Here is a 69,107-nt window from a genome sequence, read left to right as displayed (position 1 = left end):
TTTAGATGATGACACCTAGCTATATAGTTAGCTAGCTAATAGTTAGCTACCAACAGATTGTTGTATTATTTGACACGTCAAATAGTGTTATTTGACGTGTATCTTTTTTGACACGCAAAGACCCAAACGGTGTTACATAGAAATCCTGGTTATGAATGAAATGACTGAACAAATGAACCACGAAACAGCACAGCAAGTAAGTGAAAGAAATTGGTTTTGATTATGTTTTACTGGTAATGGGGACATAAATAACTTTTTGGTCAGTGTGGTGTGTGTGTAACCTTTATTTAACTAGGCAAGTCAGTTAAGAACAAATTCTTATTTACAATGATGGCCCGGACAATGTGATACAGCCTGGATTCGAACCAGGGACTATAGTGACGCCTCTTGTACTGAGAAGCAGTGCCTTAGAACACTGAGTCCAACTATTTAACTGTACTAGAATGCTTAAAAGGCCGCTAAAATTGTTTTTAAATTATTATTTTTGTACCTTTATTTAACTAGGCAAGTCAGTTAAGAACAAATTCTTATTTTCAATGATGGCCTAGGAACAGTGGGTTCAGGGGCAGAAAGACAGATTTGTACCTTGTCAGCTCGGGGGGTTGAACCTTCCGGTTACTAGTCCAACGCTCTAGCCACTAGGCTACCCTGCCGGTTATTGGTGTTGGTTTTTCTGGCAAGGAAAATATTGGATATCGGTATTGGGCAGAAATGTCATATCAGTGCATCACTAATACCAACAATATCTTGTCACAACACTACTAATGCATTAAGAAAATAAATTCCACATTAACTTTTAACAAGGCACACCTGTTAACTGAAATGCATTCCAGGTGACTACCTCATGAAGCTGGTTGAGAGAATGCAAAGAGTGTGCAAAGCTGTCATCAAGGCAAAGGGTGGCTACTTTCAAGAATCTCAAATATAAAATATATTTTGATTTGTTTAACACTGTTTTGGTTACATGATTCCATATGTCATTTCAGTTTTGATGTCTTCCCTATTATTCTACAATGTAAAAAAAAAAAGGTTCAATAATCTTTCTTCTTTATCAAATAAATGTGTTTATTCATTCACAACTAGGTTGTTGCTCGACCCAGCACAGGCAGTGTGATCCTCTGGTCTTCTGGTACCAGTGATGTGGGAAAGGATGCTAGGCTTAGCAGACACAGCTCAGAGGTGAGTGCAGTGTAGGTATGAAGAAAACAGAGAGACACAGATGTACTGCCAGTTCCTTAATTTGTTGGCTCTATATGTTATAGCAATTAACACTTAAGAGTGACAGACAGACACAGTGACAACAGAGGAACAAAGACAGAAAAACAGTGTCAGACAGACACACACTGATGTGGGCTGGTGTGGCTGTATTGCCAAGGCTGAATGTTGTTTTAAGCACTAGTCTGGAAAATATTGCATTGAGACACCTTTGTCCATAGATGCCACATATCAAGTTTCGTGCAAATAGGTCATTTGCTGCCTGAAGAGTTGCGTAAATTATTTTTCACAAAATTCAAAATGACGGAAAATCCATCATGGCAGACCTTATGGGTCCCTGGGGCTCATTTGTTCCTTCTGAGGAGAGGGACCCATGTACCGAATTTCATTACTTTAGGTCAAACAGGGTGAGGGGGGCTTGACGTTTCAAACTTTGCATTTTCAATATCTTGTTATAGCGCCACAATCTGCAAAATCAGTGTACTTTTGTAAATGCTGGATCTCTATGGCAAGACGCATCATTCGCCCAAGTTTTGTTAAGAAAATCGGGCCAGTGCTGTCTGAGTTATCGTGTGACGACTGTAAGAAAGAACACACAAACGAACGTACTGGGACAGATCCACAGTCCCCTCCCGGTTGTCATCGCCGGGGACAATAAAGATGGTGGGCTAGTACAGCATTGCACCAGTGTTGGAAAAATGATGGTTGGCATTATAAACTAGGCCTACATGGCAACTTCATTCCACAACAAGTGCAATAATGACCATGTTTTAATTTGTCCTCACCTTTTTGAACGACTATAAGACACCATACAAGATAGTGTGATAGTCGTAAAACAATTTTGATGACATAAACAGGGATTGTCCTATTGTCCACTTTCAGAATGTTCTTTACCAGCGTTCCGATGTGTCTACTTCCCCTCCATCCCTTGGGCTTATGCCTCATTGCCTCCATTGGAAAATCTGTGATTGATCCCCTGAAGAATGGCACAACTACCGGTCCTTAACAAGAAGGACCTGTGTCCGCTCAACATACCTTTTATCCTTAAAGACACACATGGCTAAACAGCCAATTCCAAGGGACAAATGGTCATTTCCTCAAACCAGACAGGGCCCCGGGACACCAGAATCTAAGGGTCAGAATGGACTGTGTTCCACAAGACTCACTTATGACAGGAACACTTGCATGGGATGTATTCGTTATGTCTTGCAATGGAAACCATTTACCGTTTAAGAACCAACCAAATGGAATGAAATGACGAAGGAGCTACATGAACTTGTCCAATAGAAACTCTTGTTTTCATTACAAAACATTTTCCGTTTGGAATAAAAAGATTGTTGCAAAACTCTGCGGAATGATTACACCCGATACCACCCAAGTGAAAATCACATTCACATAATCGCACACACATTTCCCCCCATGCTTGACCACACAGAGGCATCACAATGTAGACACACAGTCCATTTGAGAGCCACACTGTTTTATTTATTTTTATCCAACCCTTGGTTTAAATTAGCAGGAAAATCAGTGAGACCACCTTCAACCCCAAAAGATATGCAAAACAACAGTTAGTGCTGCACCTTGAAACATCTGAGAGCTGGGACTTGATGATGTTTTATTTATGGACAATAACTCCCCCTTGTGGTAAAATACAACAACAAAACTATAGTAGGTTGGCAAACTTGCGTCAAGCTTAATATGACAAACAGGTATCTTTATTTCTAGTGTAGGAACACTTACAAAATATAAAATCACCCTCTAATATTCACAAAAGAAATAAGAGCATTAGAGTTTATATATTCCAGCTTGAGTAATACACATGGCAAAAATAAACCATTGAAAGTGTGATTTATACAAAAGTATGTGGACACCCTTTCAAATGAGTGGATTCAGCTATTTAAGCCACATCCGTTGCTGACAGTTCTATTAAATTGAGCACACTTCCATGCACTCTCCATAGACAAACATTGGCAGTAGATTGGCCCATACTGAAGAGCTCAGTGACTTTCAAATGTGGCACCGTCATAGGATGCACCTTTCCAACAAGTCAGTTTATCAAATTTCTGCCCTGCTAGAGCTGCCCCAGTCAACTATAAGTGCTGTTATTGTGAAGTGGAAACGTCTAGGAGCAACAATGGCTCAGCTGCGAAGTTGTAAGCCACACAAGCTCACAGAACGGGATGGCCGAGTGCATAGTGCTGTAAAGTTTGGTGGAGGAGGAATAATGGTCTGGGGCGTTTTTTTATGGTTCGGGCTAAGCCCCTTAGATCCAGTAAAGGGAAATTTTAATGCAACAGCAAACAACATTCTAGACAATTCTGCGCTTTCAACTTTGTGGCGACAGTTTGGGGAAGGCCCTTTCCTGTTTCAGCATGACAATGCCCCTGTGCACAAAGCGAGGTCCATACAGAAATGTTTTTTCAAGATCGGCGTGGAAGAACTTGACTGACCAACAGAGCCGTGTCTTCACCCCAATCGAACACCTTTGGGATGAATCGGAACGCAGACTGCGAGTCAGGCCTAATCGCCCAACATCAGTGCCCAACCTCACTAATGCTTGTGGCTGAATGAAAGCAAGTCCCTGCAGCAATGTTCTAACATCAAGTTTCCTTCCCAGAAGAGTGGAGGCTGTTATTGCATCAAAGGGAGGACCAACTCCATATTAAAATGCCCATGATTTTGGAATAAGCTGTCCACATACTTTTGGCCTTGTTTATTTCTGAACCTGAGTTTCAAACAAACAAATCTGACAGTAACTGAAAAACCTGTCACCTGTTCATAACTTATATGGAAAAACTAACATTGTGCAAAATGTATGGCACCATAGAATCCAAGCAGAAAAACAAACAAAATCAGGACAAAAATGAGCTAGCTAGTGTATATGTTTGGATAGGGTTAATGTGCTTTCGCATTATCACTCCTTAAACCTGTTCAAGCTGCCCTAGTCTCTCCCCCAACGTGCCAGTCCTATACCCCCTTCCATCATCTTAGGGAAGCCAGAGTGCTCTTCCTGGCAGAGGTGCCACACCATGATGCACTGGTAGTTCCACAGTAGCAGCAGTGCCATGACTGTCAGGGCCACCATGATGAGGATGGCCAGGAGGATGCGCTGGCGAGAGCAGCAACTGGAGGGACTGGTAGTGCTGTCTTCTAACAGTCCTGCATAATGTCTCTCCAGGTCTTCAACCTTGGGTCTGGAGGTTGGAGGATGCCACAGCCATTGTTTGATCCATGAGACAGGGAGGCGATGGACAGTGGCTTCCCATGGACATCCAGCCCTGATCCATGGCTCAGTCTCAGCCATCCTGACCCTTGTATAGATCTCACTTGAGAACTTAAGGCAAGCTGGACAAAAGACAATGGTAGTGTCATACTACTTCTTATTGATACTCTAGGCCTACTATTACTACAATTTGCCATTATGACATCAGTTTGTACTGTCATTTTTTTAAAACCTAGACATCAAAAAGTGTCTGGCTATGCAGTCTCAAGACTGAATCTGTGGGTGTTGATGTGAACTAGTACAGTAGATTCAGCAGTGAAGTAGTCTTCTAAAGTTAGGCCTACATACCCATATTCTGTAAATTATTTTTCTACACAGTAAGTCACAAACGGATATGGGCTAAATATTGGGACATGTTTGTTGTTGCAATTTGTTACTGTTTAAATACAAGAGAAGTAGTCTGTACAGTAACGGCACACAACCCTGCGGGTGAATACTGTAAATGACCGTCTACATATTTTACTGAAAAGGAAAAGGCCTGAGTTCGTCGAGCTTCTTACCTTACAAACTCCAGAACTCAGATGAGGTTCAGCTCCAAACAGGTGTGGACGGTTTTAACACGTCTAGGTATATTTCTCTATAAAATAGTCCCATATGATATACCTAACACTTAAAAAACGATTCACGACCCATATCGCCTCTGAAGAAACAACAACAGTCAAAAACAAAACAAAAATACGTAAGCCACACCCAATTGGAAACCTTCTACCTGATGAGCAGGCGCGAGAACGTCCTGCTGTCCTAGCCTCCACCTCCGGGGTCGTCACTAGTTACCACATCCACAAAATTATAAACCCCGCCTAATCATTTCTTCTTCAAATCTGATGTTAAACCTAACATTAACCACACTGCTAACCTTATGCCTAGCCCTAACCTTAAATGAAGACCATAAAGCAAATGTGTGTTTTCATGAATTTTTACAATATAGTCAATATTGAAGTAGTATGACATATCTTTGTGGCTGTGGTATCTAGTGGAAACCCAGTGTTGCCAACTTAGCGAATGTGTCGCTATATTTAGCGAGTATTCAGACCCCTTTAGTATTCAGACCCCTTTCTGGTGTTATTGGAGACGTGAAAGCACGTATCGTTCTTACTCTTCTCAACGAGCACCCCTGTCCCAAAGCACTCACAGGCGGCCCAGTCCTCGCATAGCAGTCCCTCCCAGCTTCAGTCAGAGCACTCCTCCGCGTCCAGACTGCAAATGAATCGCGCATGCGGGAAGCCGTGGTTGGCTGACCCCGCCCTGGTTTCCATATTTTAAATTGTATTAACCTGAACATCATTTTCTCACATTGCCATTGACATTTTTTTTTATATTGTCTCTTTTTGGTCCATTTAGATTGTTAATGTATTAATGTAGATTGTATTTTTTTTTTTATGTTAAAAATGTTATGGTTAAAAATGTTCATGTTTTACTGTGACTTGTTGTAGGCTCCCAAGTGGACCATAAGGTTAAAAACCAAACCAAAGTAACTCCGCCAGAGTGTCTCTTTTGGGTCACTTTTGCCGGTCCCAAGCCCGGATAGAGGAGGAGGGTTGGAATTGTGACATAAAAAAATAAAAAAATTACAGAAGAAAGTTCATTTGTAGTTCTAGTGTTTTTCACTCACTTTTTGTCCCTCCCACGACGTTATTCCTCTCACCTACAGCGTCCATCACAATTACATACACATGGCCAATTATGCAAATTAGGTAATGACATCATTTAGCGATTTCTAGTGACTTTTAGGACAGCCAATAGCTACTTTCCTTACTGAGGAGCTGGCAACACTGAACCCACCTCCAGCCACTGAAAACGAAAGAGCTTGATTTAGCTTGCCGCGTGGATGGGGTTCACGCAACATTAAAATACCTTAATATAAGGGGCCCAACTTTGGTTTTAGAAGTGGGATGAACATAACTTTGCGAGGGGTCTGGCATCTAAAGCAAATTTCCTGCATTTCTACACAATCCAATATAACCCGTGGCCCTTCTAGCCCTCTCTATTCAGAACAACTCAAATTAAGAAAAAATGCACCCAGTCATCAAGCTAGGCAAGAGATCATTGTTAAATATGTTTTTAAGTGATTGATAAGACTGAACTAGATAAAAAGTAATTCAATAATCAATATAGTGTTGCACTTTTAACTAATAGCCTAACAATCAAACACATTCTTTAAGACATCCTCTATATAAAATTTCTGCCAGACCGCCGAGCTAGCCTGAGCCACCTGCACCCCCAACAGTCTAGGCAATACCTAAACTCTCTCCCAAAACACATTTTTCTCCACCTTTTTTTATTTATTCCCAAGGGAAAGTTTTTAAAACAAAAGTTTAAAAAATAACAATAAAAAAAAAAAACTACAACTACACATGTAAATTTACACAGAGAAACAGCACATCCTCCATGCTGGGAAGGCTTTCCACCAGATGTTGGATCATTGCTGCGGGTCTTGCTTCCGTTCAGCCACAAGCGCATTAGTGAGGTTGGGCACTGATGTTGGCAATTAGGCCTGGCTCAAAGTCGGTATTCCAATTCATCCCAAAGGTGTTTGATGGGGTTCAGGTCAGAGCTCTGTGCAAGTCAGTCAAGTTCTTCCACACCAATCTCAACAAACCATTTCTTTATGAACCTTGCTTTGTGCACAGGGACATTGTCATGCTGAAATAGGAAAGGGCCTTCCCCAAACTGTTGCCACAAAGTTGGAAGCACAGAATCGTCTAGAATGTCATTGTATGCTGTAGTGTTAAGATTTCCATTCACTAGAACTAAGGGGCCTAGCCCGAACCATGAAAAACAGCCCCAGGCCATTATTCCTCCTCCACCAAACTTTATAGCTGGCACTCTGCATTGTGGCAGGCAGCGTTCTCCTGGCATCCGCCAAACCCAGATTTGTCCGTCGGACTGTCAGATGGTGAAGCGCGATTCATCACTCCAGATAACGTTTCCATTGCTCCAGATTCCAATGGCGGCAAGCTTTACACCACTCCAGAAGAAGCTTGGCATTGCGCATGGTGGTCTTAGGCTTGTGTGCGGCTGCTCGGCCATGGAAACCAATTTCTTGAAGCTCCCGATGAACAGTTTGTGTCCTGATGTTGCTTCCAGAGGCAGTTTCGTTTTTAGAAATGTTTAAAAAAAACAGAAATATCACATTTACATAAGTATTCAGACTCTTTACTGAGTACTTTGTTGAAACACCTTTGGCAGTGATTACAGCCCCAAGTCTTCTTGGGTATGACACTAAAAGCTTGGCACACCTGTATTTGGGGAGTTTCTCCCATTCTTTTCTGCAGATCCTCTCAGGGTCTGTCAGGTTGGATGGGGATTGTCACTGCACAGCTATTTTCAGGCCTCTCCAGACTGCTATACAATAGTTTAAATCTTTGAACCATCTGCGTTGCCCAGTGTTGCTGCACAAAGAGAATAAAGTGTTGTATCTGAAAAAATTAACCTCTGCTCCATCACAGATTGGACTTCCCTGGCTGCTTGACCCTGCTGAGACCCGGCACAATCTGATCCTCCTAAAATGAGGCATGACATAGATTTACTTGGTGAACATTTATACATTATATTTTCCAATAATAAATCAATGGTTCAGTAATTGAACCAGATCCCAGACTGTAATAAGCTGTCCTGTAGCTACTGTAGGTCCAACCATCAACTCAAGATGGAACTTTGTATCATTCACTGATATTGTCATTGTTAGTATACTGAAAAATTCACCTGAGCTCTGTAGACTGGCTGTCTGACCCTTACTGGGACACATGTCACCATCTGATCCTGTTAAGACATGATGATCATAGTATTGTGTCCTGACGGTGAAGCCTGTAGAGCTGTTTATTACTGTGTTAGTGTTAAAAGTAGGCAATTAGCTAGGAAAACTGACAAATCGATAACATTACATTGCTATCCTGACTCTAATAAAAACTCACATTGCACAAAAGAAATGTCAGAATTATAGGTCTTCAATCGTTTGCCCGCTGGTTTCATCGTTTGATTCAGGTCTAGTGTGAATGAGGCAAAAATAATCCCTACCTAGTTTTGGCCAGCTCTCTCTAACGATACATCAAGTGGCGAAAGCTAACTAAATGAATTTACTTCTGTTGAAACGGGACAAAAAGGCTACAGAACATTTCCATACAAACAGCTGTTAGATAGTAATAATAGCCATCTCACATAGCAACAGTTGAAGTCGGAAATTTGCATTCACCTTAGTCAAATACATTTAAACTCAGTTTTTCACAATTCCTGATATTTAATCATAGTAAAAAATCCCTGTCTTATGTCAGTTAGGATCACCACTTTATTGTAAGAATGTGAAATGTCAGAATAATAGTAGAGAGAATGATGTATTTCATCTTTTATTTCTTTCATCACATTCCCAATTAGTATTTGGTCCTTGCTTACACATTTTCTATAGGTTTGAGGTCAGGGCTTTGTGATGGCCACTCCAATAGCTTGACTTTGTTGTATGCTTGGGGTCATTGTCCATTTGGAAGACCCATTTGCGAACAAGCTTTAACTTTCTGACTGATGTCTTGAGATGTTGCTTCAATATATCCACATAATTTTCTTCCCTTATGATGCCATCTATTTTGTGAAGTGCACCAGTCCCTCCTTCAGCAAAGCAAACCCACAACATGATGCTGCCTCCCTCTTGCTTCACGGTTGGGATGGTGTTCTTCGGCTTAAAGCCTCCCCCTTTGTCCTCCAAACATAACGATGGTCATTATGGCCAAACAGTTTAAAAAAATTTCATCAGACCAGAGGACTTTTCTCCAAAAAGTACGATCTTTGTCCCTATGTGCAGTTGCAAACCATAGTCTGGCTTTTTTATGGCGGTTTTGGAGCAGTGGCTTCTTCCTTGCTGAGTGGCCTTTCAGGTTATGTTGATATAGGACTCGTTTTACTGTGGACATAGATACTTTTGTACCTGTTTCCTCCAGCATCCTCACAAGGTCCTTTGCTGTTGTTCTGGGATTGATTTTAACTTTTGGCACCATCATATGTTCATCTCTAGGAGACAGAACGCATCTCCTTCCTGAACGGTATGACGACTGTGTGGTCCCATGGTGTTTATACTTGTGTACTATTGTTTGTACAGATGAACGTGGTACCTTCAGGCGTTTGGAAATTGCTCCCAAGGATGAACTAGACTTGTGGAGGTCTACAATTTTCATTCTAAGGTCTTGGCTGATTTCTTTTGATTTTACCATGATGTCAAGCAAAGAGGCACTGAGTTTGAAGGTAGGCCTTGAAATACATCCACAGGTACACCTCCAATTGACTCAAATTATGTCAATTAGCCTTTCAGAAGCTTCTAAAGCCATGACATCATTTTCTGGAATTTTCCAAGCTGATTAAAGGCACAGTCAACCTAGTGAATTTAAACTTCTGACCCAGTGGAATTGTGATAGATTATTTCACTTCTAATTCACTCTGTCTGTAAACAATTGTTGGAAGAATTACTTGTGTCGTGCACAAAGTAGATGTCCTAACCGACTTGCCAAAACTATAGATTGTTAACAAGAAATTTGTGGAGTGGTTGAAAAACTAGTTTCTAGAGGCTAGAGCTAGAGCTGAACTGACTGTGGTAGCTACAGTAGCTATCTAATTCATTCACCCCAGTTAAGAGGGGATGAAATATTAGCCAACGTTGCATGTCAATTACAATATTAGCTCAGCACTGGGAAAAAACACTAGTTTAGTTTTATTTATTTTAAGTTATACAGCAGTTACCTTGTCAGCTACATCAGTCAACTAAAGAGTAGCCAGTTGCTGCTCTGCTTGCTCTACAGCTGCCTCTGTTCAACTCTCCCGTGCTGGTCCAGCCAGCCTTTCAGAAACTTTGCCTTCACACAGCCTTTCCGCCCTCTCTGTGGTGTCTGGGTGGTCCTAAATCCAGCTGCCTGAAACAGTCTCCGTCCCCAGTGAAAGTTGTGTGCCTTCATAATATACTGTATGTATTGTAGGGTTCCTGGAGAGCTACCATCCTGTAGGTTTTCGCTTTTTCATGCTCTTTCCATGACATAGATTGAGACACCCTGACCAATTGAGGCTGTTCTGAGGGCAAGGAGGTGTAAAGGGCTCCAATTTGCTACCCAATTCTGCTCTAGGGATAGGCTACAAAGTAGGCCTATATTGAAAGCTAGTGCTTCCACACAGATGTGGTTCCTGAGTTAATTAAGCAATACACATCCCGTCATGCTTAGTGTCATGTATAAAAATGCTGGGGAGGCCATTATTTCAGCTCCCATGGCTGTTCCCCCGTGGGAGGACAATGCCCCCATCCACAGGGTACAAGCGGTCACTGAATGGTTTGATGAGCATGAAAACTATGTAAACCATATGCCATGGCCTTCTCAGTCACCAGATCTCAACTCAATTGAACGCTTATGGGAGATTCTGGAGCGGTGCCACCAGCATAAACAAAACACCACATGATGGAATTTCACATGGACGAATGGTGTTACATCCCTTCAATAGTTCCAGATACTTGTAGAATCTATGCCAAGGTTCATTGAAGCTGTTCTGGCTCGTGGTGGCCCAACGCCCTATTAAGACACTTTATGTTGGTGTTTCCTTTCATTTTGGCAGTTACTGGTACATATGCCTTGTTGCCGGCTATGTTGTGGTAGGGTTATTTTCCATCGCCACCCGCCAAAATGATGCACAACTCAGGGAGTCCAACCAATACAGACGTCAGATGTTGTGTCCCAAGCTAGATTGCAATGTGTGTAGGCTACGTTGTATATGTGCAAAAATGAAAGTATCTATAATTACATTTGGCAATAGGTACATTTTATTTACAAGTGCATCTATACAAACAATATTATTTTATTGAAAATCATTTTCTATATCATCTTTATAATTGAGGAGATAAAACTTAAAAATGTGTACAGTGCATGTGTGTGTGTGTGTGTGTGTGTGTGTGTGTGTGTGTGTGTGTGTGTGTGTGTGTGTGTGTGTGTGAAAATGACATTCTCTTCAGCAGTATTACGACAAGTGCAATATTCTATTTACATTGCATTCATAGTATGCATATATCTGCATGGCCAATAATCAATAGGCATTCAAGAACCAAAAAAGAATACTGCTAAACACACATAAGCATGCATAGGCCAGAATGAGAACATGACCAGAAGTAACTTTTTAAATGATCCAATTTCACATTCAGAAACTAAATGCTGTTTTAGTGCTTTAAATAGACAAATATATGTTTTTTTCTCCAGCGAAGTACTACAGTCTACATGTTTCATAAAAAACTTGGCCACCAAACAAATAAAGAAATGTGTGTTTGTATGAGATACTCATATTATAACAATTAGACTATAATCTCTGTTGTGAGTCTTTTTCTACTACTATTCATATACATTTTTATGTACTTGCCTGCTGAATGCATAATAATATCTCAATCAGCCTTGTTTATGGGAACAGTATGAGGAAGCCCTCAAGTTAAAGGGATACTTCGGGATTTTGGCAATGAGTCCCTTTATCTACTTCCCCAGTCAGATGAACTCGTGGATAAAATGTGTATGTCTCTGCGTGCAGTTTGAATGAAGTTGCTAACGACCGGTAGTGCAATTGCTAACTAGTGTTAGTGCAATGACTGGAAGTCTATGGGTATCTTCTAGCACGCTAGTTAGTATTGACTCGTGAAACTACCTCTAACTTGCTTCATACTAGAGACATAAAAATGGTATCCATGACTTGGCAAAGTAGATAACTCTGGTGAAGTATATAAAGGGCCTCATTACCAAAATCCCGAAGTATCCCTTTAAAGTGCTCTGCAGTGCCATGCCAGAACTGTGCAATAGTCTTTCTTTCAACATGCCACAGTTGTTTCTCAACTCCAGAGCCTGGGAAACGGCCCGTTTTCGCATCTAACCAAGATATGTACACAACCTCACAGCACAAAGACTGCAAGTTAAGCTGAATTATCAATTCACTTGGGTTCCTTCCATGTAAGACATACCAAAGTGCAAATGGAAGACAGACTGTTGTGCACAGGTAGGAGGTTTTTGCATGAAATACCAAGTGCTGGTTGGGTGAAAAACCTGGCCCTTTGATGCAACCCCTTGAAACTGGAGATGCGAAAGACTAATGAAAGCAAGGGAGAGGGTGTTCCCAAACATATGGCCGATAACAAAGGTCATGTTCCCCTTCCCAGACATTGCATGCATCAACCAATGGTTGCGTGTCATGTCATCGACTGTGGAGTCTGGTACCAGATTGCTATTACATATGATGTGGTAAGCTAACATGTAAAATACCTATCCAGGCTGTGTAAGATCTCACATGTGTCAGCAACATCTGAGCAGGGGAATACGACCAATGGGTGGGCATTTTAGATTTTGCCCTAGCATTACATACCTGATTCTACTAATCAACTAATTATCAAACCTTTGATTAGTAGAATCAGGTGTGTAGTGCTAAGGCAAAAACAAAAATGTGCACCCATTTGGGTCCCAATGACCAGGATTACGAAACATTGATAGTGTACTTTCAGAGAGTGATAACAAATAACATATTTCCTATAGTTTCGAACTGGATTAGTGACTGAAAATCCCCTTCAAATAAGAATATAGTATTGCCACTTTCTCGATACCAAAGGTGTAAAGACCTCATTGGACCAAATACAGGTCAATGTGAACGTTACGTCACAGGCAGAACGTTTTCAAGGGGCGCTAAGGGATAATACTGACTGGACAGTTATTCAATTCATTATTTAGGGGCAAAGAATAAAATCGAAACAAAGATCACCATTTTTCTATCTCAGAAAACGTACGTGATTAGAATAGCAGTATCAGTATTAACACCATGGGGACAAATAATTCATTAAATAAATACTCATTTGCATCTACCCATTAGGCAAAAACTGGTTGGATCAACGTTATTTCCATGTCATTTCAATGCCAAAAAAATCTATGCGATGACGTTGAATCAATGTGGAAAACTGATTGGACTGTAAAAAGTCATCAGCGTGAGGGCACTGTTTTTTTCCACCCAAATGTTTATCTATATCCAATGACATGGTGAAATGTTTTGTAGATTTTACGTTAAATTTACATTAGTTGAAAACAAAAACAAAATGTAAGTTTAAACTAGACGTTGAACTGATGTCTGTGCCCAGTGGGTATGCATTTACAATACATGCATGCTTCCATCACTAGTATCGTTGCTTCAAAATATTATATTGGCACAGAAGTTTATGTTCTCACTATTAAAACATGTCCAACTTATCAAAGACATATTTTATTTAAATATGTGGAGTTAAAAGACAGGTATTTCTTAAACGTTGATATTTAGCAGTGTACCTTTCATACTGTGAAATAATAATGTGTGTTACAGTCAGTTCTTGTCAGTTAAATGATATGTACAGTGCTTAAGTCCACTTGTTTTTCTACTTCAGTCATATAACTAAACAGGACTTTTTAAACAGCAACATTGATAATGTAGATATATTAAATAGTAGTTGTATCCAACACCACAATGTCTGCACTGCAGTAAGTAAAATTAGACAAAGATAGGACTGTTTTAAGCATAAATTGAGCGTGACTAGAGAAAACAGAAAAAAAACACAGTATGTGTAAGTAAGCTCAGAACCCTAGAGCTGACTAATGCCAGGCTAGATCCAGCTGTAACAAGTGCCATGATCAGATCAGTCCTTTCTTCAATGTAGGGTTATCTCCATGGCTCCACTGTAAAGCCAATGGGACAAAAAGCTTCAGCAGTGATGGATCCAATAATGCAGCGAGCTGGGGGAAGCCTCTCTTTGTCCACCCACCCTCTCTCTCTCTCTCTCTCTCCAAGGAGTGAATGTTTCTCTCTCCTTCTGTCCCTCTCACACCACCGTGCTGACAGACGGGTCGGACAGGTTGAGCTGGCCCGTGATGTCGGTGGGTGGGTACTGCTGCAGAGATGGAGAGAACATGAGAAAAACTGAGCCACGGTCAGTCCCCTACAAAAGCCCTAAACAGAAGTCTGATATAGAAGAGAACATCTATGCCCCATTTCAGTCGGAATCGTCGAAGCAGAGATGTTTTATAACCCCCCCCAGTGTAGTTAGGAAAGGTGGAAACATTTTGGTTCCATTGTGGGTTTCTCAGATTAGTACAATACAACCATGGGAATACATGTGTTGGTTGCTCTGTCTGAGGAGGGTTATCATATTACTACAGTGGTGTGGAGGTAAGGCCCAGAGCGTAGAACACAGTTGAATCAGCCAAAAAATAAGACCACTGTATGTAGACATTGTTTAATTTTCCGCAGCTAAGCTGAGAGAAAAATATGGTTTATGCTTGAGCCTCTCGGCTGGTTCAAAGTGCTGTGCAGTTGGACTCTTACTTCCAGGCCATATTTCACTGTACTCCAGAGGAGCAGAGTTGTTGATTTTAATGGGTATCTACAGTGCTGGGTAGCAACATACCCAGCTCCATGCAGGTGCTCAGTTACTATGGCAACTGTGACTTTGGGATTGCGTAACTTAGTGTCATTGATTGTGTAATCTGCCTTGGGTTTAATGTCAGGGAACATACTTGACAATGGTAAGGATGGTTCCTTTAGCAATTGACGCAGTAGCAATGTCACTAACCACTGCAATTGCTGTGGATTGTTCCTTATACATTGCAAATATGGCCATGAACTGATCTTGCAAAATATAAGGGAGTGTTTTTGTAAAGTTTGTTGCCTTCCTATAATTCCATACCATACCACTGTGCTGAATCATGCTGTCTACAACACATACTGTTTTCATCAGCGTTGTTTCCAACATGTCAAATCGAAATCCAACTTACTTTGCCATTGATTCCGATTTACAGTGTAAAAGTTGGAAAAACCTGATTAACATCACCTTTTCACACTGTGAAAATACTTAAAGAAAATGGCTTGATGAACAGGGTCACTTCAGTACAAGCCAATCATAATCCACCGTGTACCTCCATCCATTATATCTTCACAAAAATACATTTTTTAATTCCTGATGAAATCTATTTTGTGTGTCAATTTCGCAAATCCGCAAATTATTATTATTATTTTAGATGTTGATGATTGTCTCATTTTAAGCTGTGTTGATGTTTTTCTTCAAGCATTGACCCATATTGCGTTTTATAAGTTATGATGCAACTACCATGCTAAGTCAAGGGTCAACATCATCATAGGGTATTATAGATATTAAAAAAACACAGATGTTTGACGAATAATTACAAAAGACCTAACACTTAGATCTAAACGTTGCATCACCACAGGGCTACAACCTCTGTTTAGACGTCCACGTGGGCCTACTTCAGGGCACCCCCTACTAGCCGAAGGTGGACCAGCAAAAGAGAGACCCTTCAATACGTCAATACTTACAGTATGGCCACTACCACAATGAATTCTGTATTATTACAATTACTAGTACTAAAATAATATCTCTTACTGATACTACTACATCTACCTCAACTACTAGTATTACTGCTAGTACCACTACTGACAACAATAACAGTAATTCACATGCTTGTAGAGGGAGAGAGGAGCAGTGTGGCATGTGGGTGAGGGACACTGACACTCAAAAGTCCATTGATAACCATTAATATAAAAGAAGAACACTTATATAAAATCAAAATAATGGTCAAAGATTGAGGATGGTACATATTTGGTTATAATCTAGTTGTAACTTGTGTGGTTTCTCTTTTTCACCATAGATTTGTGTAAGAGCACGATAACTCCCAAACCACCATCCCAAACCTCCCACAACAGCAACAGTCATTCCATCTTCTCCACTCCAATAGTTGACCAATTCTATAGAAACACCTCCAGGTGATAGTAGGTGGCGGATGGCAGATTTGTAGTTTTGATTTGGATCAAAGGAATAACATCACTCTAAATGTCAGAGACAATAGATATAAGATCAAGAAAAAAAGAGAAAATCAAACAAAGACAGACCAACAGAGACCTTTTTTCCATGTTCGATTTGGCCAATATGTAATTAAGGAAAACCAAAAAGCTTTGATATCTACTGTGCAACTCTCAGCTAAATCCCGATTGAGCATAGCTGGTTAACTCAGATTTTGGACATCAGCCAGCTATGTTAGGGTGAACAGCAGGACAGAGAACGTTGCAATTCGTTCACTGGATTGTCAGACCACTGTGAAGGAGCCTCCCCACCAGCAAAGAGCAGGCCCTTCCAACTGGACTGTGGAGAAAATGAGAGAGCATCCCACTCTTATTGTGCTGCAGCAAGGCTCCAATAGAAACAGAGGTGAATAAGGCCTGAGTTCTTTTTATAGTGGGTCTAAGCTGCGGACACAATAGAAGCGTGATGTTTCCAAGAATCTCAAGCCGAGAAAGGCAACAAACAGAGGAAGACACGATAGAACCACCTGCGTTAACAACCTAGAAATAGACCTTAAAAGGCATGCAAAATTGACACAGAAAATCCTTTTGTCAGACAATATGATTGCAAACATCACAAAGTAAACATGACAAATCAAAAGTAGACAGTAGATCTAATAATATAACTCCACGAAGAAAATCCTGAAATAGATGGTCTGTTGGTAAAAAAAAAATATGTTAGTTTGTTTTCAGAACGGTTGACTGACTTTGGCAAATGGCATAACGTTGGCACATGCTTTGAAATCAAAACAAACAAACAAACAAAAACGGAAGTGCAGGATTTAAGTGTATAAAAGATGGATTGAACAGGATCAGGCAATCAAAGAAACAGGAGACTAACACAAATACACACACATACACACACTACAAAGTCACCAAGAGACAAATTGGTCAAAACCACATCCAGATCATTGGCAGGGAGGAAGAGCAGCCCAAACAAGCAAGACAGACTGCTGAATTACCCTCTCTTCCAGTACTACACCCACTAATCCCATGAAGCCAGCCCAGCCTGGCCCTGCGTTTGCTCTCCCCACTGCCAGCACACCAGCTCAAGTCCCTGCCCTGCTCTGCCCTGCACTGCTGCCTAGCATCCTGTAGGGGGCATCGGCTTACAAATGGCATCTGGTTGGATGGCTGATCGATGGTGGACTGACAGACATGTGGCCATGGCTGCTGAGCCATGTAGGATGGGTGAGAGAAATGGGTCTCTCTCACAATTAAGAGATGGGAATGGCGGTAGAAAAGACAGAGGAAAAAGAGGAAGATTGAGAGAGAAGAGGAGACAGAGGTAGAGAAAAAGAAAAGAGAGAGAAAAGTAGGAAGAGTAAGGGAAGATGTTGTTCCCTTCTTCATCTCCTTACCGTGTCTTTGGATGACCTACGTCTCTTGATGCTGGAGGCCAGGGAGGTACTGATGGACCTAAAAGAGGCTTTCTTTTTGGGGTCGGGGGGCTCTGCTCTACCACTTTTCCTATCCTAAAATAAATATATGTAGAACAATTATTCATATTCTTGGGGTGGAGTGATACCTTGGTCTCAGTCTCACCCATTCACCCACTCACCCTCTCTCCACACCCTCCCTCCCTCCCTCTTCCATTTCACTTCATATCTGAAGTGGTATGAGAGTGAGTTTCCCGCCACAAAGTTGTCTCTATTGGATATTGGAGGCAACAGGAGTTTTGCACCTCTTTTAGTGGTGGGACTGTCTGGCACTGTAGTCTGGCCAATCCCATAAGAATGTTTTTACACTAGCAGCCATTTCATCATAGTGGGACTGGACATGATGGAAAATACCTAGCCAAGCATTGACACAGCCAAACACCCCCTTGCCCCTAGAAATGTATTGGAATGGTTTGAGGAGCATGTGTAGGTGACACCTGTGATATGCTGCTTTAATCATCTACCACACCCTACTCACACACTCACTCTTACCCACACACACACCCACACATCAAATAATCACTTTCACCCTACCTCCACCCCTTCACCCCAAGACACACAACCTTTCAGAGAGAAAATAAACATTAGCCAGGACTGAGGAACAACTAAATGGGCAGTATACTATGACTATGAAATGTCACAGTCAACAGGATCAACTGTATTCATTGGAGGTTCAAGCATCTTCCCAAACCCCTGTTTAGCCATATCCTTACAACATGTTCACACATCAACTGTGTTTCTTCCCTCCCTCATGCCATCAAAGTGCCCCACAGCTACTCTCTATAGGTACGTGGCAGTGTTCATGTGCAAAAGCTCATATCAAGGTATTCTTACATCCTGAGTCTCTAGAGAGGAAGAGGGCTGCATGGGGGGAGGAGGGGGGGGGAGAAAAGAAAAATAAATAAACATCCATCTTCTTGCTATTAGATAGTTATTACTTTAAGATCCAGAAGCAAAGCCAAGGGAACCAAACGAGCCAATAGAAAAGCTAGCAAAGGAAACAACCACATCACAAGCCAAGCAGTCATAAAAATGTGCTCTATAAGGCAGGGGAGCCACTAAAATGCATACCAACATAAGATAAACAACAACAAATAATAGTATATCATTTAAGCTCCTTGAGTCATTATACCTGTGGCTGGGTATAATGGAAATTCCCTAGGGAGTGAAATAGATGGTGTTGGGGTGGTAGTATATGTACTATATACAGTATACTACTAACTGTTAGAGCAGGGATTGGGGGTGGAATTTAGAAATATGAGAGATTTTGGCGAGCTGGTTAGGTAGGGGGTGTGGGAAGGTTTTGGTGATAGGCAGCATGAGAGGTTTTGGCCAAGTTGTTGTGAGGTCTGGATGGGGATGGTTAGCTAGGTGAAATGGTAAGAGATGTAGAAAGTAGGAGTTAGGGAGGTCCTAGGCCTAGATAATAGACCTAGATAAATGGTAAGAGATGTAGAAAGTAGGAGTTAGGGAGGTCCTAGGCCTAAATAATAGACCTAGATAAATGGTAAGAGATGTAGAAAGTAGGAGTTAGGGAGGTCCTAGGCCTAAATAATAGACCTAGATAAATGGTAAGAGATGTAGAAAGTAGGAGTTAGGGAGGTCCTAGGCCTAGATAAATGGTAAGAGATGTAGAGAGTAGGAGTTCGGGAGGTCCTAGGCCTAGATAAATGGTAAGAGATGTAGAGAGTAGGAGTTAGGGAGGTCCTAGGCCTAGATAAATGGTAAGAGATGTAGAGAGTAGGAGTTAGGGAGGTCCTAGGCCTAAATAAATTGTATGAGATGTAGAAAGTAGGAGTTAGGGAGGTCCTAGGCCTAGATAAATGGTAAGAGATGTAGAGTAAGGTTAATTAGTCATAGGGAATGGGGAGGCCCTAGGAGTGGATGGGTAAGAGATTTAGAGAGTTAGGTGAGTTAGGAGTTGAGAAGGCACTTGGGGGGCAGTGTGGTGTGAATTTAATCTGAGAACATGCAGAAAGGGGTACGGAAGGATGGGAAGAGCTTGGCAGGGACGGTAAGGGAAGGGGTAGAGAAGGAGACAAAAAACATAAAGCATGACAGTCAACCCAGGCCAGCACTGGACCCACAGAACATCCCCTGTCATCAGATCACATGACTGGGCCTCTGTTTGAGCCACCCATCACCACCCAAACCATCCCCATTATCTTAATGCCACAGCATTAAGAGGTGATGTTCTATTGGGTGGTGTGGAAGATGGGTGGAGCTGATTGGCTGAGGAGTGATGGACAAGTCACCAGTGAGAAAAAAGTAAATAAAATGGATTTCCTGTTGGAAGATGACATCTAGACGTTAGTCAATGGTCAAAGTCACCTCATGTTAAAACTCTATCAGTGAGGTAAAGATGAGGCATAGAGACATTTAGATTGAAAAAATAATGCTCATTGCCCAAGCAACTCAAAGCATTGTTTTTTTATATTCTTTTGTATTTTTCTGTTTCTCGTCAAAATGTTTTTTTCTTGTTGTACTTTTCAGCGTAGAATATCCAGGTCTCACGTGACATCAATCGACACCGACCGCTTGTGAAGTGCTGTGTTTGCAAAGTTCCGGTCATGCAAAGCATGCTGGTCCAATGGAGGAAGCTTCCCACTGGACGCATGTGCCGCAGCTTCCTGTCTCCAATAGGAAACAACAGCCACTAGAGTGCATTAGTTCTCGTTGACATTTCGTTGATCTCACTCCTAATATCTCCTCCACTATAAGGCAGTGCACTTCTGAATAAGACCTGCTACAACAGAGAAAACTAACGGCTAGATACCGTAGCTTCTCTTAAACTAGGGAGGGGGACAGTTCACAATGCTTTTTCAGTAGATACAAGCAAACAAAGGTGCTGAGAGTTGGGGTAAATTATAATTAATTTGAATCAATTCAGGAAGTGAATTGAAATTCCAAATGGAATTTAGCCCTAGCTGGAATGGGTCGGTTAGTTACTGGAGAAGATACTAAGGTGTAAGCAGTTCAGAGCAGCAACATAGTGAACGATAAGAGGGACTCAAACAGGTTATTCAGAATTGCACGTCCTCTGGAGGTACCTGTGTTGGAAGGCATAGATGTACATTATGTTATGTTACATTATGTTGCATTATGCACAGAAATATAAAAACAAACAAAAATATAAAAATACAAACACACAAGCAGTAAAAATGATGCTGGACACCTAGCTGGAAATACCCACAGAGAAAGGAAAAGTTCATATAAACTGTCACCGAACCCTGTTGTTATGATAATAGTGTATACTGAATAGTGTGAAATACTGTATGAATTATACTTCCTCTGTAAGTAATCACATTGATGGCATCGAGAGACAATTCATTTGAATAATGTTCATTTCATACTGTATTAGATTCAATGATTTGCTCGCTTCTGCTACTCCAAGCATGATACCCCAGTTAAGGAATAAGAGCAGAAAACTGTCATTTGTTTAAAGCATGTGAACCCCATATTAGCTCTAGGCCCTATTGAGAATAATGCTGTGTACGATTTGCATGGATGAAGCCATCTTTGTTCAGTAGTGCTGGAATTATTAATAAACTGTGTCAACATAACCTTGTCTTTAACACAGATATTACACAGACCTTTTCCTTTCTCAGCGGGCGCCTGCATGCATTTGTCTACTGTATGTGCCTATACATGTACACAGACATGAAGACATGGACAACAGTTACATCTGGTAGTAAGGTAGATGACAGACAGTCTCGGAAGGACATTGATTTGCTGACACGCACTGGAGACTGTGATCTTACCGTACCTTCCTCCAGCCCTGCTGTCAATACAACCGGTGCACCACTGACCTTTTGTGAGTGCTTAACAAAGAGCCAGCATGGGGGCAGGCTGGCTGCCAGAGCCACATCACAGGCTCACAGTGTCCACTGCCCGTCTCAGCTCGTGTGCCCCGTCACCTCCCTCCCATGTACCCCCACACCACGCTCCTCCTGCTGAGGATGGTAGGTCAGCGCAGGGTGGGAGGTAGGGTAGGTAGGGGTGGGGCGGGATGATGTGGAAAGGCGAATGAGGGAGTTGGGGGGGGGGGCACCAACGCTTCACAGCGGAAGATATTGGAGTTAAGGGCAAATCATGTTCTTCGGCGACTAGACGCACTGAGGCGCGAGCACATAACTCAGCTGTAGCTGGAATGGTTTTTGCCTGATTATCTTTAGGTGACCACCGTTCTGAAATAAGTCACTGACACGCAGGCTTTCTCTGAGAGGACTCATGTTTAGGGTCCATAAACACTTTAGGGGGTGGGGATACTGGGGGATGGAGTGATGTAAATACTGGACAAGTATAGACGTCAAGCATAGGAGAGTCGGGGTCAGAAATTACAGTGTAACAACACTGTTACAGCTATTAAAAAGCATGAGATTTATCTATGAATCTCAGAGTTATTTAAATAACTTTCATCGACTACCTTATTCCCCTGCATGTCCTCATCATCTGACCTTACAAAGCCTAAAAGCGTTATAGCAGCAGCATACAAAGTCAAATTTATACCCTATGCAGGTACGCAATGCAACAACGCAATTAGCTACGCAAAATGGCCCTTCTGCGTAGTTGCAATGCATTATACATTTTGGGCTGCACACTTTTGCATATTTTTACAAAGCAAGTACGCAGAAGGGCCATTTTGCGTAGCTAATTGTGTTCTTGCGTTGCATACGTGCTAAAGTAAGCGTTAAGGCTTAACTGGCTCATGCCATGAACGTGGAATGCATATTTTAGTTTCAAATGTTCTCATGTTAGAGCTACTTTTATTTTAGCTGAACTCTTATTCGAAAAGCGAAGGGTGACGTGGGGTGGAAATGTTTCTTGTCTATGTTACATACTAACGATGGGGTCATCGATGCGCCCACAGCTTGGCTTCCAGAGGCCTCCTTACTGTCCTGCAGCACAGAGAGGAGACATAGGGGCCATTGGTCTAAGGGACTGGAGGATGGACCCACGGTGGCTCATGGTAATGCCTTGGGAACAACTTCATCACTGATTGTGACACAGCAATCCGTGAGTGACTGTCACCAGTTGGCAACAAGGTCAGACAGGATGCTAATAGTGACACAAAAAAAAAAGATTGGTCGTACACCTGTATTGGAGGAACCTGCAGGAAGGGCTATGCTGGGCGTGTCTCAGCCCATCTCTGCCCTCCCCCCCCCGGGTGCCAGTGCTTACGGGGGGAAAGAGATGCCATACCTGCAGGTTCTTCCTCCAGACGTTGACGGCCGCAAAGGCCAGCTGCATCTGCTTCCTTCGGGCGTCTTTGTGTCGCTTGTAGGCGATCTCAATAAAGATGAGGAAGATCCCTGCTGCTATGCCTCCAGCCACCAGCATGAACACTCCTGTCAGACAGAGACAGACAGACACAGGGATGGGTGGTGAGTCGCCGTCTGACACTGACCGCAACCCACTGACCATGACTGTGTCTGTGTGAATCTAGTCTAATAGGTCAACGGTTGCTGTCCTTTCGTCGACCTGCTTTCACGCCGTCCGCTGCAAACCTTGCAAGTTGATATTAGGATCACAACTATAACAACTAGAACTACAGTAACCCACAACAAATGACTTTAACAGTACACACTTCACGTAACAACAAAAAAAAAAGTATTGGACAAAAAAAAAGGCTACAGTACCTTACCACTGTAGTTTTTGTCCAATCACTTTTAGGTTTCTTAAAACCCAAAAGAGGAACCCTACCTGCCATGTTCTCAAAGGTGAGTGTGGCTGGGGCATTGCTCCGTGAGTCACACTCCTGGTATCTCACCCAGGTTTTATCTAGATCTTCCATGAAGCCATTCTCATGGGAACTGCAGGGGTGGGGGGAGTGGGCAGAGAGGTAAGACAGTTAACAAAAAGCCAAGCCATACACTCCAGAAGAGAAATCCCAGAATGTCACTAACACAGACGACACAAACAAACACAGACTGACTGACAGACAAAGGGCAGGAATGAGGAGATACAGAGAGAGAAGAGAGCTGACACAGCGGTGTGCCGGATGGTTAAAAAAGGAAAATAAAAATAACAACATACACACAATGCTGCTTGGGCTGGGACAGACCTGAGAATGGCCAGGGACACATTCTGTTTCCAGGGGCTGTCCTTGCGCATGCCTATGCCAAAGCCCGAACGGAAAAACAGCTCTCCCGTGGTCACCAGGTCGCACTTCTGCGAGGCTTCAAACTCCAGCACCGCAGAGTCCCAGATGAAAGCATGCAGCTTGCTGTTGGCGGAGGGAGGCAGGGGGGAGGAGGGGGTTACGGTGCAACAGTACAGTGATTGTCACAACACACATTTACGGCTCCCCTTTGGCCACACAAAGCGTGTGAGTCAGCGTTACCAGCCATGTCTACCGCCGCTTGAAAAATGAAATCCAATGCCGGACGGACGACGGCGCGTCCCCCATTGGATTCCCCACCTCAAAGAAGCTCGTCTTGGATAAAACCTGAAAAAGGGTGCTCCTCAACTCAACGTTAGCTCAACTATAGACTGGTGTCAGTGCTACTGACACAGTTCATGCAGCCCTGTTCTAAGTCTGAGCCTGGATCTGTCTTGGCTGGATGATGGGCCTGGACCAGAAGGAGCGCTGCAGTAAGACCTGCTGGGTCTCACTGTTCCGGAGGTCCACAACCCCCAGGTCTGACTAACTGACCCTCTCTCTCTCTCCCTAACCTGACTATCTGACCAGCTCCGGCCGACACGCCCAGGCCAGGCCGGCCCGGCCGGGACTCACTTGTCGCGCACGGCCTGGATAGCCTCAGCGGCACTCTCGTAGTTGTGCTTCTCCATGTGGCGGTACATGGTGCTAAGCTCCACCTGCCGCCGGAAGTAGATGTCCACAGAGCTCTGCTTCACTGTGGCATAGATGAACTTGTCTGATGGGTTCCTCAGCTGTTGAAGGATAGGAATGGTTGGAGGGAACATTACATTCAGCATTCACATAGAGTTGACCAATTCTGGAATTCTGTAAAAATGAAAACTTTTGATGCTACACAACCACTTACTTTACAGCATTTAAACCCCAATAATTTTCGCACCTCGCTAAACATGTACATTTTTGGTAGTATGTAACCTACTATCCACAAGTTATTGAGGTGGAGGTGTACTCAAAGATTCTCTGTATGTATTTAAAGCAGGACTATTTCTTGATGCCCACCCTCGGGTCGTTGATGCCGGTGATGCGCTCCTCAGGCCGGTCCAGCACCAGGAAGGCAGCCAGGTTGGCAGTATACGATGCCACTATGATCATGGCAAAGCCGGCCCACACCATGCCCAAGATTCTCGCTGAGAAGCTGCGCGGCGCGCCTGGATAAGAAAAGCCCATAAAACGTTACATTATGTTCACTCTATGGGACATCAAATGTGGCTCAATATATTGATGTATGTGTAGCATCTCCCAAATATGACATTATTTATCGACATGCAACACTAATATTTCCACAGTTAATATCAGTATCACAAACTGGTAGTATTTGCAGAAATAGTACACTAACTAGCTAGTATACTAACAACTGTACTGATCTTTAACGGTTCTTTAGTGATAGTAATTCTCCTACCTTCTCCAATACCGGAGTTAAGCAACACTCCCCAGGAGAACCACATGGCTGACGACAAGGTGAGGGCGTCTTCTTCTTCTTCTTCACTGTTTACTTTAAACCTCCCAAACGGGCTAGAGAGAGAGCAAGATGTGAAGTGAGACATACATGAGAAGACAGAGGAGAAAACCCTGGCAACACCAGACAGGGAGGAAGTCTGTGTAAGTGGCTACGTAAGAGCGAGCTAGAGCACAGAAAGAAAAGAGAAAGAGAAGGCCAGATGAGCAGAGCAGTGGAATGATTGGAGCCAGTCTTCACCTCTGTCCCCTCATCCACTGTGAAGCATCTGGAGAGGTCTGGAGCATAAGCAGAGGTAGAGTATGTCACACAGACACACAAAAACACGTGTGCACGAATGCACCCACACGTATGCACCCACCCACACACACACACACACACATATACACACATATAGACAGACGGACACATGGATCCCCTTGTACCTGAACCGGTCTAGTAGGTAAAGCATCACCGCCACCACATGCACCGAAAGACCCACCAGCAGCCACAGTGTGCTCTGAAACGGCTGCATGAACGAGTCCAGTGTACTGCGAGGGATTTCCTGTAACACACAGCACCGACAGTCATTCACAGACCACTTACAGTCTACAACCATCCCATCTGCAATGAGGACTAAATCAGGTATAGTCTGTATGAACTTTCAATTTGTCTCATAGGTTTTGGGAGGAATTCGGGGACATACCTTTTTAACAAGGATGGTTAGGCCTTGGTACTTAAAAGGTTTGGAGAATTCGATGTACTGGGCTCGTTCGTTGTTTATTGTCAGCGGGGCAACGATCATATCTGCCAGACCCCCCAGGAGCTCTCCCATCATGCCATTCCACTCTTTCTTGTTGCTGTTGTTCACCTGTGGTAGATGGATGTAAAAGGTTAATAACCAAACCAACCTGACAATGAATTTCAGAATTAATTGTCCTATATCAGAAACAACAAGTAAGCCCTCTCTTGACTTTGGTGAGTAGCCAAAGGCGAAAACCTGGGTGCCTTTAACCCAAATGAAAATGAGCAGTATGGTCTGAATGGTATTCTCTGGCTCAGAGATGTGGTAACTGAGCTTGGATCTCCAGAGAAGCTCCATTCAGCTCATCTTGCTTGTTCAGTAAATCCTGACAGATCAGCGTGGGTCTCACCACCACCTTGTCCCTCCAACACGGACCTAAAGTCCCCAATGTGGTGGGACCCTAGGTTTCCATGGCTCTCTCGGCTAAATGACTTATTTTAGTTAGTGATTTAGTGAGTGAAAACAGTTTTTGTGAGTGCAGTAACATAAGAGGATTCTGTGTAATTTTCAAAACGTTACAACTACAAAAAGCACATCTCAGTGATAAGATTTGTGTAATTTGCTTCATAACTTACTTAATAGAATGGAATATAAATATGCAAATAGACAATTGTTGGTCAAATCATTTTTGGCCAGTAAGGTTTTCTATCTAGAGAGAAGTCTGAGTTTTTATAGGAACTGACCCGCTCCTGTGTTCCAAATTTCCCATCAGCCACCAGGTGTACTTCATAGGTAAAGTTCATGGTTCCAGCCAACTTGATAAGTAGGTCAATACAGAATCCATAACAACATTGAGGTACAATTGGACGTCCTGTAACCAAACCAGCAGAGGGTTGCAAGTTACAATCAATCAATCAACATTTTTAAAATATTTTTTTAGAACACCAGACATCACTTGCCCACACACTATTCAACCAAAATCACCCATTCACTTAATAATACAGTAGCACACTGCACATATGTTCACTGCAACCAGACTTCACACACTTACACTCTTTGTTTAAAACAGGCTGGAACATGCCCACACTGTTGGCAAACATTTAAGCAAACACTCTAGCATACAGTATTCACAATGTACACTCACTGTACATACACACTGTACACACTGTACACACACACACACACACACACACACACACACACACACACACACACACACACACACACACACACACACACACACACACACACATGCCAACAATCACACAAAGGCACAATCAGCAACATGCATACATATATAGATACCTACTGCATATATATGTATGCATCTCCAGTTGGTACTTAGCGGGCGTAGTAAAAGCACAGTGATATCATAAACGTCCCTGTTGTGTTACCTGGGATGGTCTCATTTGGTCCAGTGCAGATCACCTTTTTAATATCTGCCACTCCATTTAAGGTTTTTTCCTCCTTGCAGGTTCCATCCTGCTCAGTGGGTTTCACATACACAAAGGGCTCCTGGTGTATGGTCACTATCTATAACAGACGGGAGAGAATGCTGTTTATCACACAGTGGGCTTTAGCTCACACTGACCCTGAGGGAGCTCTACATCACCAGCCCTCCAGACAACAACCCTTCCACAAGGAACACATAAAACACACACACACACACACACATGGTAGAAATGGAGAGAGAAAATGAGAGAGAATGAGAGAGAAAGAATAGTAGAATCCTTTGCAGGCCCATTCCATTGAAGATTCTGTAAGATATAAAGAGTTGTTTAACTTATAATATATCTATATATATATACACTGAACAAAACATATATATAATGCACCATGCTACAATTTCAATGATTTTACTGAGTTACAGTTCATATAAGGAAATCAGTCAATTGAAATGAATTCATTAGGCCCTAATCTATGGATTTCACATGACTGGAAAGGGGCGCAACCATGGGTGGGCCTGGGAGGGCATAGGCACACCCACTTGGGAGCCAGGCCCAGCCAATCAGAATGAGTTTTTTCCTACAAAAGGGCTTTACTACAGACATAAATACTCCTGTTTGATCAGCTGTCCAGGTGGCTGGTCTCTGCAGGTGAAGAATGTCGAGGTCCTGGGCTGGCATAGTTGGTCTTCGGTTGTGAGGCCGGTTGGACGTACTGCCAAATTCTCTAAAATGACGTTGGAGGCGGCTTATGGTAGAGAAATTAACATTACATTCTTTGGCAACAGCTCTGGTGGACATTCCTGCAGTCAGCATGCCTATTACACGCTCCCTCAAAACTTGAGACATCTGTGGCTTTGTATTGTCCCCAGCACAAGGTGCACCTGTGTAATGATCATGCTGTTTAATCAGCTTCTTGATATGCCACACCTGTCAGGTGGATGGATTATCTTGGCAAAGGAGAAATGCTCACTAACAAGGATGTAAACAAATTCATGCACAACATTTTTGAAAAATTAGCTTTTTGTGTATATGGAAAGTTTCTGGGATCTTTTATTTCATCTCATGAAAAATGGGACCAAGACTTCACATGTTCGATTGATATTTTTGTTCAGTATATATATATATACTGTATATACGGAATATCATTGTTTGAAGAGGGTAAAATGTGATACCTTTAGTCTCGTGGACATCTGAAAGCCCCGCGGTTTCTCTGTCTCTCCTCCCGGCCAGATGATCTTCCTCTGATTATTCATAACCACCTACATGGTCATGACACCATGATTAGAGGAGTGCTGACATAGTGTGTGGAGCTGATGAGAGCCAAGCACAGGGGAGTCCAATACTGAAGAGTCAGCTGCTTTAGCAACAGCTCAGCATCTAGCTAATAAAACCTGCTTTCTAACTACCATGCTTACTTCTTCATAGAGGTGTAATAGCAATAGACAGGAAGATCACAGTAAAAACAGAAATAATCACTGTTGCCATGAAGTTACCTGTGTTCCATTGTAAATCCCAACTTGAATGAGTCGACTCTTCTGGTAGTTGAGAATGCTGTAGTGAGCGTACTTCCTGTCGCCATCGTCATTGAATTCCACTCGTCCAGTGAGGCCCTCTGGGTACTTTGATGACATCAGAACCCTGAGCGAGAGGAGAAATTGAAGTAGATCTGAGTGTGAGAGTGTAGGGGAATAGGCAGAGTGAGAAAGTGTTTGTGTGTTGGTGTCTTCCTAAATTATACAAATGTACCTTTTGAAGAGGGGCCCGGTCTTCCAGATGTTGGTGTTTCCCACGCAGCCTCTGGGTGGCTCAGTAATGTTCTCCTTCTCAAAGAGCTCCTGGATGGACTGGGCCACCACGGCCACTGCGTCATTGATGTGGGCCGACTCGTTCTTGCCGTTGATGAGCTGGAGGCCAATGAGACCTGCTCACATCACACCAACAGCAAGCAGAACAAAGTAAATCAGTGACCTGCTAGACTACCAACCATCCGGATCCTTTTGCAATACACACACTAAAAACTTATAGGAACCTCTTGTTCAGCCATCACGAGGAAAGGTCCAACCGCAAGTTTTTGATCCAGCACCATCCTGTTGCTCTATTTGTGAAATTAATTTGGATCATCCAGCACTGGAATAAACAAGCACTGGAATAAACAAGCACTGGAAGTCTTTGAAGCATGAACTTCATCTTGATGGAAATTGATTTCGGATGTTCTTTTTTATTCCTTTCCGAGAAGAAGAGGCAACATGATCAGAGAGTAATAGCTAGATCAATATTTTGAGGTTGTTAGTGAACTTTGCCCAGCATGGGGGGAAAAAGAGTCCCTTGAAGTTGGATCGATTCAATTCTATCACCCACTTTATAGGGGTTAGGTTGGAAAATACCACAAGCAGAAAGCTATAGTGTATGTGTGGGACCAAACAAACATACATCAACTAGATTAGAGAATTCATGTACAAATTACATTAACAATCCAACTTCAGCTAAGTTTTCTTATTGCAACTGGTCCAGTAGTCTTGCAGACTCCTGAAAGAAGCCACAGAGGTGAGTTTAAGACAGCAACAGATGCTGAGACATGGACATGACTGACAAAGAATTATCTGCAGGGATCGGGGCATTGCCTTACGTTAGATAGCGCTACTAATCGTCTGCACTGAGGGACGAGCGTCACGTAGGAGTGACGCGACCTAACGTAAGACAATGGGCGTCAGGGGTGTTGGAGTGCCTAGGGGTTTACGCTTACGTTTGTGACCACAAAGTGACATATTACGTGAGACTTGTGCAGACTCCGGGACATAAGAAAGGACAGTTGTAGCTTACCATTCTATTTCAGTTACACTTCAATGTGGGGGTTGCAAAACACCCTTTATAAACTCATGAGAACCAAGCTATTAATATATCAGAATGGCACTATAAAGGCAGCAAGCGAAATTTTGGATAACCCAACATATATTTTTAGGAAACATACATGTACGAGTTAACCTATCAATAGTTCTGACTATAAATAAATAGGTTCGGAGACACAGGACTTAACACTGTGTTAACATTTGTTTAAGAGATTATAGTGTACATTTCTGTGACTCATTTAAAACCTTTAAACATAAAAAATGCTTAAACGTTTAAATGCTTAACACTCAACAAATAATCATACATAATACATTGTTAATAACGAGGCATTCTCGATATTATGGGTTTTCGCCCTATTCGTAGAGGTGAGATGAAAGGTGACCCCAGAAAAAGGCCAGCATTCTGAAGTGTTTTCCAAGTGGCTGCTGGGTAGCAGCGTACGGTACGTACCATCTGGTGCCTCACTCAGGGCTTTACCCGACATCTCCCGCTCTCCCACCAGCCACACGTAACCCGAGCCCGTCATGTTGAGGAAACGGGCAGCCTTGTAAACTGCAGCAGCGTCCTCTTCACTGAAAAGGGAGATGTTCAGTGACATAGACATGGTTACTTATCTTTAATTTAAATCATTGCAGTAAATCACTACTGTGTGACATTATGCCAGCATTTAGCAATAGAGGTGTAAACTATACCACTTTGAAGTGCAAAATGTAAGTCATTTTAAATCATGTTGTGGTCTAAATAGGAATAGTGAAAATGTACTTATGGGAGGGGCTTTTTGATGGGAGGGGCCTGATGGGACAAGTGGGAGGTGCTGTAAGAGGGTCTCACCTGGCGGAGAGGATGATGACGCGAGCCTCCAGCTCTTTGGCCTCTAGAAGCAGCGCAGTTAAGTTAGTCTCCTGGCTGAACTGGAGGACTTTCTCTGCCTGTGATTGGGGCACAAAATAAGTCAAGCCAACTACTTACCCCCACCTCAGAAACCATGCTGACTCTTTACCTGTTGTGCTCGATTTGGCAGATTTTGTTGAAAAAGGGAGAGAGGAAAAAAAGGAAAGCGATCCAGGGAAATCGGCTCAACTAAAAAAAAATTGGAGGGGGAAAATGTTTGCATTTTTCGCATGCAAACTGAGGGTAATCAAGGCTCCAAAGAAGGACGTGCATGTTAGGTAGGGGGGAGAAGAAGGTCAATGCAACCAGTAACTAAAAACAGGTAAAGAGGAATGACGGGGAAACTTTTCCCCCCAACAAAAAACTATTGAAAACTAGGGAGGTGCTACAAAACAAGAGGGGGTAGTAATCTGGGAAAGTGTTTGTCCCACACTACCGGATCTCCACAAAGGAATAGACTTGCAATCTCTTTTTTTTTCTTCTGAGAACATGCATTCCTTTATTTGAATGAAAAAATGAAAATGGTTGAAACGGAGCGCTGTTCATTTGTTAATGTTTATAGTCTTTCCATAACAAAATCATTGTTCAGTGAAATTATAGGGATAATGTCTCAAAGTACAAAGAAACACGTGCTACCAAGATAGGGGCATTTCTGGGTCGGCTGGTGACTGCTTGGGCTGGTTTCTAGTTGCTACGTTTGGAAAGTTGGTGGGCGGCGTGCATTGACCATGCAAATATACCTTTGGTCCTCGCTTGTTGTCATAGGACAGTTGGTCGAGGTTTTCATAGTTCCTTTTTTTATTCTGATGAGTAATGTGCACAGAGAAAATATGCAGACACAGAAGAATATTAAAAAACTGTTGAAAATGGATCGCAGTAAAGCATTCCAATAAATTTTCACTTTTCTGCTTCAAATTGGGATCCCTAACACTGGGGCTTGCAAAGTAAATCAAAGACAGCCACTGACAACTAGCAATCCTATTTAATGCTATGTCATATGACCTCATTCACAATCTTTCAAATACTACTCAAGACCCTCAAACCATTGTCCAGCATTGGTCCAGAAACAGTCATACTCTCTGTACAACTGTGAGATTGAGAGGGCTAAAATGTCTGTGTGTCAGCAATCCCAACAGGTAAACAGTCTGATTCTGCAAACTAATGGCCCTCAGGCTCTCTCCATTTTGAATTCCACTCAGTTCCTGTATATTGTGAAAGGAGCCGCAAGGCAGTCTCCTGCTTTGCCTTAGTCAGGGAGCCATTTTGCAGTGAAACACAGCATCTTCTGCTTGACAGACCTGCCTCCCCTGATGCCCGACCTTTCAGCTCAGACCGCAGGCAGGCAGAGCGCTCAGGATCTACGTCCTCCACATCCCAAATGCTACAGTGACTCTGCCACATTCGTTCATTATACTGCCTGACAAGCAAATCCAAAGTAAATCCCATTCTCCTCAATTGTATTCACGCTCACTCCATTGAACGGATTACAGATCTGTTATGCCTCAAATGTAATCTGAAGTTATTGTAGTCACTGCTGCTCTGTAAAACACTGCTCCCCTTCCAAATGTTGCATGCTATTGTGTCGTAGTGTTTCACGGTCAGTGCACAATCATAAATCATGGCATTACAAAACAAGTATTAATCAAACTGGAGTGAATGGGACTACAGTCTTCATTTAGAATATAAATAATCAAATTATGTATTGAGTCCCCAAACCCAAATCTATTTTTGTCCATTTCTTTCTCTAGCGCTCCACCATCTTGCAGCTGTCTCTGTGTGGCACTGCAATGCCTTGGTAAAAAGAACTGTCTAGATGACTGGCTTTGTTTTCCCAAAAGAGTTCTTTGGGTGCTCTATTTTTGCTACTTCAGGCAAGCATGAATATTGTATGTTGTGTCGCTCATGTCAGTATTCTGACTGAATCCACTACAGGTAGAAGATTCTCGCTACCGGCTGTGGTATAGAACCCCATATAACTACTGTCCCTGTGACTTGTCACAGCAGCACAGCACATAAACCTGCAATTACAGTGTGAATAATCTGCACGATACGGAATATGAAATGTGAATAAATAGAATATTTATATTAAATGAGGAAATGACACAAACTCCCCAAATGTGGCAAACTCAGCATTTGCCAAACTAGCTGGCTGAGTAATTTCTTAAAACCACTGATAAAGAACACATATACTTCCTTACAGCATCACATCACACTATCTACCATCCCAAGGATTCTGTGACATTGATAGATTAATTCAATCTGGTAACTGTAAATCTATCCAATTGTTGCTTATGGCATTATTTAAAAGAGAGAGTGAGAGACAGAGAGAGAGACAGAGAGAGAGACAGAGAAAGACAGAGAGACAGAGAGACAGAGAGAGAGAGAGAGAGAGAGAGAGAGAGAGAGAGAGAGAGAGAGAGAGAGAGAGAGAGAGAGAGAGCCAAGGTCAGACAAGATGGATTCCAAGAAGGAAGAAACATGTAGCTAGCGGTTAACCAACTATTATATAATCTAATGTAGGTATTTACCATAGAAAACACCACTTCAACACAGGTAAAGTCATTGTATGATCCAATAAAGTCAAAATCCTTTATAACAAGATGATTTATTGACAAAAAGTATACTTAGTAACTCCTAATCAATCTTGATCATGTTTGAGTGTGACTGATGAACCTCAACATGTTTGACATTTCACCTCTCCCTTCGGTGTGGATTATCGTGAGCATGTGTCTGTCACATGAACCGTTTCATCAGCCTCTGATTAAATTACTCTTCAAATCAGGACTCATTTCACTCCGTCACACAATTACAGGAAGGAGCCCTTGCGGGGAACAAACAGCGCAGTGTCAAAAAGTCTTAACCACATCCTGTCTTTTTAACAATATGTAAATTGGTCCTTCTCTTTTCCTTTAGGGAACATGATCTTTTAGGGCAGGGGTGTCAAACTCATTCCCCGGGGGGCCGAGTGTCGGCAGGTTTTTTTCACATTAAGAACAAAATAACCAGGTGAGGGGAGTTCCTTACTAATTACTGACCTTAATTAATCAATCAAGTACAGGGGTGGAGCGAAAACCCATTCCCTCCGTGGAATGAGTTTGACACATGTGTTCATCCCTGCTGTGTTTTAGGCTTTAGGTGGATCAGCACATTTAATGAGCTAGCTACCCAGCAACACAACCTCAGAGGTGACTCTGGGCTAAAGTAATGCTTATGGACAGTTTGTCACATGCCTGTCATTTCACTTGTATGGTCTCAGTCCATCATTTGACAAGGACACAATAAAACCAAAGATATGTATTTCACCATCTTAGTCTCTTAGCACAGGACACGATGACCATCTGATATACTACTGTATGTCAACCATCCATCACATTACAAGTCTCCAAGTGAGCATTACACTGGATTTGTGAACTGCATCCCTTCCAAACAACATACATGTACCACAGCACAAATATTCATCAAGGATCTATGAACCATCATTCTGTTTGGGAGTCATTGATATTTTGCCAAGCCCCAGGTTAAAGTCCGCTATTTGGCTCCCGTTGTGGATTGACCCAGGAGAATTTGACTATGGTGAAAAGCAACATGAGATGAGTAAAAGATGTACTCAGATCAGAACACATTAGACGCTGTAGATGTCTCTAGCATTTTGATGTTAGCCAATGTTTACACAATGGTCAGTGAGAGATGTGTTCACACGACAGAAAGAAAAACAGTTATATACATAGAAGACCTTTGAGAGTTAAACAGAGAGTACACACACACACACACACACACACCCACACACACTGGGGGTCCGGCGAGCCCGAGCGTCTCACCTTTGTTTCCCTCTCCTCCAGTAGGGTCTCCAGTCTTTTCTGCGCGGCCCGCCCCTCGTGGTCATCGCTGACGATCAGGATGATGTGGTTCCATCGAAACTCTCGCATCATGTCGAACCACACGTGAGCCTGGTGGGAGTACGGGGGGACAGTCCGCAGAAAAGACAAGTGGATACTCTGGGGAGAAAGCAAAATAAGAAGAAGGAGTGCGAGGAAATTATTTGCTTGTTATCCACGGTTTTTCTGTTCTTTCTAACATATTCATGAGGCCTTTGCAGTTGTTCACAATCAAACAGAAATGTCTTGTCCTTGCAGGACATTTGGAGCAGAATGTAATTTGTCCACAGCTATTTTGGTAGCTAGAGAAGAAGTGGAGTAGAATGTATGTCTCTCTTATTTGTTTAGATCCCCATGGTCTGCTCCATCATTCAGCTCCCCCCCCCCCTCCCTCTCCCTCTGTCCCTCTCCCTCCCTCTCTCTATCTCTCTTTCTCTCTCTCTCTCTCTCTCTTTCTCTCTGTCATTTGTCACCTTGTCGGAGTAGATGGACATGCGCGTGGTGAGGCCCACAACAGGGATGCGGTAGAAGCCTGCGGTGTAGGACACAGGCGTGGGGGTGAGGTGGTCGTTGGACTGGGGAGGATGACTCACGAGGATGGCATACACCTGCAGACACAAGTACGGGGATTAAAGAAAAACACACACCTGTAAAGAGAGGTGAAAGGATAATAAAGTGTATGGACTATTGATTCCTCACTGCGACATGGAAATGTCAAATCAGCTCTTTCCTCTTTTAAACCATCCTCAATTTTTCATTAGCATAATTGCTGCATGGTAGATGGTTATTCATTTGGCTCAAAGCTGAATGACACTTATCCTGGATGAAGTAGATAGATGCTCCTCAATGCAGCTCTACTAACTGTATATCGATTCTTAGATTAATAGGATTCTTTAGAAATGGAAAACTGATCCAACTGAGGGGGAAGACAAAACTGGCATGATATGCAGGCATGATGGTTAGTGTGTGCAGCCCGTATGGTTGGGCCTCTTTCATCCGAAGAGCGCTTCCAGGCATCTACCATACCATCTGTCATGGACCCTCTCTCGAGTGACTAACATGACCACAGAGCCAAGACCATCTCATTGAGTCTCTCACATGGTTAGGTCTCCATCTAGGCAGTTAGTAGGCACTGTTCCATGCATTTGACAAGTAAAGGTACATGTAGAACATTGGCACCTTTCTCATCCCTGCAGCCCTCTGAGATGATAGGATGGGACTCAGATATTGTGGAACGTAGGGAGCAAAGATATGTCAGCACATAACCATCTCTATCAATTACAACAATCATTACAATGAAGAGGACCGGGGACATTGGAATTGAGTGGAGGAATTAGGGAGAGACCTTTGTGTGTGTGTGTGTGTGTGTGTGTGTGTGTGTGTGTGTGTGTGTGTGTGTGTGTGTGTGTGTGTGTGTGTGTGTGTGTGTGAGAGAGAGAGAGAGAGAGAGAGAGAAAAAGGGATGGGGGAGGGGTGGTTCACGCCTCAGTTCTCTTCACTACATGATATTGCTGCTTTCAGAAGCAATGTAATGCTTAATGTGAATGGGATGGACGAGGGTTTTAGCAATGTGTTTCAGTGTTGAAACAAATCTCAAAGGGGTAACATCGCAATGCATAACTTATTAATGTTGTTTTCATTGTTAGGTTTAAATTGCACCAGTCGTATACACAAAAGATATTATGACCTAAAAAATAATCGCACTTGAAGTGAAAAACACAGTCATTTTTCGAGTCTAGAGCCAAAAACCATTGCCTTCCATACAATTGTGTGTCTCATTATTGATCTAGTAATAACATAAACCAGTTATAACTACCCATTTCTAATGATTAAATCATAAAATTTTCCATAATACAAACTAAACGCCCTTCTCAGTGACATAACGGCAAATGAACCAAGGCATGCACCCCAGCTGCTACCCCTGTGATGCTTTGATGGACGTGCCCATTGCGTACGTGGCCATGTTGGCCTCCTTTTAGGCAACATTTCGTCACATGGCACGAGCTGTGAAAATAGAAACTGCAGTAAAACTAATTTAAGGATGCATCACTCATTTCTCTCTTGGTTAGTTAGTTTGTTTGCAGTTCAGTGGATCTGCAGCTGTGTACACTGAAGTGAGTTGGCCTCTCATCCCCCACAAATCTGTGTGTTTTTGGCCCTTAGATAAGAAAAATCAGTCCATGGCTTTTAAAGGATATATTGATTGTCCAGTTCTAAATGATAAAGAATAATTTTTGTATAAGATTTATATTAACCCTTGAACACATTGCTTTGTCTGGATAATAGACTACAGATATGGGGATAGAGATTTAGCCACAGGCTCACTGCCCATTTTACTTTTAATGTTTGGCCTCAAGTTCTGGTTTGGTAGTTACTCATTATATTGGCTACTGTTTGTGTAACAACAACATATGGATATCCAACATAAATAGGTAGAATTTCACTTCAGCTTCCATCTGTATTACCATATGTGACGGATCTCTTAAAGGCTTGGCTGCAGTTTCATTGTATTGTTATCATAGCCTAGGCTTGAAGAAATATTGTATATTAGAGTAACACAGTGTATATTTGCAAGAAACTGACTTTTTCCCTAATATACAGTCCCATTTTTAACCATATAAACTGTCCCATTTTTTTTTAAACAAAAAATATAAACTGCAATAAAACATTTGATATTGTTGCAATCAGCTCCCGAGCGACACAGCAGTCTAAGGCACTGCATCTCAGTGCTAGCGGCGTTACTACAGACACCCTGATTCGAATCCAGGCTGTATCACAACCAGCCGTGATTGGGAGTCCCATAGGGCGGAGCACAATTGGCACAGCGTCGTCTGGGTTAGGGTTTGGCCGGGGGGGCATCGATCCTGTATTAACTGACTTGCCTAGTTAGATAATAAATAAAGAAATAAATAAATAGCAACCTGGACTCAGGGGTGGGTAGACACATTTGCAATACGTATGATACAGTGCCTTGCGAAAGTATTCGGCCCCCTTGAACTTTGCGACCTTTTGCCACATTTCAGGCTTCAAACATAAAGATATAAAACTGTATTTTTTTGTGAAGAATCAACAACAAGTGGGACACAATCATGAAGTGGAACGACATTTATTGGATATTTCAAACTTTTTTAACAAATCAAAAACTGAAAAATTGGGCGTGCAAAATTATTCAGCCCCTTTACTTTCAGTGCAGCAAACTCTCTCCAGAAGTTCAGTGAGGATCTCTGAATGATCCAATGTTGACCTAAATGACTAATGATGATAAATACAATCCACCTGTGTGTAATCAAGTCTCCGTATAAATGCACCTGCACTGTGATAGTCTCAGAGGTCCGTTAAAAGCGCAGAGAGCATCATGAAGAACAAGGAACACACCAGGCAGGTCCGAGATACTGTTGTGAAGAAGTTTAAAGCCGGATTTGGATACAAAAATATTTCCCAAGCTTTAAACATCCCAAGGAGCACTGTGCAAGCGATAATATTGAAATGGAAGGAGTATCAGACCACTGCAAATCTACCAAGACCTGGCCGTCCCTCCAAACTTTCAGCTCATACAAGGAGAAGACTGATCAGAGATGCAGCCAAGAGGCCCATGATCACTCTGGATGAACTGCAGAGATCTACAGCTGAGGTGGGAGACTCTGTCCATAGGACAACAATCAGTCTTATATTGCACAAATCTGGCCTTTATGGAAGAGTGGCAAGAAGAAAGCCATTTCTTAAAGATATCCATACAAAGTGTCGTTTAAAGTTTGCCACAAGCCACCTGGGAGACACACCAAACATGTGGAAGAAGGTGCTCTGGTCAGATGAAACCAAAATTGAACTTTTTGGCAACAATGCAAAACGTTATGTTTGGCGTAAAAGCAACACAGCTGAACACACCATCCCCACTGTCAAACATGGTGGTGGCAGCATCATGGTTTGGGCCTGCTTTTCTTCAGCAGGGACAGGGAAGATGGTTAAAATTGATGGGAAGATGGATGGAGCCAAATACAGGACCATTCTGGAAGAAAACCTGATGGAGTCTGCAAAAGACCTGAGACTGGGACGGAGATTTGTCTTCCAACAAGACAATGATCCAAAACATAAAGCAAAATCTACAATGGAATGGTTCAAAAATAAACATATCCAGATGTTAGAATGGCCAAGTCAAAGTCCAGACCTGAATCCAATCGAGAATCTGTGGAAAGAACTGAAAACTGCTGTTCACAAATGCTCTCCATCCAACCTCACTGAGCTCGAGCTGTTTTGCAAGGAGGAATGGGAAAACATTTCAGTCTCTCGATGTGCAAAACTGATAGAGACATACCCCAAGCGACTTACAGCTGTAATCGCAGCAAAAGGTGGCGCTACAAAGTATTAACTTAAGGGGGCTGAATAATTTTGCACGCCCAATTTTTCAGTTTTTGATTTGTTAAAAAAGTTTGAAATATCCAATAAATGTTGTTCCACTTCATAATTGTGTCCCACTTGTTGTTGATTCTTCACAAAAAAATACAGTTTTATATCTTTATGTTTGAAGCCTGAAATGTGGCAAAAGGTCGCAAAGTTCAAGGGGGCCGAATACTTTCGCAAGGCACTGTATGTTATGAATTCCAAGTTGTTGTGGCTAATGTTAGCTAGGTGGCTAACTTTAGCAAGGCCATGAGTTAGGTTAAATGGTTTGGATCAGGGGAAGGGTTAGCTAACATGCTAAGTAGTTGCAAAGTAGCTAAAACTAGCTAATTAGCTAAAATGCAAAAGTTGTCCGTGATGACATTTGAACACACAACCTTTGGGTTGGTAGACATTCAGGTTATAAGTGGCTAATGCTAATGTTAGCTAGGTGGCTAACTTTAACTAATCTAGGGGTTAGGTTTGGGGTTAAGGTTAAGGTTAGGAGTTAGGTTAAAGGGGAAGGATTAGCTAACATGCTGTAGGTTGAAAGCTTCAAGTTCCTTGGTGTCCACACCACCAACAAACCAACATGGTCCAAGCACACCATGACAGTCGTGAAGCGGGCACGACAAAACCTATTCCCCCTCAGGAGACTGAAAAGATTTGGCATGAGTCCTCAGATCCTCAAAAGGTTCTACAGCTGCACCATCGAGAGCATCCTGACTGGTTGCATCATATGGCAAATGCTCAGCCTCCGACCGCAAGGCACTACAGAGGGTAGTGCGAAAGGCCCAGTACATCACGGGGGCCAAGCTTCCTGCCGTCCAGGACCTCTATACCAGGCGGTGTCAGAGGAAGGCCCTAAAAATTGTCAAAGACTCCAGCCACCCTAGTCATAGACTGTTCTCGCTGCTACCACACGGCAAGAGGTACCGGAGTGCCAAGTCTAGGTCCAAGAGGCTTCTAAACAGCTTCTACCCCCAAGCCATAAGACTCCTGAACATCTAGTAAAATGGCTACCCAGACTATTCACATTGCCCCCCCCCCCCCCCCCCCCTCCTCTCCACACCACTGCCACTCTCTGTTGTCATCTATGCATAGTCACTTTAATTAACTCTACCTACATGTACATACCACCTCAACTAACCGGTGCCCCACACATTGACTCTGTACAGGCACCCCCCTGTATATATTGTTATTTAATTTTTTACTGCTGGTCTTTAATTACTTGTTACTTTTATCTCTTATTCTTATCTGTATTTTTTAAAACTGCACTGTAGGTTAGGGGCTCGTAAGTAAGCATTTCACTGTAAGGTCTACACCTGTGATTAATAAAATTGGATTCACATTTTTTTTCATAAAGGATTCACTTTAAAACATACTTCCTTTTGAATAATTGTTTGACTACCTGTTTTGCCATGTATAAATAAATATGTTATTCAATGCGTTTCTATGCGCTAATAGCAGTAAGGCCAAATTAAATGTTTATTACAATCATTTTTTATATATATATATTTTTTTTATACCTACAGGTCCCTGGTTCGAGCCCAGGTTGGGGCAAAGAGATGGATGGAAGCAACACTGTTACACATACCAAACGTTACATATCATACTCATTTGAGTGTCCCGGATTTACTGTTATGTTTGATCTATGAGATCAGGCAGGAAACAGGTGGCACATTGTTTCGCAGGCACTGAGGTTATAGTCTAGAATGATATGCTTAACTGGTTTGTTCATTGCAAATAAAGTGATCGTCACAATATATCGACCTCATCTGCCCAATTACTCACATCAGTCAGTTCCCTTGAAGCAGAAACGGGAAGATGCAACACACTAAAGAGGATGATTAATTTCCCCCCCAATAGTGGCCATAGGCTTCATACAAATGTTGGACAATTCTCTGAGCCCTCTAAATGATTTGGATTCATATGATTGACATTGAATAGATGGGCTATATATGTGCTAATGACTCATGTTATTAGGCTATTATCATTTAACACCAATGCTGGCACGCTGGCGCACTCCTGAGATACCTGGTTGGAGATGAGGTCCTCGCAGACGGAGAGAGCCATCTGGATAGCGTTGGGTTTGTGCGTTACGGAGATGGCGGTCAACTTGAATTTATCTCTCCCGTATATCTGGTTCGCCTGGGTCACTGCATCCTTAAAGACTTGCTCGTACCTCTTCTGGCTCAGGACGGCTCCGATGTTCACTATCTTCGGCTCGCAGCCAGCCCGCGCACAGGAGCACGAGAGGAACACCGCCAGCAGAAACAAACGCATCGTGTAAACGACCAAAACGCACAGTGGACCCCAGATCCGTCTCTCCCTCGTGTTGGCAGGTGGGCTTTCCCGGATTCTGGACTGCACTGTTCACCCGGTTACCACGACTTGAACCACCGTCCCGCTGGACAGTGTGGAAAATATGCACATTTGATTTAAGTGCAATGCGGAGGAATGTGCATGGTCAGGACCTTATCCGTTGTTGAACTATCTCCGCTGTTTCAGAAGCATTTCTTCAAAGATTATTATCTTCCTTTGCCTATTTCCCCCATTGTCTTTCTTCCAATGTCGATATAAACGAGTTAGAGCATATTTCGCGGCGTATGCGGCTCCCTTTGTGCACAGTATTATTGCTCTACCAGTCCTCTGTGCGCTCGGCGCGGGCTGTTCTGTGAGGTGATAATACTGACGCTATGCTCGGGGCTGAGCGGCTGTCCTTGGTGCTGACAGATGTGCACGCGCAGTGGTGCGCGCCTCCGCGATCTATCTATGATTTCGCGTTGGCGTTCTTCTTCTAGAATGTCACAGGAAATGAATCAAAGGAAGCTAATCATCAACAAAAAGTATTTTCAACATCTCAACAACAATGTTATTCACTATATGACAGGAATGGTAGTAGGCAGTTTAGATTATGAATACGGCATCAAAGAAAAGCAAGACACAATTGGTGTGAGAGAACAACAATAATTGATCTCATTAAAAAAACATCACATGTGATGAAAAACGAATTATTTCTTAAAGTGTGAATATTGTAGGTTACTTTAGGTAGGATAAATAAATATTGCAGATGGTTGCTGCCATTGCAATGAAAATTGACACCTCAATAATCCAGTGACCCAACGATTCCAATATGTGAGATTTTTTCTCAAACAGTACTCCTATAATGCACGGAGTAGATGGACCCAACCCACTGGCCACACTGGTTGAATCAACGTTGTTTCCACGTCATCTCAATGAAATTACATTGAACCAACGTGCAATAGATGTTGAATTGATGTCTGTGCCCAGTTGAAAGCCTGCTTGTTTATTTGGCTGGGGATGTGTCTCCGGTCTCATTTGAACTGGCTCCTGCTGTAAATCCCCATCATTTCATAGACTCAGACCAACCAGGACCACCAATTACTTGTAGGCTACATCCCCTCCCTCTCCTTTACTTTCAAACAGCCAATCAATTATGTAACCATGTCATCCATATTTCAACCTCTTCAATCATGCAAAACCTCCAACGTAAGCACAGTATGCTGCTTGTCTAGGCTACTGCGAGCACTGACATGGGGATACACAAATATAAAAACGGCTGAATCATTTATAGAGTTGCATCTTAAAGCATTGCCCAGCCTGGTGTAAAATGAAATATTGAAGCTTGACTTCTTCCAAAAGTGTGACATGAATGTGTCGTTTTACCTTATTTGTATTGACAGATATGTGTGCTGGTTAGATGTTTTGTTTGATTGTGGGGGCGGGTAATGTCATTTGAGATGTCCCTGAATGGAGAACGGGAGCAAGGTGTCCAAGTAACCACAGGAGGCACAAGAGCATCCATCTTGCTAAGCAGGGGGAAAATGTTCAACCATCCTGGTTACCTAGGAAACAAGCCTCTCTCTCCACAGTGTTAAGTTTCTGAACATTCATAATGCCTAACATCAAATAACATGTAGGCTATTGAACATCAAATAAATTATGGCACAGCTATTACTTTGAAGCACATCACACTGGAGTATTGACAAAGCAGAGTAGCCTAGGTTTATTTAGACTTAATGTCATTGCAATAGAGTACCACAGTATGAGTCATAATACCCATAAAACCTAACGGTCAAACAAGAAATTGGTTCCAATCGTTTTTCCACCATTCATTTTTCCCATAGGGGTTTTTAGAAACACTTAAAATAAGGGCTGTGTTTCATGTAGGCTTACCGCAGGGTAACATTTTAATAACAAGATGACTTTTATTAATATATTTGCTGATATTTACCCCCCCCCCCCCAAAAAAATGAAATGTTAATGTGGCTACCATAAAGAACTCCAAATGCCATGATCTGGATGAGACTGTCGAATCAAGGTTAGGGTAAGAATCTCTGGATTAACTACCTAATGTTAGCTAAATTTGGTAAGGAATAAATTGGCTGAATATACTTAAATTGACAATTCTGGGAACTGTGTTGTGCAAGTTTTAAATTGATACAATACCTGTTAGCAAAGGTGTCAGCTAGAGATGACGTGCAGGAGCTTGCAGGGATTTGTGGTCTTGCATGACGTCTTCTTTGATGCTAATTAGCATTTTCGAATCTGAGAGTAAATAGAGCCAAATATATTAATAAATGTCACCTTGTCCGAAAGAGATTTACATGGTTATCAAAATGTCATGCCAGGGTAAGACTACAAGAAACACAGCCCTTATTTTAAGTGTTTTTTAAATCCCCTATGGGAAAAAGGAATGGTGGGGAAATGATTGGAACCATTTCCATGTTTGACCGCTAGGTTTTATGGGTATTATGACACCTCCACTGTGGGGCTCTATTGGAAGATAGGCCTAAAGCCTATCCTAGTTCACTGTAAAAGAAAAAGTAAAAAATAAAAATAAAAAGATAATTCAATGTACAGTTGAAAGGCAATCAGCTGCAATAGGATTGTGAGTTTGCTATTTAAAAAAAAATCACACACAAACTGTTTGTTGTGAGTTTGCACAACAACATTTATGCTACCCAAACTCACAATCCGATTGTAGCTGGTTGCCTTAGAATTGTTCATTGAATCAACTTTTTTTTACACTGTTCTGCCCACATTAAACCCCACACATTTCCAAGTAAAATCATATGTTTCATCTAGGGAAGTTAGGCTACAAGGTCAACAAGGGCTGTAAAAGTGATGGTTTGTTTATAAACCAGACGATTAATGGTGAAATCTCATCTGTTTTATCTCCTTTAATCAATAGTTAATAAATATTTTATTTAGCAGGAAGTAATCTGTGAGCCTTGTTGTGTGTTTACAATGTAAATGTCATAGATTTTCAAATGCAAGAGTAATTTTGACCGCTAGTGGTTGCATGGTATTGTTGTTTCAGGCTCATGAACATATTTTGATGCGTGTCTTGTAAGAGGTAACATTTGTGCCACCCGTGATGGAGAGTACTGTACCAATTTCATTGATATGTGGTAGTAGTGCCCCAACAATTAAATGTGTATAGGGGATAGATTGAAATGGCAGCAAGTCACAAAACTGTAATGGTTGAGTATTTGCCATATCTGTTTTGGTCTGTTTTGTTAAGGCCCCTAAAAGTGCATGTGATATAGAATACCAAAATATGGTATTAGGTAGCAGCCAAACTGCTTGCACAAATCCCATGCAATTATGGCAAAAAGCAACTGGCTTTTACACCATGGGAATGGCAGAGATGTCTCTCTACGAGAGGCACACGTATAGAGATTTTATATTTTTAGTCGGCATATAGAATAAGATATTAAGATCACTTGATTGGTCAATTGCACACAAGGTCCCACCGAAATTTCACTTCCGCTTTTAACCCAACCCCTCCCGAAAAGACACTGGGCGCCCGGGGGAGCTGTTGTTATGGGGGGGGGGGTTAAGTTGCTCAAAGGAACAATGACGGGCACTGGCATCTAGGATTTGATACCAGCAACCCTTCAGTTGCAAGCTCACCCCGGGATTCAAACTGGCAAACCAGTCATTCTGTTATCCATAGATGCTGACTGTCCTACCTGTCATAGGAAACATGTAGATAGGCTAGACACGATACATCTTTAGTAGGCATAGGAAACTTATGAAGTGTGTGTTTCCGCAGTAATGGAAAAAAAACTAGTATTATTATAGATTTATTCAATAGATTTATTTAGTATTAAATTATATTTAGATCAATGCCAACATCTTAAACACCTCCCTCATGCTTCTCGATTGGTTTAAATAACCTATTTTTTACTGTATGTGATATAGAGTAATATTTTAAAACACGGGTGTCGAGAATAGAACATTTTAACAGCATGACTGGTTTTCAGATAGCTCAGATCCATAGAAATGTATTACTATATACTGTATGGCTGTGGGACAGCTGTAAGACTGTGGCACTGTGTGTGTATGTGTTAAACACTGCCTAATGAGAGCCACTCTGAGGGATGGCCAACAGCGACAAGGACTCTTGTTTGCTGGATTCCTGTAGCCATTAGTGTCCCTCCTCCCTCCACTCATACATCAATACAGCTCGGCCAGCCTGCAATGCAGACATTATATAACGATGTGCACTGGCAGAGAACAAAGACTCAAGATTCTCATGCACAGCAATGACACACACACACACACGCTCTAGAGTTCACACATACACTCGCTCTAAAGTTCACACATACACACACAATCATCGACCCACACAGAGACAAGTACATACATACATACACACCACCTACACAGTGGAAGGTAAGAGGGTTAAGGGACCTATGTGCGTGTGTGTGTGTGTGTGTATGTCTCTCTCAATCTCTCCCTCCCCTCCCACACACTAACACATAGCCTGGCAGCAATCTATTTATATGCCAGCCATTACCTTTAGTTACATGTTGCAATGTGAATCAAAAGTAGCAGAAAACAGGTACGCCTCCAGGAGCGGAACCAGTAAAACACAGTATTTCACCAGCGTCACATTGCATTGCTAATTTCATCTACATGCGTATGTATTCATCAAGTGCTGTGACTGTTTAGCCACATTGGTTGATTGAGAGGTGTGCGTGAAGCATTCTTCTGCTGTCAATATGTTCGCACAAATAGAGTATTGTTATTCATACAGGCAGGTTTTCTAACCGTGCCTTCTAAGATGCATGTATGATGCGTTTCTTGTGTAGAGAGCGGTCCTTGCATCAATTATGGATGAGCAGCTCTCCCTCGTTTTATTTGGCCATGTCCCAATTGCCAGCTGCAGTATTCAACATTCACTTAGATGTACACAGAGTGTACAAAACATTAAGAACACCTGCTCTTTCCATGACATAGACTAACCAGGTGAATCCAGGTGAACGCTATGATCCCTGATTGATGTCACCTTTTTAAGTCCACTTCACTCAGTGTAGATGAAGGGGAGAAGACAGGTTAAAGAAGGATTTTTAAGCCTTGAGACAATTGAACCATGGATTGAGGAGGTGTGCCATTCAGAGGGTGAATGGGCAAGACAAAATATTTAAGTGCCTTTAAGGTACCAGGTGCACCGGTTTGAGTGCGTCAAGAACTGCAACTCTGCTGGGTTTTTCACCCTCAACAGTTTCCTGTGTGTATCAAGAATGGTCCACCACCCAAAGGACATCCAGCCAACGGTAGACCAGTGGTGGAAAATGGGTCATTGAAGAAAGAGGACGAAGGACATCCAGCCAATGGCAGACCAGTGGTGGAAAACGGGTCATTGAAGAAAGAGGACGAAGGACATCCAGCCAACGGCAGACCAGTGGTGGAAAACGGGTCATTGAAGAAAGAGGACGAAGGACATCCAGCCAACGGCAGACCAGTGGTGGAAAACGGGTCATTGAAGAAAGAGGACGAAGGTCATCCAGCCAACGGCAGACCAGTGGTGGAAAACGGGTCATTGAAGAAAGAGGACGAAGGACCCATGAACAACATTGGTGCCCGAAGACACATTAAATAATTAACGACTCATCGTACCTTGAAACGAATGGGGTATTGCAGCCAACGACCTTACAGAGTTCCACTTCTTTCATCAAATAACAAGAAACTGCGGTTGCAGTGGGCTAAGGAACGAAAACACTGGACAATGGAGAATTGAAAAAGCATTGCCTCGACTGATGAATCCTGGTTCCTGCTGTTTCACGTTGATGGGATGACTAGGGTATGGAGAAAATCCCATGAGTACATTCATCCATTATGCCGTGTGTCAACATTGCAGTCTGGTGGTGGTGTGATGGTGTGGGGTGTGTTTTCATGGCAAACATTAGGCCCCTTGACAAAATTTGAGCAATTTTTGAATGCCACAGGATATTGTCGTGGAAATTCAGTACTGAGAGAGACTTGGTCATTTCTTCAAACAATTATCTTTATTTAATATTGATTATTTATTGCAATAATAAAGCCGTCAATCAAACAGTCTTGACTGTTGGACCGATTGCTTAACTCTTACAGAAATGCAGAGTTGTATATAAATTAGACCTAAACATGCTGTCATGGCTGACTCCACACATCCCATGCAGACTAGGGGCATCATAAGCCACTCTGGGTTCATCTCCTTAGTTTCATCTGCCTCTGGTGTTATTTCTAACCCCACCTTGTCTTAGTTTCCCAGATACCAGGATAATTAGGAATACTGATGCCTTTGTTCTGCTCCTCCAGGCTATCTTTATCCCGGCTAAACATATACCATATCTTTGCCCATGGAATGCAGGCTCAATCAGACCAGAGACATATGTCTCACATTCACCACTAATGTTAGACTGGAATGTGGCTGTTTTTTTATTTTTATAACAGAGAAATGAATCAATTGTCAGCTTCAAGCTATCTCTAGTAAAACCCTGGTCCATGACACCCAGACTAGCTGCAGGAAGCTAGAGTGGACACCATGACACTCAGCCGTAGCAGGCCAGTCTTACTCTTAGTTAAATATATATCGTTTACTATTAATATCAAACATATCAGGTAAGTATTTAATTTTTCTATCACAATATCTCATTGTCAAACAGGTGCATCCCTTCATGGCAGCAGTGCATCTAGCAGGATAGTGCCAATGCTACAAAGCTAGGATTGTCCAGGAATGGTTCTACAAACATGACAATGAATTGAGTTTACTGCAATGGCCTGCACAGTCACCAGATCTCAATCCATTTGAGTATCTGTGGTATGAGAGGGAATGAGCTATTAGGAGTAGAGATCCACTACCAGCCACCTTGACACAATTGTGGGGAGCATTGGAGTCATGGGCCAGCTTTGACATCTTGTACTCCGATGACACCATGTACGCCTCAATTAATGCTCCGATGAATTGAGGCTGTTCTGAGGGCAAAAGTGGGTGCAACTCAATATTAGGAAGCTGTTCCTAATGTTTTGTACACTCAGTGTATACATCTTGGAAAAGAGGTGGCTTACTTACTTACAAAATATATACATTCAAATATGGTAATGTTTCGAGTAATTGAGGCAATTTAAATGTCTGATCAATCATGTATCTCAAACCAGGGTTTACTACTAAGTCTTATTGAAAAGATCCAAGTGCATATCATGAAAATAGAACAAGCGGGACTACAGTAGTTAGGAATAAACAGCAGGAATACACAATAGCAGACATCCAAACTGCTAAAGTAGGTCAGAGGAAAAGCTGAGGGCCCAGACACTGCAAGAGACATTGAAATATTTGGCTAATATATTAGAGGCGGTGTCGCCATGTTTCAAGAAGTGTGCTGTTAATTTGCATCCTTTCTGTGTGAAAGATGGGTGGCATTTGATAAACACTAAATCCCGGTCTAATTTTAAGCCAAGGTCCATGGAGGATTCCTTCGTTATTGAGCAATATGAGAGAAACACATGGTTCAATTATGATTTTTTATAACTAAAGGCACATTGCAAAGACAGACAACACTATTATTAATAATGATATACAGTAGATGTTAGAGGAGATGAATATGCATAGATTAACCAACCATCTACTTCACTAGAGTGAATAACAACACAAGCACGATAACAGGAAGGAAGACAACCAGCAGACAGCTCAGCTCTATCAGGAAGAGAAGCACAAGGAATGTCAGGTAGCATCATCTACAGCATCATCTTGCATATGACTCAGACGAGAAGGGTACACAGGCAGCATCCACACAGCAATGTCGAGTCCATGCAAGACTGCAGCCTCGGTTCCATGGCGAAGCAGAGTCGTGGAGCTGGCATGTTCTCAGGCTCAGGCAGATGGTCTGTGATGAGTCCAGGATTAGAGCTACTGGCCTGGTGGTGTATTGTATCCTCCTGAATCCTCTTGACCTCCCAGTGACGTAGGGGAGTTTTCTATCGACATAAGGGGCGCTGCACCCGGCTAGGATCTGCTGCACGCTTTAGATGCTGGCCAGACAGCGATGGCACAACGTGTGGTCACAGTTCAACAAAGCCATCCGATGGTGTGCAGAGTCGTACAGTTCACTGCAGATGGAGTGCTCTTTGTCCCCTAGGTTGTCACTATTGCTTTGACTCCCGACACTTGTCCCTTTGCTTTAAGGCTGCTCTGTGTTGTCAGAATGGAGCTCTTGTTGAACAGATGTATTTTGGTCATCCCCATCTGCTTGCCCTGTTTGCGTGACTGGTCAGTAAATTTGCCTGACCTCTCCCTGGACATGCTGTTGTGGAAGCAGGGGCTTTTTTTCACCGAGCGCTCCTCTCCCTGCTCCCTCTACCTTCTCAGTTTCCTCAACCGTACTTAACACTGCAGGACACCTCGCTCCAACAACAGCAAAATCATTTTCCTCAAGTGTCACCTCACTCCAACAACAGCAAAATCATTTTCCTCAAGTGTCACCTCACTCCCCGCTTGCCCCGTTTCATGGTCGCCCACCGCTTCATCCATATTTCGTTAGATAAAACTAAACAGCATCCTGTATCACATTTAAGATTAGGCTGAGCAGAATTGCAGTGGCATCTACAAAGCAGATCTATTTGTCAGTCACAACTCTCTATGTGGACAAAGCTTGACTCAACGTGAAAGTAGGCAGAAGTGTTCACATAATGATTGTTTATTGCAGAGAAGGAAAGCTTCTTCCTCCGTGACCTCAGTCCCAATAAGCACTTTCACAGATAAGGAGCAATAAGCACAAGTGTCTACAATCCAGAAATGCCGATGGCCAAGCAGTACACTAAGCATTCCACTCAATTTTAAATCATGCATTGGAGTTCGCCTTCAACTGTTACAATGCATGAGCAAACACATTAGATCAGAGTAGCTTTATTCTGCTGATTTACATAAACACTGAATTTCTAGAGAACTCAATTACAAAATAATATTTTGAATCTCATATGTCATGTGAGAAAGGTGGGTTATTTTATTGTGATATTCCACCTTTGCTGATTGTTTTTTTTAAACAAACCTCCCCATTTTGGGGAATATGTGACTGTTGGCCATAGTGGGCCAACTGAGATAAGTTAAGGCAGTCACACTATGCCTGACCCAGAGCATCAATGCAGTCACAAAGCACATTCAATTCACTCATCCACGGGTCATTACGCTCACATTTCCATCAGAACAGATTAGACAGAAAAACATGTATTTGGTACAACCTAAAGGCATTGTTGTCACAGAGTGCAATCAGAATATGGCTGTATTTAGGATTGTTAGAGCACAGCAAGTAACACAGCATAATACAATGCAAGTCCATACCATTGGCACACATAGACCTACACAGTCACATACAGTAGGCCTAACGCATCATCAGCACCATGTTAGCACTCTCACAGCTTTTCTCATTAGAGAGCGTGTTTTAGAGTCTGAAGTGAAGTAGCTCAAACAATTTTGCCACATAATATTTGCTACATTTGAGTGCATAGACAGTACGAGTCAAATGTTTGGACACACATACTCATTGAAAGGTTATAGCATTATAGAATAACACATATGGAATCATGTAGTAACCAAAAAAGTGTTGAACAAATCAAAATATATTTTATATTTTATATTCTTCAAAGTAACCACTCTTTGCCTTGATGACAGCCTTGCACACGCTTTGCATTCTCTCAACCAGATTCATGAGGTAGTCACCTGGAATGCATTTCAATTAACAGGTGTGCCTTGTTAAAAGTTAATTTGTGGAATTGCTTTCTTTCTTAATACGTTTGAGCCAATCAGTTGTGTTGTGACAAGATAGGGGTGGTTTACAGAAGATCGCCATATTTGGTAAAAGACCAAGTCCATATTATGGCAAGAACATCTTAAATAAGCAAAGAGAAATGATAGTCCATCATTAATTTAAGACATGAAGGTCAGTCAATATGGAATATTTCAAGAACTTTGAAAGTGTCTTCAAGTGCAGTCTCAAACACCATCAAGTGCTATGATGAAATTAACTTTCTTGAGGACCGCAACAGGAATGGAAGACTCAGAGTTACCTCTGCTGCAGAGGATAAGTTCATTAGAGTTACCAGCCTCAGAAATTTCAGCCCAAATAAATGCTTCACAGAGTTCAAGTAACAGAAACATCTCAACACCAACTGTTCAGAGGAGACTGCGTGAATCAGGCCTTCATGGTCGAATTGCTGCAAAGAAACCACTACTAAAGGACACCAATAAGAACAGACTTGCTTGGGCCAAGAAAAGCACACAATGGACATTAGACCGGTGGAAATCTGTCCTTTGATCTGATGAATCCAAATTTGAGATTTTTCGTTCCAACCACCATGTCTTTGTGAAACGCAGAATAGGTGAACGAATGATCTCTGCACGTGTGGTTCCCACCGTGAAGCATGGAGGAGGAAGTGGGATGGTGCTTTGCTGGTGACGCTGTCAGTGATTTATTTAGAATTCAAGGCACACTTAACTAGCATGGGTACCACAGCATTCTGCAGTGATACGCCATCCCATCTGGTTGGCGCTTAGTGGGACTTTCATTTGTTTTTCAAAAGGACAATGACCCAACACTCCTCCAGGCTGTGTAAGGGCTATTTGACCAAGAAAGAGAGTGATGGAGTGCATCAGATGACCTGGCCTCCACAATCACCCGACCTCAACCCAATTGAGATGGTTTGGAATGAGTTGGACCGCAGAGTGAAGGAAAAGCAACCAACAAGTTCTGTGTGCAAAGCTGTCATAAGGCAAAGGGTGGCTACTTTGAAGAACATAAAATATAAAGCATATTTTGATTTGTTTGACACTTTTTTGGTAACTACATGATTCCATATGTGTTATTTCTTAGTTTTGATGTCTTCCCTATTATTCTACAATGTCCAAACGTTTGACTGGTACTCTATATACATTCATTTTTTCAACTGGTCCTGGGGGGCCTTCAGAGTCTTGTGAAGCCTATGGGCGTCCTAGAGCGACTCTCATCTTTCCTCAAAACAACCATCATGTACGTGTTCATGAGAGTCTCACCTTTCCACAGACGGGTCACATTAGTGTTTAGTCAAACTGTTCGGATGCTACAGACAGAAGCTGGCAGATCGGCTGTGCCGACTTCAAACGATTCCCAAGACGCTTGTAGGGATCGTAGAGCAAAACAGAGTGTCATCTTTCCATATAGGAGTCATAATTGTTTGTAGGCCAAACCGTTCGGACACTACAGATGAGAAGATCAATATTCAGGATGTGTCGTGGTCTGACACGGCTCCAGCTCTGTCACCTTTCAGATGTGAAAGTGTGACATCGGCGGATACGGTGGATTGAGACGCATCCAATGCAAAGAAATTGATATCTCTAGCTTAAACTGACAGATTTTATGGGGATTTTTTTATTACGTTAACTAGATTTCCACGGGGCGCGGACATCGACTCTAACATGAATGCTTTAAGCACTCGTTTTGGAACACTTAGTGTTGTCCTCATGTAACAGTATAACTTTAGACCGTTCCCTCAGCCATACCCGGGCGCGAACCAGGGACCCTCTGCACACATCAACAACAGTCACCCACAAAGCATCGTTACCCATCGCTCCACAAAAGCCGCGGCCCTTGCAGAGCAAGGGGAACTACTACTTCAAGGTCTCAGAGCAAGTGACGTCACCGATTGAAACGCTATTTAGAGCGCACCGCTAACTAAGCTAGCCGTTTCACATCCGTTACACTCACAAGCCACGACTGCTTGATTTGGGACTTCCTTGAGAGCTTAGGCCGAAAATAAATGACGTGTTTTCAGTTATTGGGAGTGAATGTTTTCACACTGGCCTATTTTGTATGGTACTCACAGGTCCATGGTTCCTGGAGATACAAAGATCAAACTGAAGCCTGCTGGAATCATATAACAATGTACAGACAGCATACATTTTTTCAATACATTCTTGTTCATTCACACAGTATGTAGTCTTACTATCAGTTACAATATAGGCTAGGCATTCTGGCATATCTATTCATATTGCTTGGATCTGATTTATTTTCCTGGTAATATGGGCTGGATCCTGTACGACTGAGATGGGGAAAAACTGGATTTAAGACACCAGGAGCAATCAGAAGAAATCAGAAGAGGAGCAGTCCTCAATCCTACAAGATCACAGCCACCGGTCTTCATTTCCTATACTGAACAGCCCAAAGATAGTCTGGTAACTTTTTACACCTGTACAGCGGTGATGAGAGATTTGAGGGAATTGTTTTGCTTTGTTTGAAAAATAACAAGAAAGGGAAAAGAAAAAACCTCCCACCAGCACTTTGTCTTGCTATGGAAGTCCAATGAAGAGAAAATGTGGAGCACAAATGCTTTGCTCCGACCAAACTCTACGCCACACCCACGGACGTTAGTTTATTCTACGCACATGACTACCTCTTAAGTACCTCCCCAATGATTTCTAGAACGCAAACACATTCTAACCATTCTGATTGGTCCCTGAATCCGATGGCTTAGGCCAGAGACAGAACACAAGTGGGCAAAGCAACGTTTAAAAAAATGTGTCATTTGCATATACATTCCTTATACATATTAAAGGAATCACTAAGTTCTGGTATGGTAAGATGAATAAGTATATTTCAAGCTAGAATCCAACAGTTTAATGAACTTATGGAAGAGACTGGTGTGTTCCCCCATCTCATCATGGCATGGGGTTGTTAAATGACAGACATGTATTTGTTTGAAACCTTTCACTCATTTCAGAGACAATCACATTTTGATGCAAAAGGAGATATATCCACCTCACTCTCAGAGAATAAAGTATCATTGCAATGGATTACACAGTCAAATGTGACAAATAATGGCATTTATGATAAAGAACCGTACAAATGATTTGTGACATCAATATTTAAAAAATTGATAGAAAAAAATGAATCAATACAATATGAGATCTGGGCTCTGGTCAAAAGTAGTGCACCATATAGGGAATAGGTTGCCATTTGGGACAAGACCCTAACTCTAACCAAACACTATATCATGAGACTAGATTTATGATGTGTTGAATTTGAACAGTATGTTAAATATACAGGGTACGAACGTTCCATTCAGCTAAACAACGGGCGTGGCGTTTTTCAACCAAATCAATTAATTACAAATCTGAGGACAGTAATATTTTACACAAACATAAAGGTACCCATAACAGTGAAGAATTGGTGGATATAGCGTTTTGGAAATAAAATCTTCATATTTTCAACCATATGTTCACCAAATTATGACCAATTGAATATGAATAATGCCCAACATATGCAGTTAAAAAACAAACAAATGTTTCCTGATCTGTTTTATATCTCTCAGATATAGGAGAGACACTTCAGAACAAACTTCCTTTTGATATTATTTTGGGACTATCTGTTGTACTATGTAGTAAATCTGTTATTCAATGTATGGGCTAATAGCAGTAAGGACACCCCAAAAATTATATATATATTTTTTATACTTCAAGGGGTATTAAAATTCTAAATCAAATAGCTAAATGATCCTCGATATGAATTCATTAAAACAATTCCATATAGCTTAGGGCTTAGACTCTGGGAGGTTAAGGATACTAATGAGGTGTATGAATTGACATGCATATGATATTCGTCTTGTTTGTAATATGATTTATCACATTGAGAACGGTTGGACCATTGGCTGCTCTGGTAGAAGATGGAGTGGGACACAGTGCAGTAGAGGCTCCACGGGTGTCACAAATGTACACAATTCTGGGTGGAGCTAAATGGACCTTTCATCAACACATTTAATTGGCTTATATTGCTGGGCACATCAGACTGAAACACTGTTATTGATACTAAACTAAGGTGAATGTTAATTGCTTTCTATGATGAGTGTTTGAATACTATTCCTTGTTCTGTCTCTACAGCAACCAGGGACCACACTCTCCAACCCCAGATGACCTAAGACAGAGTTCTAGGTCATCTCCACACTGCCAAAGGGCTTGTTCAGCATCATCATACTGGCTGAGGCAGCTTGTTTGGAAGCAGCCATGTACACAGGTCCAAAGCACAGTCAAGCGAAAACAAGAGGTGGAAAATGGCCAGTTTATTCCTTGGAGACAGTGACATATATCTAAGCTGACGGAGAGGCTAAAACCAAGAGCAGTCTTTGCACTGGGTGGCCTTGGCTGACACACTTCAGCTGTGTTTTATGACTGAATGCATCACCCCAGTGACATCATTTTCTAAACACTATCTAGTGCTGCCCTGGGGGCAGTCTGTCTTCCTGTCTGTCTGCCTGCCTGTCTGTGAGCAGTGGTGTAAAGTACTTAAGTAAAAATACTTGAAAGTACTACTTCAGTAGTTTTCTGTACTTTACATTACTATTTATATATATATATATACTTTTTTACAATTTTTACTTTTACTCCACTACATTCCTAAAGAAAATAATGTACTTTCTACTCCATACATTTTCCCTGACACCCAAAAGTACTCATTACATTTTGAATGCTTAGCAGGACAGGAACATTTTCTAATTCACACACTTAAAGAGACAATCCCTGACCATCCCTACTGCATCTGATCTGGCGGACTCACTAAATACAAATGCTTTGTTTGCAAATGATGAGTGTTGGAGTGTGCCCCTGGCTATCCGTAACAAAAATGTAAAGAACATTGTGCCGTCTGGTTTGCTTGATATAAGGAATTTGAAATTATTTGTATTTTTACTTTTACTTTTGATACTTAAGGATATTTAAAACCAAATAGTTTTGGACTTTTACTCATTTCGGAGCTGCCTTACTCAAGAATGCAAAAAGAGACCGTGTTTGTATGCAGCTTAATTAACTCAATTATTTTGTATTTGTTTTTACATTGTTTGCAAACTAATATGTGACACGTATTAATGCCAAAATAACATGCAAAACAGGCAACCAGCCCGCTGAATGACGGGTCGCCACTGCACACACCTAGAGTAATCATATGGTAAAACAAAAAACAAAACAAGTATAAAATAAGTACTTTTTCCTTATCAAACACATATCTACAACAGAAAACAAACCTCTATGTTTGCGTTGATGAAGTGCTCAGCGCATCCCCGGTAGACCTATTCCCCCTGTGTGAGCTTTGGTACCATCCAGCCGGGTTCCTCTCCGTCACAGTGGAACCACACCAGAGCCTGATTGCTGGTCTCCATACTGGGACAGCAGCGCACCTTGGATCAACAAGGATCAACTGAGGGAAAAAACATATTATTATATTTCTCTAAATGACACATCAATCTATTTTAAAATGTAATTTAAGACATTACACCGTTTATAATCTTGGCGCAAAGAACCAAATCAACTAATAATGTTAAGGCTGTCACGAAAGATTACATAGTTGACAGACGTCGAATCCCATTTTGTTTGCTGGATACATTATAAACATAGTTAAATTACATTGATTTAGTCATGGCTTCTCACCTTTCTCTGCATAGGGATCCTCACACAGTTCCCATCTTCCCTCCGGCACTGCCAGCTGTGGAACGGGCACACTATGCTCTGTCCCACCACATGCCCCCCTACTGCCAGATTGGCACCCAGGTGGGGGCAGTAGGCATCCACCACGCAGGCTTTGCCTTCTGTGCCCCCGAACACTGCCACCTGCTCATCTGGGAGGAAAACAGATTTGGGAAAGGAGGTCAAAAGTAACCTGTGAGGAGTTGAGACTTCAAATGAAATGACTACTACAATAAAATACTTGAAATATCCTCTTGAAGTCAGTTCAGACACCTAAGTTATTGAGTCAGCGTTATACTCTTTGATGGACAGCTCAAAATATGTGAAAAGGCTGCATTTCTCTTTAAATCCACAGGATGTCACCAGTAAACAGATCAGGAAGCGTTAGGCACAATACCACATTAAGCCATTGCCCTGCCCTGCGTAGTGAGCAATCAGATTGAGACAGTGCAGGATTGGAGGCAGAACCAAAAGCCAAGTCGCAACCCATCTGGCTCAGACCCCGACTGTGACCCCAGGTAGCTAAGATTACCTTCAGATTAAAATAAATAAATCATTTTAAAAAGCCACCGGACCGTCACTAAGGTTAAGATACAGTGGCCCTGGGAATGCTTGGCAGTGAGAAGGCACTTCTGGTTAACGCCCTGCCGCCCCAAGGAGAGCAGCTAAGTAGAGCACACCATGACTGTAAATACACTCGCTGCAGAACAGAATTAGACAGCCTGCAAAAGTTGACTGAGATAGATTGAGAAGAGTGTCCTAGACTGACTGTGTACTGAATAAAACTGTATAAAACTTGAGTGGACTGACAGATTTCAGGGCTAAATGTATAGACCACAACGGAACATGTCAAACATTGGTTTGGGACAGCAGAATCTGGGACAGGCTCTTACTGTTGCCTGGATAACTGGCACAGATGAATCAACAAGGAAAACTGATTGGATATGCAAAAAGTCATCAATGTAAGGGAATTTCATATTTTTTTTGCCCAATGACAGTAAAAAAAAAAAATTGGGGGGGGGTTCATAAATCATTTTAGACAAGGACATTTTGAAATATAAATGCAGTAAGAATCTTTTTCAAAAAGCTGAGACAAATCTTACAAGAACAAACCATCATTCATTTGATATGTTAGGTAAATGTAATGCATTCGCAGTTCTGAATGCAGTGGTTTAAAGAGCATTTCGCAAAGAGGATACAATACCTCAATCAAATATCCTGTAAACTAGTGGTATTCAAACAGTTTCAGCAGAGACCCCATTTTGGACCCCACCCCAAATCTAATGACACAACTTTCAAATCTGTAAATCACGATTTTTTTCGTCAACAAATGACCCCAATTCATTCAATTTCCATCTCTTAAAATAACTATTCTTATTTTAAATACATGTAGCTCGGTCCTCAATGTGTTGTATTATGTTATGTTTTCTGTTTTGTGAGAAGCTAAAAGAAGAGTAGCTACTGCATGAGCAACAGATAATGGAGATCCTAATAAACAAACAAACAAAATTAGGAGAACCAATACATACATTTTCACAATTTGACCCTTTATTTAACTAGGCAAGTCAGTTAAGAACAAATTCTTATTTACAATGACGGCCTAGGAACGGTGGGTTAACTGCCTTGTTCAGGGGCAGAATGACAGATTTTTACCTTGTCAGTTTGGGGATTCAATCTAGCAACTTTTCGGTTACTGGCCCAACGCTCTAACCACTAGGCTACCTGCCGCCCCAATCATTTTTTTTCCTTCTACGTTTCTCAAAGAAGGTTGTATATTGTCCCATACAATAACATGTACTCATGAAAAAATGTATATTGTGCCGACACCACTGCAAATGTAACAGGGGGAGATTTATCTAACTTTCACTGACATGATTTGAGTCAAGTATGGCAGCATACCCTGTCAATACAAAGAGAGAGAGATGGAGGACTATCCAAATGTCTTTTTTTTTCTTTAAAGGAGCTGTGTGGCCAAAACTTTAACAATTACTGGGATCCTTTTAAACTTCATTTACACTGTGTATACCAAACATTAGGAACACCTTCCTAGTCACTACAGTCCCTGGTTTGTATCCAGGCTGTATCATAACCAGCTGTGATTGGGATTCCCATAGTCACTACAGTCCCTAGTTCGTATCCAGGCTGTATCACATCTGGCCGTGATTGGGAGTCCAACAGGGCGGAGCACAATTAGCCCAGCGTCATCCGGGTTTGGCCGGGGTAGGCTGTCATTGTAAATAAGAATTAGTTCTTACCGTAATTGACTTGCCTAGTTAAATAAAGGTTAAATACAACAATAAAAATGTTTGTTGCACCCCCTTTGGCCCTCAGAACAACCTCAATTCGTCAGGGCATGGACTCTACAAGGTGTCAAAAGTGTTCCACAAGGATGCTGGCCCATGTTGACTCCAATGCTTCCCACAGTTGTGTCAAGTTAGCTAGATGACCTTTGGGTGGTCATCCTATGCCTGCAGAACGAAAACCTTGCAAGACTCAGTGGGTCTGTTTGACAGGTTGTGACTTTAATTAATGCCACCCACTCACCTCAATTGACCTAATCTCGGCCCCTTGAATAGAAGTATGTCAGATTCACAATGAATTGCTGTGTGAAGAGCATTAGACATATAGGATTGGGCAGCTAAGGTGTGTTGTCAGACTTGACCCACAGTAGAGGCTTGGGCAACCAACCCAACACTTGGGCAACCAAGACTAGTCCTGACAAAACACCGCCCTCCGCCTCCTGTCCGTCTGCTTTTCTTACTGAAACACTGCTTCATCAGCATCACCCAGAAGTCAGCATTTACTGATTTACGGACTGAGTCACTGCTGTCACAGGTCAGCAGAGACCACAGAGACACACAGCAGGGTTCCGGGTGACAGAGTCTCCAAGGCAGCTCAATGACCACAAGAGATGTACAACTAGACATTTCCCACTTGTAAGGTAAAACCAAAATAATTGAGTAACTAAAACAACAATAGTGACCATGGCATCCTCCTCCAGGATAATGAAGGAAAAACACATTGTTGGTGATCATGTCCCAGTGAACAATGATGAGGTTGGGTTTTCAGATTAAATGTTTCCTATCAGCTAATCATTTTGAAATCCAACCATAATATTCTGTGTCAAACCATGTTTGCACAAATATTGCAGCACAGTTCTGCATTAATGTACCTACTTCTGTGACTAATATAGTATGACATGTTCCACAATGTTTCTGTTACATCCTGAATTTAACATGTATTACGTAGAAATTGTGTTACTGGACTAAACACAATTCCCCATAATGTCAACGTGGAAATATGTGTTTAGAAATGTTTACATAAATGAAATGCTGAAGTGTCTTGAGGCAATAACTATTCAACCCCTTTGTTATGGCAAGCCTAAATAAATTCAGGAGTAAGCTGCATGGACCCACTGTGGGAAACAATAGCATCATTAATACCACCCCTACCTTGTCACAACACAACTGATTGGCTCAAACGGATAAAGAAGGAAAGAAATTCCACAAATTAACTTGTAACAAGGCTCACCTGTTAATTGAAATGCATTCCATGTGACTACCTCATGAAGCTGGTTGAGAGAATGCCAAGAGTGTGCAAAGCTGTCATCAAGGCAAAGGGTGACTATTATGAAAAATCTCAAAGATAAAATATATTTTGATTTGTTTAACTTCTTAAGGTATCATATCATCATCATCAAGGCAGCATTTTCACCTTTGAATAAATAGCGTGCCCAATTTCAACTTCCTGCTACTCATGCCAAGAATATACAATATGCATATTATTAGTAGATTTGGATAGAAAACACTCTGAAGTTTCTAAAACTGTTTGAATCATGTCTGTGAGTATAACAGAACTTAGGTAAATATACCCACCGAAAGCAACTAATAAGACACAGGTGTAATCAATAAAACAGACAAAAACAAAAAGGAAAAATGGATGGGTGGCAGCTAGTAGGCCAGCGACGACGACTGCCGAGCACCACCCGAACAGGGAGAGGAGCCACCTTCGGTGGAAGTCGTGACACTAGCATTCCTGTTTAACACTAACTGAAGTTTATTTAGTGCTTTCTCTTTATAGTCGGAGAGTAGAGCATCGCAGTAGTCTAATCTAGAAGCATGGATTCGTTTTTCTGCATAATTTTGGGAAAAAACGTTTCTGATTTTTGCAATGTTACGAAGATGGGAAAAAGCTGTCTTTGAAATATTTTTTATATGTTCCTCAAAAGAGAGATCAGGGTCCAGAGTAACGCTGAGGTCCTTCACAGTTTGAAATGATTGCACAACCATCAAGATTAATAGTCAGATCCAACAGCAGATCTCTTTGTTTCTTCGGACCTAGAACTAGCATTTCTGTTTTGTCCCAGTTTAAAAGTAAAACGTTTGCCACAATCCACTTCCTTATGTCGGAAACAAAGGCTTCCAGGGTAGGCAATTTTGGGACTTCATTAATTGTACAGCTGTGTGTTGTCCACATAGCAGTGAAAGTTGACATTGTGTTTCCGAATGACATTTTCAAGAGGTAGAGTATATAATGGAAACAATCGTGGTCCTAACATGGAACTTTGTGGAACACCGAAACATACAATTGAGTGGTCAAAGAACAGTCCATCCACAAAGACGAACTGATATCTTTTCTGTCAGATAAGATCTAAACCAGGCAATAACTTGTCCATGTAGGCCAATTAAGGTTTCCAATATCTCCAACAGAATGTGATGCTCTATGGTGTGAAAAGCAGCAGTAAGGTCTAGGAGCACGAGGACAGATGCAGAGCCTTGGTCTGACGCCAGAGCCTTGGTCTTCACGAGTGCAGTCTCAGTGCTATGATAGGGTCTAAAGGAAGTAGTTCTTTCTGTAGTTTAGTTGGAATAGGGTCCAGTACGCAGCTTGGTTTAGTTGGTTTAGATGCCATGATGACTATATTCATGAATGTGTCAAGAGATACAGGATTCCAAAACTTGATTTTCTCCATTGATCCTAGGTCCTGGCAGTTCTGTGCAGACTCAGGACAACTGAGCTTTGGATAAATATGCAGATTCAAAGACAAATCTGTAATTTGCTTTCTAATGATAATGATCTTTTTGTCAACGAAGTTCATTAATTAGTCACTGCACAAGTGAAAACCATCCTCTCTTGGGGAATGCTGCTTTTTAGTTAGCTTTGCAACAGTATCAAAAATACATTTTGAATTGTTCTTATTCTCCTCAATTAGGTTGGAAAAATAGGATGATTGAGGTTCAGTGAGGCCTCTTTGATATTGTACAGAACTATCTTTCCAAGCTAGTCGGAAGACTTCTAGTTTGGTGGAGTGACAATTCCGTTCCAATTTTCTGAAAGCTTGCTTCAGGGCTCGGGTATTTTCTGTATACCAGGGAGCTAATTTCTTGGGATTTTTGTTTTTAGGGGTGCGACTACATCTAGGGTATTATGCAACGTTACATTTAGATCCTCAGTTAGGTGGTTAACTGATTTTTGTACTCCAACATCATTGGGTAGGTGGAGGGAGTCAGGAAGGGCATCTAGGAATATTTGGGTTGTCTCAGAATGTATAGCATAGCTTTTGATGATCCTTGGTTGGGGTCTGAGCAGATTATTTGTTGCGATTGCAAAGGTAATAAAATTATGGTCTGATAGTCCAGGATTATGAGGAAAAACATTTAGATCCACAATATTTATTCCACGGGACAAAAGTAATATTCTATATTAGTATGACTGTGGAATTGAGAAGGTCTGGAGAGATGTTTGGACAAAACCCACTGAGTCGATGATGGCTCCTAAAGCCTTTCGGAGTGAGACTATGGACTTTTCAAAGTGAATATTGAAGTCACCATTTAAAAAAATAAATATCTGCCATGACTACAAGGTCCAATAGGAATTCAGGGAACTCAGTGAGGAATGCCGTATACAGCTCAGGAGGCCTGTAAAAAGTACCTATAAAAAGTGATTGAGTAGGCTGTATAGATTTCATGATTACAAGCTCAAAACACAAAAACACAGTCATTTTTGGGGGGTAAATTTACATTTGCTGTTGTAAATGTTAGCAACACCTCCGCCTTTGCAGGATGCGCAGGGGATATGGTCACTAGTGTAACCAGGAGGAGAGGCCTTATTTAACACAGTAAATTCATCAAGCTTGAGTCATGTTTCAGTCAGGCCAATCACATCAAGATTATGATCAGTGATTGGTTAATTTACTATGACTTCCTTGGAAGTGAGGGATCTAACATTAAGTAGCCATATTTTGAGATGTGAGATATCTAAATCTCTTTCAACAATGACAGGAATGGAGGAGGTCTTTATTCCAATGAGATTGCTAAGGCGAAGACCGCCATGTTCAGTTTTGCCTAACCTAGATCGAGGCATAGACACAGTCACCAATGGGGATAACTGAGCTGACTACACTGACTGTGCTAGTGGCAGACCCCACTTGCCGTCGTTAACAGAACTGCGGGAAAGGACAGTGTCTACCGGTGTACGGCTCCCGCCCCTTCTTCTGTGGGGTTTATCGGCGGCTGGCATCCAAAATTATTGTGTATTAACACCATCTATTTTCATGGAATGTTCTACCTATCTATTTTAGAGAAGCAGACTCGGCTGACCAACAAGATTGAGGAGATCCAGGGCCTAGCACCAACAGCACGAGGGTAACATAACAACAAGCACCTGCACTTCCATTACCCCAGCCACTAGCACCTGACTACCTGTTGGATCTAACCAAAACTGAACCAGTGAACCAGTGGAAGCAGAGTTTATTGATTCTTGCAAAGTGAAATCGGAACCACAGCCATCAACAACAAATGGACCATTTGTCAGCAATGCCGACTGTGCTGTTGGTACTGAAACATGGATTTGGATTAACAGCAATGTGTGAAAATTCCTTCTCCACTCTGAAGAACGTATTCAGTGAACACAGACCGACTCAACATGTTACAGCTTGTCCAGCTGGCATCTGACCTTACAAGTCAAATTAGCCAGGAAGGGGAATATAATCAAACTTTTCATGAGGTTTAACACAGCTTGGAGGAGGCTGCAACTCGTCTAAATGGTAAACTACAACCTTTATGTCCCTGACAGCCTGTCAGAATGATTCATTCATTGGTTTTCTCTCATGTAAGCCCACTGGTTGTTTGGCTTATTTTTGAATAATGCACAGTTTAGGCCTTCGCTTTTTACTTCAATTAATCTTTTAAATTTATCGCTGATTATTTATGTCATTGCTTGCTTTTGTGGGTCTAAATGTTACTGATAGATGTACAGCTTTGCGTTATTTGACGAGTATAGGGACAATGTAGCCTATGTTTTGTGCTCTGAGGAGACCTGAAATTGGAAGTTCCTCTCATGTTATCCTTTCATCGCGCTGACTGGCCTTCTGTCCTTGGTCCTGAATTGATGGTTAAGGTGTATGCTGTTTTAATGAGCGCATCTTGGGCTACCAGTCATTGTGGGGCTTCTCTTCAACATTGAATGCTTTCTTATGTGCAAAATGAGAGTTGTTGTCAATATGATGCATTTCAGATAGGCCTACGTTTTTGTAAATGTTGTATGTAGGACCAATACCGTGTGTAGACAAACTTTAACTCTGTTATCATTCATTTGCATTACACAGTTATTGTATGATAGGCTACTGTAAAAGGAATGTCAATACGATGAAAATGACACTACTTGTTCACCCCCTGCCTGCTCTCTTGCTATAGCGTGTGTGTGTTGCTCTCAGAATAGGCATTTACTCTTATTCACGGCAGATTCAAATTACCTACTGCCATGTAGGACATTTCACAACAGCTATGACTATAGAATATGCACTTAGTTTGATTTAGTTTGCTTTTCTGAAGCTCTCCAGCACAGAAAATATTGCACAACTGGAGAAGTAGCAGCTTGGTTATACACATTGCATAGTGTCACAAATTCAACAGAAATGTAGCCTATAGTTTTAAAAAACTTCTTAGGGATAGCCCCTTTTTTTTCAATTTTCGCTTAAAATGACATACCAAATCTAACTGCCTGTAGCTCAGGCCCTGAAACAAGGATATGCATATTCTTGGTACCATTTGAAAGGAAACACTTTGAAGTTTGTGGAAATGTGTATGTAGGAGAATATAACACAATAGAGCTGGTAGAAGAAAATACAAAGAAAAAACTAAACGTTCTTTTTCTACCACTATCTTTGAAATGCAAGAGAAAGGTCCCAGTTCTAGCCATCACACTCTGGTTGCAATTCCGATGGTGTCCATAAGATGGCAGCAGTGTATGTGCAAAGTTTCATATGGATAACTTGAAGTATGAGTTAACTACATGACATTAAGTGTGAAGTCACCCAGGTACATTTGGGCAAATCGTGAAGGAGGCATTTGCATTCATATTACATTTTTCTGCAAGAATATCGTCAAATCTGTATACTTGGACTTTGATTTAGCTTTTCCAGTATTAGTAGCCATATTATAAGTTCAACATTTGCAAAACAATCAGTTTTCATAACTTCATAACTCTGAATAGTCTTATAATTTTTGTCCAAAAGGAAGAGGCATGCTGTCGCAAAAGGTTAGCACCAACATTTTGCGACAGATACAGGGTTTTACCGGATACTCCCATAAAACCCAGCTCATTGGCTATCTAGCTAGCTTTGTTTGAACCCAATTGGTGCTTATTTGACAAAGATACAGTCGATCAAATGAAGATCGTCATCGGTGTGCCATGAAAGCGTTGCTCTCTGACCAAATTTGCATCCTATAGGATATACTACACTCCTAATGATATAGTGAAGTCTGGTTTATGTTCTAGGATCTCTGAGGAATACATACGAATGTGATTTGAGTTGTTGAAACAATGTTTAGGGTTAGATTTCCACAGACTCTTTTCTTTGCAAATTGAACGAGTGGAAATACAAAATCGATCATGCATGCTATATGGACCTTTTTAGGATATGAAAAAATGATTTTATCTAACAAAACGACACTTGATGTTATCTCTAGGACCCTTTGTATGAAAAAACAGAGGAAGATTTCAGAATGTAAGTACACACTTCACCTTCAGAGGTGAATTTATCAAACCTATTGCAGTGAAAAAAGTGTTTTGTTGTTAGGAGCTCTCCTCAAACAATAGTATGGCATTTGTTTGCAGTAATACTACTGTAAATTGGACAGTGCAATTATATTAACAAGAATTTAAGCTTTCTGCCAATATAAGACACTTATATGTACCAACTTTTATTGTTTCTCTAAAATCTGCGATGGTGACACAAGGCGCTGCATGATTTACAGCTGTCCCGTTAACAATCTTTTTTAAATTTTGTATTTATTTAATGAAATACAAACAAAAATGTATCGAGCTGTCTAGAGTCGTGTGTGTGTGTGTGTGTGTGTGTGTGTGTGTGTGTGTGTGTGTGTGTGTGTGTGTGTGTGTGTGTGTGCCCGTCCGGCTCTGGGATGCCTGAGGAGGCATTTTAAATCCATGGGGGGGAAAACAACTAGTATTGCTTTAGATCCCTAATAACACAAGGTAGATTGGTCCTATAACTGTTCAATTGTTTTTTTTTAAATGTATGTGAAATGTAGCCGTGCACTTCAACCATTGGTTTATATAAAAACACAAGAAAGATATGTGCCCCGCTATAACATGTATCTGAAATGTTGCCCTAGCTGCAGTAGGCATACACATAATTATATTTATTTATTTGTTATTTTACCAGGTAAGTTGACTGAGAACACATTCTCATTTACAGCAACAACCTGGGGAATAGCTACAGGGGAGAGGAGGGGGATGAATGAGCCAATTGTAAACTGGGGATTATTAGGTGACCATGATGGTTTGAGGGCAAGATTGGGAATTTAGCCAGGACACCGGGGATAACACCCCTACTCTTACAATAAGTGCCATGGGATCTTTAATGACTTCAGAGAGTCAGGACACCCGTTTAACGTCCCATCCGAAAGACAGCACCCTACACAGGGCAGTGTCCCCAATCACTGCCCTGGGACATTGGGATATTTTTTTAGACCAGAGGAAAGAGTGCCTCCTACTGGCCCTCCAACACCACTTCCAGCAGCATCAGGTCTCCCATCCAGGGACTGACCAGCAGTGGTATGCCACCAAGGGGTGTCCACATACTTTGTATGTATATATATATATAACTCTAGGTAAATTCTGATGATACAGCTTTGAGGAATAGGTCTACACCAACATACTGTTTCTTTCACCATCGGGATGTGAAAAAAATGTGTATATTACTTGGTAGGAGTTCATAATGTCCATATAAGATCATTTCTTGATAAATACAAACAAAATACTCTGGACAGTATTAAAAACAGAAAACAGGGTAGACTTCTTAATTGCATTAATTTAATTTGTCAATAAAAAAAAATACAATCAGAAATGCATCTGGTGATACCTTGCATTTGTGACATGACAAGAACAATTTGTATAGCTGTGAATGATGCATCAGGGAGCCTGTGCTCAGTGAGAGCTTTCTCAGACGGAGGGCAGGCTGGGAAAAATGTTAGACCACCAGTTCACAAAGCGCACCCTCATCTTCTCATGGACGTAGTTCTTGTTCATTTGGGCATTGATCTCCAGGTATTTTTGCCCAGAGGTGGTGTATGCAGGCCAGGTCACAGGCACCTTCGACTCCCCGTTGTTGGGGTCTCTGTGGTGGGAAGGGGTTGATGGTAAGAAAAACATAATGGTGAGGACATTAGATATATATAGTTTTCGTGAGGATAACATCCCTTATACAGTAATCCCATCCAGTGGGGGAGACAAAAACATGATTGCATTGCAGCTCTTTTTTACCCAGTCCTGGCGAAGTTGGTCCAGTAGGCAATCAAGTATCTGGAGACGTCACGGTGGCTGGGCCAGTATGCCAGGGGCGTTGTGAAGGGCTTGCCGAACACATACTGCAGGTCATCAGCATGGTCAGCCTCCATCCAGCTGGGGTAAGGTTGGACTATCCCGGCCATGCGGCTGGGCTCCGAAAAGAGGTAGGAGTAGGTGCGTGCAGATCTGGAGTAGGGCAAGGACAGAAGAAATTACTAGATATCAGATATGTAATGCTAGGTTGGGAAACAAACTGGGTGAGAAGGGCTGTGCTACAGTAACAATGAGGAAGACTAACTGGGCATTAGAGGCGTGCAGGTAGAGAGCAACCTGGGTAGGAACCAGGAAGATGTAGTCAGTTTCGATCATAACAACGGTCTTCTTGATTGTCTTCTGGCTAGGCTCATCTCCCCAGTCAGCCGTGTACTCTGTGAAAGCGTTGTTTGTAGCGGCCTCTCCCTTCTTAGTCAAAGAACTCAAGAGCAGTTTCACGTCTGACCTGTAGTGATAAAGGGGAAGAGAGATGCAATATATATAAAAAAAGTATGTGGAGACCCCATGATATTACTGGATTTGGCTATTTCAGCCACACTAGTTGCTGACAGGTGTATAAAATCGAGCACGCTGCCATGCAGTCTCCATACACAAACATTGACAGTAGAATGGCCTTACTGAAGAGCTTAGTGACTTCCATTGTGGCACAGCCATTCTATTGTCAATGTTTGTCTATGGAGATAGGATGCCACCTTTCCAACTAGTCAGTTCATCAAATGTATGCCCTGATAGACCTGCCCCGTTCAACTGTCAGTGCTGTTATTATGAAGTGTAAACGTCTAAGAGCAACGTCTGCTCAGCCACGAAGTGGTAGGCCACACAATCTCACAGAACAGGACCGCCGAGTGCTGCAGCCCGCAGCGTGTAAAAACTGTCTGTCCTTAGTTGCAACACTCACTA

At 42.0% G+C, this 69,107-nt stretch overlaps 2 protein-coding genes and 1 long non-coding RNA gene across 12 annotated transcripts in view; all 3 read right to left on the bottom strand.

The window, feature by feature from the left end:
- Positions 1-2,678: 2,678 nt before the first annotated feature.
- LOC149970396 (uncharacterized) lies at positions 2,679-5,714 on the bottom strand. Its single transcript, XR_016493287.1, has 2 exons — positions 4,999-5,714; positions 2,679-4,560 (listed from the first exon to the last, which is right to left on the bottom strand). It is a non-coding gene; the product is annotated as an uncharacterized LOC149970396 (long non-coding RNA).
- A 5,545-nt stretch (positions 5,715-11,259) lies between these two features.
- Positions 11,260-42,345, bottom strand: LOC110509851 (glutamate receptor ionotropic, NMDA 1). Of its 10 annotated transcripts, XM_090226848.1 has the most exons (23): positions 41,609-42,345; positions 35,668-35,802; positions 35,138-35,314; positions 32,060-32,122; positions 31,260-31,357; positions 30,879-31,000; positions 29,328-29,502; positions 29,075-29,219; positions 28,754-28,840; positions 27,528-27,666; positions 26,877-27,004; positions 26,095-26,259; positions 25,835-25,953; positions 25,353-25,465; positions 24,953-25,101; positions 24,530-24,687; positions 23,858-24,019; positions 23,497-23,606; positions 22,996-23,141; positions 22,635-22,691; positions 18,628-18,654; positions 17,716-17,829; positions 11,265-14,393 (listed from the first exon to the last, which is right to left on the bottom strand). In XM_090226848.1, exons 1-23 carry the CDS (start codon positions 41,855-41,857, stop codon positions 14,325-14,327), a joined length of 2,907 nt encoding a protein of 968 aa, XP_090082974.1. In that variant the 5' UTR covers positions 41,858-42,345; the 3' UTR covers positions 11,265-14,324. The 10 variants fall into 10 exon arrangements, 9 of the variants coding, with proteins under 9 accessions (XP_036823172.1, XP_021446683.1, XP_036823174.1 ...); XM_036967277.2 differs by lacking the exon at positions 22,635-22,691 and having other exon boundaries at positions 11,260-14,393; XM_021591008.3 differs by lacking the exons at positions 18,628-18,654; positions 22,635-22,691 and having other exon boundaries at positions 11,260-14,393.
- A 25,314-nt stretch (positions 42,346-67,659) lies between these two features.
- The window catches only part of LOC110509852 (bile salt-activated lipase), a 6,913-nt gene continuing 5,465 nt past the window's right edge, over positions 67,660-69,107 (bottom strand). Inside the window, exons 9-11 of the mRNA XM_021591012.3 lie at positions 68,452-68,652; positions 68,130-68,339; positions 67,660-67,983 (exon numbers count right to left, since the gene is read on the bottom strand). Coding sequence (XP_021446687.1) covers positions 67,809-67,983; positions 68,130-68,339; positions 68,452-68,652 — 586 coding nt within the window. The 3' untranslated portion in view covers positions 67,660-67,808. The remainder of the gene's footprint in view (positions 67,984-68,129; positions 68,340-68,451; positions 68,653-69,107) is intronic.

The sequence above is a fragment of the Oncorhynchus mykiss genome, chromosome 29 (genome assembly GCF_057628025.1).
Source record: "Oncorhynchus mykiss isolate SJ-2025 chromosome 29, ASM5762802v1, whole genome shotgun sequence".
In the NCBI taxonomy this organism is placed as follows: domain Eukaryota; kingdom Metazoa; phylum Chordata; class Actinopteri; order Salmoniformes; family Salmonidae; genus Oncorhynchus; species Oncorhynchus mykiss.
Note: the sequence above shows the minus strand (reverse complement) of the source record. Positions and strands in the feature narration are given on the sequence as shown.

Coding starts and splice junctions, on each gene's coding strand:
- LOC110509851 (XM_090226848.1), bottom strand. CDS start 41,857: ATGCGTTTGTTTCTGCTGGCGGTGTTCCTCTCGTGCTCCTGTGCGCGG. Junction 25,954..26,094: donor TAACCATCCTTGTTAAAAAG/GTATGTCCCCGA, acceptor TGTGTGTTACAG/GAAATCCCTCGCAGTACACT. Junction 25,102..25,352: donor TAACTCCGGTATTGGAGAAG/GTAGGAGAATTA, acceptor TTTCTTATCCAG/GCGCGCCGCGCAGCTTCTCA.